Source organism: Oreochromis aureus, linkage group 3 (genome assembly GCF_013358895.1).
Source record: "Oreochromis aureus strain Israel breed Guangdong linkage group 3, ZZ_aureus, whole genome shotgun sequence".
Taxonomy (NCBI): domain Eukaryota; kingdom Metazoa; phylum Chordata; class Actinopteri; order Cichliformes; family Cichlidae; genus Oreochromis; species Oreochromis aureus.
In genome coordinates this window covers 74,358,354-74,430,442 of record NC_052944.1, presented here as the reverse complement: position 1 = coordinate 74,430,442, position 72,089 = coordinate 74,358,354, and the positions used below count along the sequence as shown (strand labels likewise).

The 72,089-nt window shown below is 41.7% G+C and overlaps 2 protein-coding genes and 2 long non-coding RNA genes across 4 annotated transcripts in view; 1 reads left to right on the top strand and 3 right to left on the bottom strand.

Annotated features, from left to right (window-relative positions):
* Positions 1 to 138, bottom strand: part of LOC120437587 — a 4,295-nt gene extending 4,157 nt beyond the window's left edge. Inside the window, exon 1 of the long non-coding RNA XR_005611263.1 lies at positions 9 to 138. This is a non-coding gene — a long non-coding RNA (uncharacterized LOC120437587). The remainder of the gene's footprint in view (positions 1 to 8) is intronic.
* A 15,590-nt stretch (positions 139 to 15,728) lies between these two features.
* Positions 15,729 to 22,478, bottom strand: LOC120437574. The gene is made up of 4 exons (XR_005611249.1): positions 22,443 to 22,478; positions 21,481 to 21,621; positions 16,088 to 16,420; positions 15,729 to 15,849 (listed from the first exon to the last, which is right to left on the bottom strand). It is a non-coding gene; the product is annotated as an uncharacterized LOC120437574 (long non-coding RNA).
* Positions 22,479 to 41,620: 19,142 nt separating this feature from the next.
* On the bottom strand, positions 41,621 to 46,054 carry LOC120437555 (myelin-oligodendrocyte glycoprotein-like). Its single transcript, XM_039608129.1, has 3 exons — positions 45,871 to 46,054; positions 44,082 to 44,414; positions 41,621 to 43,843 (listed from the first exon to the last, which is right to left on the bottom strand). The coding sequence occupies exons 1-3, from the start codon at positions 45,941 to 45,943 to the stop codon at positions 43,707 to 43,709; spliced, it is 543 nt and encodes a 180-aa protein (XP_039464063.1). The 5' UTR covers positions 45,944 to 46,054; the 3' UTR covers positions 41,621 to 43,706.
* A 7,108-nt stretch (positions 46,055 to 53,162) lies between these two features.
* LOC120437547 lies at positions 53,163 to 56,208 on the top strand. Its single transcript, XM_039608112.1, has one exon. The coding sequence runs from the start codon at positions 53,259 to 53,261 to the stop codon at positions 55,056 to 55,058; it is 1,800 nt and encodes a 599-aa protein (XP_039464046.1). The 5' UTR covers positions 53,163 to 53,258; the 3' UTR covers positions 55,059 to 56,208.
* Positions 56,209 to 72,089: the final 15,881 nt, after the last annotated feature.

Below are 72,089 nucleotides of genomic sequence, written 5' to 3'. Positions count from 1 at the left end.
ATTATTACCTCTGCTTTGTCTCACAGGCTGCTGTCTGCGATGTGATACTTGGATGTACGTGACATCGTCTCCTGCAGCTTTATCTGGATATGATGAAATTTAACAGTGAAAATATTTATAAGACAAACTGAAATGTTATTTGAATGGACACAGAATGTAAACACTGAAACATTTAATCATGATAAATGTGTCGATTATTCAAATGCACAACAATAACATTAAAACATGAAAGATCAGGAAGTCTGAGTCTCACCTTCAGGTTTCCTGTGATGACATTGTCTCACCAGAGGAACCAGTAACACCAGCAGAACCACAAAAAAAAACTGATGCAAAAGACATTAACACATGAAGAAGAAGAGGGGCAGAGGCTGGTGCAGGGATGGAGGTGTTCATAGGTGGAGGTGTGGATGTAGGTGGAGGTGTGGTGGTGTGTTTGTCTAAAATAAAGCAAACAGTCATTAAGTTGTCGTCACATTGTGAATGTTGAAAGCTGCAGAAACACAGACAGGTGAGTGTGTCACCTGTGACAGTGATCCAGCTGGATGGAGACTCTCCATGACCGCTGATGTCACACTTGTAGAGGCCTTCATCAGACCTGGAAACATGCTGGATGGTCATGTGACCTGTAGGCTGCTTCCTGATGAGGGAGCCATCTTTATAGAAAGCAGCTGGGAGGTTGGAGGGAGTGGTCTTTGTTTTACAGAGCAGAGTGACGTCATCTCCCTCCATCACAGGGAGGACAGGACTCTGCAGGATCACTGATCCACCTCAACACAGAGACAAACTACAGCATTTCATCCATTTACACACAGCTTCATCAACACTAACTCCACACACTCAGCTTACCAGTGACTGTCAGGTTAACCATGTTACTGATGGGACCCTCTCTGGACTCACACCAGTAAACTCCATTATAAGTTGTGGAGGCAAAGCCAATAATACAGGCAGAACCAGACCATCTTCCCCACCCATCTCCACACTGAGTCCTCTGTCGTTTGCTTGTATTTCTCCTCAGAGTCCATCCAGCAGAGCTGTCGTCCTCCTCACAGCTCAGATTTAAAGACTTTCCTTCAAAGAACTGAGAGCTGCTGGGACTCACAGTCAGACGAGCTGTGAGGGTTAAAATGAAAAACTGATGATCACGTCTTTGAGATCTTTACTGAAAGTTTTAATCCAAATGTGTAAAACCTGTCAGAGTTTCTCAGGTTTAAACTGTGACAGAAGAAGGTTACTGACCTTGGTTTGTTGTGCAGCTCAGCAGTGAGATCAGAACTAAAGAGAAATGACACTCAGGTTGATTTGACATAAACACACAAAGGTGATCACTCAGAACAACTTTGTATTATTTGATGTTTCCCTCTAAGACAGAAACATCAAACTCTCCATGTTGTGTCGCCTACAGCCCAGTTTGATCTTCCTGTCAGAGGAAAAGTGGATCTAAACCAGGTCAGCAAAAAGCTGCTCGTACTAAACCAGAAGCTCCAGGATTTCACTTTTCAACTTCTCAATGAACGGAATTATTAAATAAAACTGATCACATCATTTCATACTTCATGAGCTGCTTCTGTAGAACAAGGAAGTCCTTCAAGCTACATTATAGTTACACTGAATACATACAAACAACTAGTACTGAACTAAGGTCTGTCCTCTGCTCTGTTCAGCTTTTTATTTTAATTCATCAGTAACTCTGTTAACCTTCAGACCTGCAGTTGGTCCTCGTGGTGTTTTGAACTTGAATTCAGCCTGATTTGTTTTTCATGTCTTCTCCTCCATCATCAGTTATCAGGAGAGCAGACAGTCAAAGTACAAGAATTCAAACAAACACAGAGATTCTACTTACAGAGCAGACACAGCACAGATGTTTCCTTCATCGTCCTTCTCACTCATTTGAGCTTTTTTTCATTTCTCTCACTGACACCAAGTAAAGCCCGCCCTCTTCCTCTGAGTAGATGTTCTATTGGTTTTTAATGTGGTGGGCAATAGCCACAATAGTCATGTGTAAAAGTATATTTTTAAAATATAACAATTAGAAAAAAAATGTCTAGTCCACCATGAAAGTAAATGAAAGGGCAAATGTAATAAATGTACACACTGTCCTTATGTATGTAATTGGATATTTGTCATTTCACACAGAAAAACAATATATAATAAAATATAATAATCTAATGTCTTCTGTTCTCAGTGATCTGTAGTTTGGTTGATGAACAAATCCATGTCCATATAGTGGACGTCCCCCTCAGTGAGAGAGGCAGATATGAGCTGAAACACAGTAATCAAACCAGGGACGCTGCTGTTATGGTGAGAAAACAGGTTATGTCACTGCAATCTGCACTCTACTGACATCTGGTGGTGATATTTTGCATATTGAACGTTCAAACTGAAAACATAAAACAATTTTGTTCTTGCTTTGGGATTAAAGAATCTTACTTGAACTTCTTTTTTCTCTCTGGTTAAATCTAATGTGATCTAACATCTTCTGTGCTGTAAAAAAAAGTCAGAGAAAATCCTGACAATTAGATAAACCTTTATAAGCAACCACTTGGCTGCAGTAAGAAGCAAAAACTCCCTTTTAAAAGGAAGAAAGCTTTGGCGGAACCAGACTCAGGGAGGGGCGGCCATCTGCTGCGACCACCTCAGCCCGTTTTCTAGATTTACTGGGTACTGTTTGAATTTCCTCCTGCCTCTAATTGGCACCATTTGCTCATCCACACAATTTATGTTGCACAGAAAGCTGTTTCAGCTTCATGAGGATGTGATGTAGTCTCTAAAATGTCCTCAAGAAATTGGGACAAAAAATCCAGCAGTGACTTGACTCAGCACCTGAGAGATGCATCCAGTGTTCACTGAAGCCTCATAAGAAATGTTCTCAGTGTAAGGGCTGTGTCAAGAGTCCCATTTAAGGGAAACAGGGAGAAAAAGCTGAGGCAGCAAAATTATACTAGAACTGGAGTGAAAACCAGTGGAATGAGGTTTGGAGTGATAGATGCAAATTTCAAAATTTGACAAATGACCAAAAAAAGGCAGACAACATCACAAGAAGAGCTTTAATGTCCTTCATGAAGCCTGGAGAGCAATTACTGAAGATTGCTTAAAGAAATTATAATTTTAATATAATTCTTGCTGCCACTGTTCTTTTTTGTTGTAAGTGTCACTGGCCAAAGACTCCCAAAGATACTCAGGTTCTCACCACAGAGTTACCTGTAGCTTCTTTCTTTCTCTAAACAGCAGCTAATCAAAGCCCCTCTATCACCCCGATCTAAAGCTAAAGACCTGCATCTCTATTTCCTGCAGACTTTATCCCAATGATGAGAAAGCTGATGAAATCCAACCATGATCACGTGTTTCTGAGTGCGTATGAAAAAATAAATACAAAAACAGAAGCACCGAAACAAAATAAGAAATGTTTTTTTTATTTTTATTTATTTTAATTATGAAAAAAAGTATTAAACACTGAGTATTCAAAAACTTTTAACAAACAATAAAATAACCAGACCAGTTTTTCATAAATCCATCAACAAACTTTGTCATAATCTGTTTCATCATTCTTACTTTTTATTAACAAATTATTTTTAACCATCTTCTGCTTTGTGACTTATTCAGATTAAAGTTAATCTCTGCGTGAGGACAGCTGGTGTGGTCCGACTCATTTTAGGCTCCTGAGCTCTTGTTTGTGATGCATTATTAATTTATCTTGATTATTTTGGATTGGATGGACCTGGCAAACATAAAAAAATAATCATCATCTTTGAACAGGAAGTTGTTGCCATACTTTTATGACATAACACAATAAAGGTAACACTGCTTAACAAAGACTTTGAGCACAATGCAATATAAAGTGCTGAAAGCCAAAAAGTGATGTTCCCATGGGGAGATGCAGGCTTTCAGGAGGCAGAAACAGCAATGGGTAAAACTCTGTTTTTCTAAGTTTAGACTTATGAACAACTGATAGATGCATATTTACATATTGTTAAGGGATTTTGTGATTTTATGATGTTTTTCCTTTTTGATACATCTTCCTTTTTAATGTTTCATTTACTCAGTTCTCCTTATAATGTTCCATTTACTCCTTTACTCATATGCTCCTGTTAAGAAAGGCTTGGAAAGCACATAGTGTTCACATATCTTTATGTTTTGTCTTTGCTTCTTCTCACACACATACACATGAGCCCTGCAGTAATCGCTGACTCCTGTGAAAGTCTCTTGCAGACACCCTTGGAAACAGGACCCAACTGGCTTCTGTTTTCCTCGAGATAGACAATACACTCACACACACACACACACACACACTGTGTCCCATACATGCCCAGATTGTCTGTTACAGCCTGAAAAACAGGGAATGCTACGATGTATAAATAAAGCTGACTGCAAAGCCTCGGCGTGGGTATCACCCGATCACTCACCCGTGCGCACGTAGTTCTCTGAACAAAACTCTGACTGTTTCTGTATTCTTTCAATGTTTAAAAATGTCTTGCCACTGACATTTAATTGGTCCTTCGAGCCGGATAGTTTATTGATATTATTGTATCATCTAACTATTCACAGACGGAGCCACCAGATCCTGACGTCGTGAGTACCTGCACTGCAACCACCGCTTCTAGCGAAGCGAGGAAAAGCCCAGAGTCGTACATTCGCCTACTGGCCAGTGTCTTATACAGGTCCACGACGCCAGGTTCTCGGTGACGCCGGGAAAAAAACACAGCGCAACATTGAAGGTGAATATAAAGCAGCCAGAAACACTTTGTTTGAATAATCGATTTTAGTTTGACACTGCTCAAAGTAGAAGGGTCCTGTGTGGACCGAAAAGAAAAGGACAGACGTGTCCTATGTAATATGCTCGCCCGTGTAAGACGAAACAACCTGCCCTGTGGGGGCCCGTTTCGCAACATAAGTAAGGGTTGGTAGCCAGTATATCTCACGCTCGCCTGCGTGAAGACGGATTAACACGCCCTGGGAGGCTTAATCCGCAGCATAAAAACAAAAGGTTGGTAGCCACGCCGCCTGTGTAAGACGGATTAACATGCCCTGAGAGGCTCAATCTGCAACAAAAATAAAGGTTGGTAGCCAGAGAAGCGAGAGTGTCAAATGAAAATAGGATTTTCTCTAAGCGCGCTAACTGTTTGCTGAATGTTTGTTGAGGAGTAAGTGCTTCATTGAATAGGAGCTCTAGGCTCCTGCACTACTCCTATTGTTTTCCTGTGAGTACTGGATGGTGAGAAAGAGAAAAGTTGCGGCGTCAACGCCAGCGTAAAATTAAGTCCGCCCTGAATTTAGTTCAGGGTAGAAGGCTGACTTAATAACCTTCTCTGACTCTAGTACCAGAACGTCTCACAGTGTGTGTGTTGGCAGTATTAATAAATAAATAAATCAATAAAGTGGTTCTATTGAAATAAAATATAAAATATAAGTATTGCATCGATTAAACAAACTTAGAAATGGGCAACAAATCCAAAAGTAAACTAAATGTCCCACATGGGAGGAAAAAAAAAAATGTAGCCCCTCCACATTGACTAAATTAAAAGAAACCCTCCAAGCAGATATAAGTGAAAAAAGAGAGAGATGCATAAGGTATATTATGGCTGTGTCATTGTTCAGCCAAGGAAAGTGTGTCTCCGGCTTGGGTGGGGTGAAAACTGCAGATCACCCCACCTTTGGTGGATACATAATAAAATATATATATGAAATATTATAATAGACGATTGTATATTTGTAGTATAGTAGTATATTGTAATATACTATTGTTAAAGGTGGTCTGAATCAAGCTTAAGGTTTGCTAAAACTCAGTATAATGATATATGAGATGAAGAAAATACCAAATCTAATCAAGTGCATAGAGACGCTTGACCTGCTTGAAAACCTGTCATCCTAGATGAGACATTGTTGAGATATAGAGCACACCTATACTAACAACTAAACACCCTTTATATAACAGCTAAGGCCACACAATTGTGAAGCTGAATTAAATATATGGTCACTGCTAAGCTGATGAGCAGGTTACACATTTTTTAGAGCAGGGGCTGCATAAGAACACATCAGAGGGAGGGAAACAGAGTTATTAAAGCTCAAACATGAAGCTGTCTGTGAGCTCAGTTTTTTCCTCATGCTTCTGATTTGTCTTTGGCAGCAGCCTTTTTGCATCCTGACTCGTGTGTAAAGCTTTCAAGCCATCAGTAACTTGGTTTTGTTTCGTCTTGTTTTGTTGGGTTGAAAAATGAATAAATCAGTTTCAGTTGTATCAGTTTGATGATGATAAGTCCAGAGCCAGCTGAGAGCTGGGGTGTCTGTTTTTTGTTTGAAATGTAATTTTGTGTTTCTCAGCAAGGAACAACTACAATTTCATTTCCTGTTTTTGAGAAAGGAGAATTTAAAATAATAGTAATGATAATAATAATAATAAAACAAAGAGTGATGTTTTGTTTAAGTGATGAAGACAGCTAATACTGCAAATCTTTAAATAAACTCCAATCATGGAGACCTGAAGTCACATGCTTAGGGCACACCCTTTCAGGTGAAGGCAGAAAGCTACTAAACAAAAGAAAAGAAGCCATACAAAATGCGCCACAGCCACAAAACTAAGCATTCACATTTTTTCTGACTCTTTGTGAGCCTGAGTTATGACCTTGGCTCCCTGTTTTTCTGCCTCCACCAAAGGTGGGGGTGACGCTCCCGTGCATGTGCTCTGTTCTTTTTACTATCACAAAGGAAAAAAAGAAAGAAAAGAGGGAGGCCCCTACTCTCTGAACACAATACTCTTTTCATAACTCAGCGTTATGAAATGTCATGAAACAGTGTAACTCACTCACAGTAAATCAGCAGTATAGGATAATACATACCTATCTAATAGATCTGGTGATTTTCACGTTCTTTCAATTGGGAGGTGTGATGCAAACTGAAACTAAATACTGATTAAACAAGAAGTATGATGTGGCCTACAGCAGTATCATGATTCACTCATTTTGTTTACAGGTATAATGTAATGTAATCTCACAACTACTACAAGCACTTTTGCCTTTCTTAGCACACGCGAGTGAAGGGCAACTGTTAGAGACATGCCTTGTTTGAGGAAAAGTTAAAATTAACCTGCCTACAAACGCAATGAAAACACAGCTTACACTCATGAACACGTGAAGATTTTCCAGCAAGGTTAAAGCAGCAAAGATTAATATACACCTGTTGATAATTGATGAAGTTTATCTATTACTAACAAATATACCCTCTGGGTTGCAGGACAACAATTTAACTTCTTCAAAAAGAAAATAAAGAGACTGGTATGACCAACCAGTGATTAATCAACAATTTTAGTGGTTAAAAGTCAAATTGTGAGATGTTTTCTGCTGATTGAACGACACATGTGATTACTGACGGAAGGAAAATTCCTTTTTGTGCTTTTAAACATGATCTTAAGAATTTAAATATCTACCTGTGTTGTCCTGTCAACTTGGTGAGTTATCAGTTGATTACATCGTGAGAAAAAAAAAGAAAAAAAGGGGAAGGCTGACACAGGGCCTGCCCGGTGTTTCTCCCCTCTCTTTGTATCACAGCCAGCACAACATAATTTTCCTGTTCGTACACTTCTGTTTGTTTTTGTTTTGTTTTGTTTTTTCTTCTCTTTATGTTTAATTACAGGCTGCTTTGCCGGCCCTGAAAGCCGAGGCTGACCTGGACTCCTGCTCTCCCCTCTACGTGACCCTGACCAAATGCTGCAACAGCTGGACTTATAACAACAATTTCCTGAAAATGTCAACAGGGCTGCAGAAAAGCGATCTTATGCAGCGGAGACGGAGAGCGTTAAAACCAAGGCCCGTTTCACTACACAGGGGAAAATTCCCAGACAGCTTCAGCTGACAGAGCTGTGACGAGACGCCTGCCAAGCCGAATGACAAGTAAGGCCGAGCAAAAGAATGCTGACCTTAACAATTCTGCATTAACACGGTGCAGGACAGTGATGGACCAACACGGCAGCAAAAAGGGCGTGCCAGAGACAGGAGGAGCAACTGAAGTCGAATGGACAAAACACAGAAGAAGATGCAGTTTTCACCTGCGGTGAGCATGGACACTGGAGAAAAGGACTGTCCCAATTGAGGTCAGAACCAGGACAGACTGAACTTTGGACAGCAGCAATGGTCGCAAACGGACTGAAAAGGAGGAGGGCAGGACCCCAGGGCACGCTTCAGGCTGTGGTTTACCCAAAACACCAGAACAGGAAAGTGATGAACACACACACATCTACATACACTGACTCAGAATGGAGTGAAACACACACATGAACACATGTGCACTCGTTGATAGAGGGAGAAATGGCACACACACACGCTTATGCAATGAAGAATGCTTTGCTCGCAAATGCTTATGCTCATGCAAAATGCTGCACACAAACATCCCAATACATAATTTTTATGAGAAGCAATTGACTGCTTAAAATGTGTTTTATGTCACCCAGAGGATATCTATGTAGATTTGAGGAACAAGGTCTAAAATTGTCCGGTTATGAAAACAATGTCTGTGCGTGAGGTCTGTTTATGGCTCAAGGTCTTGATTGAATTGTCTATTGTGCTACACACTTCGTAAATGAAGTAATATCAAAAGTCTCTGAAGCACTGGGCTTCAGTATAAAACATCACTTCTCATATCTCATAGACAAATCCATAAGAGAAACAAAACTAGCAGAATGGATGACAAAACTGTTAGAAAACAAAGAAATAGTTTTGAACAATCAACTGCCAGATGATTCTCTTCCAGTCTCTTCCAGGTTGAAACCAGGAGACTGGATCCTGATAAAAGTGCTCCAGAGGAAAAAGTGGAGCTCCCCGAGGTGGGAAGGACCCTACCAAGTCCCCCTGGCCACACCAACAGCCTGCAAAATTGCTGAACGACCTTCCTGGATTCACCAGAGCCACTGTAAAAAAGTGAGTGACAGTCCACACTAAGACGCCAGCACCCCTGCCTGTCAGTGACCTGGGAGGTGGAGAGAGGGCTGTTTGGGTAAATCCCGCCCTTGTTCTTCTCGCCCCTAGTCTACTCACTCACAGGTCCAGGTGTGTTCGGTCATCATGAAGACCCTACTCGTTCTGGTGGCCAGTGTCACAATCCTGTTGGGACTGCTGTCGCTGATTTCAGAAGAAGAAGGACAAGATTGACACATGACACAATACATCCAGACGACATGACACATGATCGCAACCACCCATGGATGAACAATGCCTGGTACCGTTATGTGTAAAACTCCACAAGAGACAGAAACTATTACATCTGTTCGCACATGCCTCTTAATGCAAAACACCTGATAATGTGCATTCCACCAACTTGTCTGACACACTGAACACGCTACGTCAGCTCAGACGAGTACAGCAGCAAGATTACACACACAACACCGAGGACTGGCTCACATGGCTGCTTAGTGGGTCATGGAAGTCATTACTCACAAAAGGACTAACATTCGTTGGAATGCTCCTTATGTTACTTTGCTTATTTTCCACATGTGTACTGCCTTGTATTCGGAGTATGATAAGCAAACTGTTTACTGTAAGATTGCAAGCTTATGTTGCATTATCTCAAAATGAACAAGCTCAAGAAGAGGTACAAGTTGAAGAAGATGATTTTTAAGCACTAAACTGTGTAAACCCACTAAAGTTGATCATGTACGTTTTCACAAAATGATACTCTAGTTGAAAATGCTTCTGCAAGTGACTAGTAGTTGAAGTATATAAATATATATGAACAACAGCAGGGAATGTTAAGGGATTTTGTGATTTTATGATGTTTTTCCTTTTTGATACATCTTCCTTTTTAATGTTTCATTTACTCAGTTCTCCTTATAATGTTCCATTTACTCCTTTACTCATATGCTCCTGTTAAGAAAGGCTTGGAAAGCACATAGTGTTCACATATCTTTATGTTTTGTCTTTGCTTCTTCTCACACACACACATGAGCCCTGCAGTAATCGCTGACTCCTGTGAAAGTCTCTTGCAGACACCCTTGGAAACAGGACCCAACTGGCTTCTGTTTTCCTCGAGATAGACAATACACTCACACACACACACACACACACTGTGTCCCATACATGCCCAGATTGTCTGTTACAGCCTGAAAAACAGGGAATGCTACGATGTATAAATAAAGCTGACTGCAAAGCCTCGGCGTGGGTATCACCCGATCACTCACCCGTGCGCACGTAGTTCTCTGAACAAAACTCTGACTGTTTCTGTATTCTTTCAATGTTTAAAAATGTCTTGCCACTGACACATATGGATGGTATCCAATCTCATATAAGAAGCAGATTTAAAATAAATAAATAAATAATGTAACAGCTGTGCTCTGCAGAAAACACATTTCTCTTGAGTTTCTCTTTCTCTCGAGGAATTCAAGCTTGTGAATTAAATCTTTTGTACATCGTGACTGCAAACCCTTCTGTAACGCTACCACATGACCTGATGTGCATCTCCCTATAAATGTAGCTGCATGTTGTATCGATGTAGCCTTCTTCTGGTGCCAGTTTGTAACATGATTCAAAGAGCTTGCATTGAGGTAAAGAGAGAAACTCCAGCAGCAGCTCGTGTTATTGAAGTAAAACAGGCACCACTGCTGCAACACCTCCCAACACTTGAGTGGCCACATCGCTGGCTTTATATAAGTTTACAGCAGAGGTATACATAAAGCAGGAGTTTGGTTAACATTTAAGTAACATACTAAGTATGAGGTCACAGTTTTGTTAACACAGCAGTGACTCTCAGCTGACCCCCTCAGAATCTGCTGCCTTTTTGTCCAATAGCTTTAGTATATTTAATAAATCCATGCATATTTTTGACTTCGTACTATGAATATTTTTAGTGCTACAGGCCCTCAGACTGCATATACACTGGATTAAATGTGGCACTTTTTAAACCCTTGTTGTTATTGAAAACATTCTTATTTTTGTTGCTGACCTTCATTCTGGTTGGTCCATCATCAAACTGTGAAATCGGCATGACTTAGCCTTGTGTTTTTATCTGTTGCTTTATGTTTTTGTTTTTTTTGTTTTTTACCAATACCAGTTTTTAAATAGTAATTTCATGTTAGGGGTTTCAAACCTCGTGATGGTCATCAGGAGACTACTATAGTACCTGACTTTGTTGTGTTTTGAATTTTCTGTAGAAGACAAGCCCACCAACAACAGCGGGAAAAAGAACAGTCATAGTAATTAACACAGTAATTATCAAGTCACCTTCTACACCCTCTGGCTGAGCTGCAGGAGAGAAACAGGAGATGTGTCAGCATTCATGTAGGTGATGAGTGAAGAACAGAACAGAATCACTCACCTGGAGGAGCAACACTCATGTTGATGGTTCCCATGATGCTGATTCACTCACAAGGACGCCACACTTGTATGATCCATCATCATTAATCATCACATCCTTCAGAATCAAAGACACGTCTCCATCCTTCATCTGTCTGTCCTGCAGATCCACCCGGTTCTTATAAGATGGATGCTGGTTGACTGGATCAAACTGCCCATCCTGGTACAAAAGCACATATTCATCTCCCAGGTCAGCTCTGCTCCATTTCACCTTTTTACCTGAACGTTTACACCTGCATTTTTATATTTGAAATTTGTTATTTGTCTTAAAGACGTTTTCATTGAAAACAAACAAAGGACATTTTTATTATTATTGAATGTTAGTTCATTTTTAATACCTTTCTCTCAACTTGTGTGTTTTAGAGTTTTTAATTTCTACTTATTTGCGTGTATATTTATAATTAGACACAAATTTGTTATATTAATAACTTAGTAAGAAGAGTAATTAACAATAATAAATTAAACAATACACTATATTACAGTCTGGGAGCAACTGTGACCACATAATTTTCTCAGGGATTAATAAAGTATTCAGATCCTGATTCCTGAAAATGATCAGCATGCTGAGAAGTCAACAAGTTTGATGTAATATCAAAAATAAATTCATGAAAACATGAAGGAAACACCTGTGTGCTAATCAGAGTTACAAGTTTGAAGATGTTCACATTTCAAACTGGGCTGCAGAGGCCTGAAGTTTGCTAATATCTGATATAAAAGTTCTTTATTTTATATAGACCCACCTGGTCTAGTTCCCAGCTGCACAGCAGATACGTACACAGGTGAAGGCCTCCTGGCTGTTTTACAGTGAAGGTTGTGCTTTTGTCAGTGGGACTCCTCCTTTGGAAGGAACCCGTCTGAGCAGATCAGGCTCAGAGTCAGTGGCCTCCTTTAAATCAGCTTTAAAACTAATTTCTAATGGATTGTTTTCATTTGATGAGGTTACATCTGACATGTTTTACTTTCAGGTGTTTTCATATATATTCATTTTTATTTGTTGTGATTTTAATGTTCGGCTCTCTGTGTAAATCTTCAGCTTTAGCCTGTCAAACCACTCAGTAAACCCTTTTTAAGAGTTATATATAAATAAAATGTAACACTGGTACACAGCAGAGGGTCAGAGAGGACGGGGCTTTTACTGTAGCGGCTCCCAAACTGTGGAATCTGTTTCACGCTACAGATCTTTTACACTTTGTCATTAAGACCGACCTCTACTGCTTGGCATCTGAGACAGTTTGAGATGATTATTTTGTTTATTTACTTTTTTTTTTTTTTTTTAACTCATGTTTAATTTGATCTGGTGATGCTTTTATTTAGTGTTGTAATTTTATTATTTTTTTATATAAATTTTACTCTGATGTATTTCTGTGTTCAGAACTTCTGTCAGAGGTTAAAGTCTTTCATAAATACAGCTGGTTTGCTGCTGTTATCATGATGGTTTCTGCGCACAGAATCTCTCTAAATTAAGATTAGATTATATTAAGATGATTGAAGTGAACATCAGAATTCACTGCAGTTTTTATGATTATGTCCTATTTGCTTTATCTGAGCTGAGCTACTGATGAATCATCCTGGGAAACAAACTTCATCAGGAACAAGTGGGACATGGCAGAACATGACATACGTCACTACAAACCACGCGAGGTGGCTTAGTCCACTCAGATGTCACAGAAGTAAATACAGGTAAAGGGTGCTGATCCACAGACCTTTTCACATCTGTACTTCCTTCCTGAATTGATAATATAAAGTATATTATGGAGCGATTTGAGCCCAAATTTGTTCCAGGGCGGTCAGAGTAACCTTATTAGAAAAGAAGGTAAGTGAGTCTTTTTGATTACTGAGAAAGTTGAAATAATAGGACAGAGCTCACCTGAAGAGGCCAAATCCACGACACAGACAAACAGCAGAGGCACACAGAGACATGCTGATGTTAACAGAGTCATTATGCTGCAGGTATGAACGGAGAACAACTAATGGACACACGCTGACTCATCGGCGTACTTTCGATTAGTTTAACGCCGCCTTCCAATGACATCATTGTCGAAAAAAAAAAACGCCAACAGGGTTCTTGTCACAGGTCTGTGCTGTGAGGCAGGATTTTTGGCTTATTCACATAACTTCAGGGGTAACATTGGGGTTTACTACAAAGGGGGTTCACTCCTTACCTGGATACATTACCATGGTAACTTATGATGTGCAGGTTTGCAATCACCTCTCACTGACCAGTCAAATCTTCAGAAAATAGCCTTACTAGGTAATGAACCATGCTCCCAGTGTGGAGCTGCACACTCTTTATTTTTCTGAGCAGCTTGGAAGTTGAAGAAGTTTTGTTTGAAATTTCTATTCTACAGAGAAGAAAGCCGGCATGAATCCTGCTAACAAAGAAACTCTGTGCTCATGAGAAACAAACGCCACAGAAAGAGAAACAAAGCAAGTAAGTGATGATTTTTAAACTTTACTTTTATTCCTGTAGTGCAGAACGTTCCAAACAAGCATTAACAAGTGAACATTCAAGTACAAATAAACAAAGAATCACATTCATGCTCCAGACTGCAGCAGCTGGTCATAAATCAATCAACAAATATTGGTCAAAACTTTATTAATTTTGAACATTTTTCATATCTCACATGTTCCTGTGTGCAAAGTAAATAGATTTATTTTTTATCTAAACATATCCACCTGTGTCATTTCCTGACCTGAAAGAACCAAATACATCAGTACTACACTTCCTGTGTTTTCCTTTTAACCTCGTTTTTTTTTTTTTACTCCATCGTTTTGTTTTCTGCATCTTTTTGTTGTACTGACACTTCCTCACTGGTCCCTTTATTTAGTCACATGTTATGTAATTTGTTTACTCCCTGTCATTTCACCATCATCACTGATGAAGTTACAAACAACTGCAGTGAGCACTTAGAGCCACTAGATGTACAGATGGATAGAAAATAGTTTGAAAAGCCTTTACTTTGCTCACACGAGTCACGTTTGACATCAAATTGTTACCTAGAAAGAAGAGTTACATTAACTAGTTACAGGAAAAGGATGGAATCAGAAACTGTGTAGTGTTTGTGATCCTGGCTGTCGACTATTTCAGACTTCCTCTAAGCTACACTGACATCACTCCTCCTTTGCTTTGAACTATTCACAGCTGAACACAGCGTAACTGTAAAACCACAGAGTTGAACTTCCTGTTAGGATGTTCTGCTCTAAATGCTCCCTCACTTTTTGTCTCTATGACAAACTAAAAATGATAAAAGGATCAGCTGACATGCATGACGCCAGTTTTTATGCTATAGCATGAAAATGTTTTAGTTTTAATTTAGTATTTTAGTGTCTTCTGCTCTTACACATAGTGTAGTAAAGTTTCCTTTATGCAGTGGGTTTGTCTTTAGTGTCTGGTCGTTCTGGCATTTTAAGCTGGAAAGCTTCACAAAGGTCAGAGGTTACAAATTCAATTCTCTGAGTAACACATCCATATCATAAACTGATATAATGTTCCTATGATAATGAATAAATAATAAAATAAGCTTAGCTGCTATTGGGGAACAAACATGTTCCAATATCCCCACTGGGTGGCTTTGGAAAATGCAGCTTTGCTGCTTTTCAGCTGACGACCTCATCAAAGGTGATTCATACGACACCAAAGTAAATAAACAATAAACAGGCTGTTAAGTTACAGAAAGCTCCTGTTTTTTCACCATCTAGTACAGAAATTTATTAGAGAAACTTCAGAGGTGCTGGTAAAGTTGCACTTCTCTTTCTTACACTGAGATATGTCAGATTAAATGTGAACTTAAACTACTTTACATCGAGGGAGTTTAATGTGGCCCACGATGTAAACCAGTTTGACATCCCTGACCCAGAGTCATTCACTAATATTAATGAACTGGTAAACAACATGCTGTCATTCAAACAGGGTTCATCTTCACTTTTAAGGTCAGTATTCACTCAGATCTGCCAGTGACAGTGATGGAAGAGCAACACCTCCACCTTTTAAATACATTAAATGGAAAGGATTTATAATACGGTGGGCGGTTCCATGTCACTGTGATAGATCTGGATAGATGATGAACATTAGAGGTACACAATATTTTACCTTCATACAATAAAATATTTCAGGTGTTAGAGGTCATTGAGTTACACATAGAGCAGGTGAAACTTGTCAATTATTATGTCCTAATATTTTTTTCCAGGATTTTTCTCAATTATAGCGATTCGGGTAAATGATGCATCATTTGTCTGAACTCTGTAGTGATGTCATGTAGTGTGATCCAGGATTAAATTAAACAATTAGTTTTTAAACCAGTGTTGTTTTGTAAGTTTAGTGTTTTGTTAGTTTACACATACTAAACCGTGAGAGACATTTGAAACCTGCTGTTCATGAGGATGCTAGTTAAAATCCCGTTCTGTTGTTTATGTTTTCTGTAGATCACAAAACCAACAACAGCAGCAACAAGAAGCACAGCAGGAACACTCAGACCAGCGATGAGTCCAACAGGTGCAACTGTGTGTTCTGCTGTCTGAGCTGCAGGTGAGAAACAGGTGTGAGGTGTCAGCTGTCAGGTAGGTGATGAGTGAAGAACAGAACAGAATCCATTTCCTCTTCAAACTGCTGTCAGACATTATCTACTGCACTCTGATCACATCACTCAGACCAGCTGCTTTCTACAAAGTCTCATCAACAACATCTTTAGAAACAAACATCAACAACCAGGAAGCAGCTTCACCTCTGATCACACACACACTCAACTCTACTCACTCACCTGAAACAGTCAGGCTGACAGTGTTGATGATCTCCCATGATTTTGTCCCTCCGTTGAATATTTTACAATTGTATGATCCATCATCAGCAGTCGTCACATTCTTCAGAATCAAAGATACGTCTCCATCCTTCATCTGTCTGTCCTGCAGATCCACCCGGTTCTTAAAAGATGGATGCTGCTCTTCTAGATCCAGCTGCTCATCCCGGAACAGAAGCACATATTCCTTCCCCAGGTCAGCTCTGCTCCACTTCACAGCTCTGATGGTTTTGTCTGGTGATACTCGACATGGTAGAACTACGTCCTGTCCAGACTCAGCTGTGGTAGTGCTCTGGGCTGAAAAAGGAAACAACACAGAGCACAGAGGTTAAAGGTCAAAGTACAACTGTTCAGTTCTACAGCAGCCAATCAGAGACAGGATCAGTGACCAGTGAACCAAAGAAGAGGAAAAAAAAAACCCCCAAACTTCTTGTACTTTATTTTAGAAGAAAGTCGCCAAACCTTTGAATCTGTAAGTCAGATCAGACTCCTGTTATATAAAAGCAGTTTTCAGTTTTCTCTTGGTAGTCTGGCTTCCTCCCACAGTCCACAGACATGCAGTTAGTTGCGTAATAAGTATTAAATCATATATATTAAAGACATTTTTGAGGACACAGGAGAATCTGATGATCTGACTCTTTGGGAAAGAGGAAGAAATAAGCAGATGTGGGCAGCTGGGTGAAGTTTCAGTTCTCAGTGGAGAAGATCATTGCGGTAACACTCACTAGAAAGCATAGAGGATGGGACTGGTTTATTTGTTTGTATGGGGAAAAACAGAAAGGAGTGGGTATTGATAACGTCTCCTGTGGCTGCTGTGGAGGTGGAAGTAGAACAGAAGCCACTTGACCTTACAGTTTATGCGCTGTGTGAAATTTTTCCAACCGACATTCGTCAGTCCAATAAATGACAATAGGTGACTTTTTGATGGGCGGAGCAACGTGATCATGCACAGACTGATTTGCCTGTTTAGAATTTATATATTTTATTTGGAGGGAATATTTTACCTTCTGTTCTTGTTTGTTTCAGTATTAATATGGCTGCTTGTTGGATCATTCATTTATTTATTTGAGATGCATCAAATCGCACTAAAGATTTAACTTTACATCTGAGACTTTTTAAATGTTTGCTGGGTTTCCACAGAGGATATTTTACCTGGTAACTGGGAGACACAGAGAGCAAGGAGAGGTTGTTCTGGGTGAGAAGGTGAGAATACAGCAGTGAGACTGGACCTCGGTGCACAACAGTCTACCAGCTACACCACCTGAGACTCTGCTGAGCTCATGAATAATGCTTCCTTCATTGTCTCCTTTAGCAGAGGAGAAACTGGGAGCATCCTTAATGAAAGGAGAGGGAAATGCAGCTACATGATTCCTGAAAACAAACCACCAGATCAAAGTGCATCTTCAGGACTTTGTAGTTTCATCCACTTCTATATTAAAATTATCAATCGGTCTGATTCGCTGAGCTACTCCTTATCAGGTCTCCTGCACATCCGTCCTTCGCCTCGTGACGCCTGTCATGGCGGGCAGGGTGAAGAGATTATGACAGGAGGCTTTCTGTTTGTTTGTGTCGTTTATGTGAACGAAGCTCGGGCCTCGGAGGTTTCGCTGTCCTGAGCCAGCTTGTATGTTTCTATTTTATTTTATTTTTAAAGTGACAGTTGTTTACAGTAAACAACAGGAATGTTCATGACCTGCCGTTGTGGTGTAACCGAAGAGAAAGTGGAAGCTGGAGGAGAGCTCACCTTCAGCGGCGAAAACCACGACGAAGAGGATCAGCAGAGCCCAGCAGAGAGACGAGAGTGTTAGTGAAGCCATTCCGTTTATCCCAGTACATCCCAAACTCTAACACACTCTATGGATTCAATAGTTTTCAACTTTAACAATGGAGGAAACCCGTGGACGCCGCGACCACTGAGCGATACTGTTGGTACGGAAATACGTACCAACAGTGTTTCCGTGTTCCTGAGTGGGGTTTTTGGGTGGTTTTTGGTTTTTTGTAAGTCTAAAATGTTTATAAACATAAATATTCTGCAGTCGAAATGTATATTTATAAAGGATTTATATGTAAAATAATCTGTAATGTCATATACGGTGGATCATGCATATGCGCAGGCGTTCACGTGCCTGGGCTGAGTGCTACGTGTTATCGCTATTTTATTTTGTCCTTGCCACGCCTTTAAATTTCCCCTGGAACAGAAAACGAAGCAGTGCGTGTGCTTTTATTTTGACAGGATCCACCACGATTCCTGTTCTGTGTCGTGGAATTTTATTTTTGTTTTTCACAGTGGGTTCACACTAAAACAAAACCCAACAGGATATTTTCTGTGAGTTGACAGAAACTTTCTCTTCTTCTGTAATTTTAAATATTTATTTCTTACAATTTAAATCATGCTGACACATTTCTTTCATTTACCACAACAGAATTTCTTTATCATGTAGTAAAAATTAAGAGGTATTGTTGAAATTGCTCTCTGTCTAGTTAACTTAGACCAAAGTTAACTTAGACCAAAACTTCTGGTCTCACCACTGGCGCCATTGTCCACGTGACACGTATACATCGAGGGCTAGCAGGAGGGGCTATGCCCTTACCTGCTGCTCTCTGGCAGGTAGCTCCATGCCCTCCTGGGTTTTAAATGCACCTTAGAACACACATGCATCAACACTACATACGAGCGGGCGGAGGGAGGTTTGAGTCTTCACACACCCCGTTCTCTGTTGCCTGTTGGGGCGGGGGCTAGGAGGAGGAGTTGGCCATCCGATTGGGGTCTGGAATGTGGGCCTCCTGCTGCTGTGGAGTCGGGGCGGTCTGCTTCTCCCACCCCAGAGAAAAGGGTAACACTACCTGGGTCTGGGTGCAGTTTCCCCCAGGGGCAAGGGTACCTAGACCTGGGGTATAGAGTATAGCTCGGTCACTCTGGCACAGCTGGCTGCCGGCGGAGCTCACGGGCACGTCACTGCAACCCCCCTGGCTTCTGCTCCGCGGCTGCTGAGTGACCCCTCATCTGGGACTCTCCTCAGCTCTTTCTGGGATAGGGTGCGCTGCCCCTCTGCTGGTCTTCCTTGGTCTCTTGTGTTCTGGGGGCCTCTGGATGTCTGGAGCCTGGATCTCCACTATACCTGCTTCATGCCCTGGAGGCCCCCCACACCCTCTAGCAGATCATCACTTGGCTAATGCGTACCCAGCTTAATATCATTCTTTAAGTGTGTGTGTGTGGGGAGTGAGTGGGAGGGTGGGGTGCTTTTAACCATGTAAAGTACTTTGTGCTACAGTTTTTTTTTTTTGTATGATTATGATATATTAATACAAGCGCGTCCATGCTCACAGGTGTACACACAGGTGCTCACACACACAAACTACACCCTTTTTGGCTCCTACCTCAAAGCACACTGTGCGCTGTCGATCTTACGTGCTGCACAATAATGTTTAATATTTAGTATTTACTGTTATATTCACATAGATCATTGTGATGTTGTTTATTATATTGCTCTGTTTCTTTTGCTTGTTTTCTCTTATTTCTTTCTCAACAGGTGATCCAGGTGATTGATATATGTATTTTTTGTCTGCTTATTTTGTTTGTTTTTGTTTTTTGTCCTTTATCACTGTTCCTCCTCCCCGCATTTTTTCTTTCCCTACCTCTCTTTCTTTCCCCCAGTCATGTCTGTCCCGTGTGTAGCAAGTGAAAATAAAATAAAATAAACAATAAAAGCAAAGGTGAATGAAATGGACCAATATGGCAAGGCTGGGATGGTCCATTTGGTAAATCCGTTGGGCATCTTTCTTTGCCTTTAGACAATAATTCTGATGGCAAAACAACCAAACGGGACAGGCAAAAAAAAAAAAAAAGAAGAAGAAGAAAAAACAGAAACTGCTCTCTGTTTTCTTACACTAAAATATCTCAGGGATTAGTTAAAAATCTTTACACTGACAAAAAGAGGAGCTTGACTAGTCTGACCCACTTAAGTCCTTTATCCTACTCCAGGATTTCTCTGTAGCCAATCCACAAATAGTTGAAACATTTAAACTGCCTATTTTAAAACACCAAATATCCCCTAAACTATCATCCTAAACACTTTAATATCATTTGAAGTCATCTTACTACATCATCCTTAACGATATATATGGCTTACAGCTATGTGTGATCACTCCTGCATCTATTAGTCTAATCAGGCACAACGTAGACAGAGGTAACATGACAAAGTAGCTGAGGACATGTGAATCCGTGATTCTCATGCCAGTGATTGTCTGAAAGGTGGGCTACAGAGAGAGACAATAATAATAAGACTAACAGCATTAATAATATATACATATGACTGAATTCTTGCTTCTAATGACAGTTTGATCCCAGAGGACACGTTTATAGGAAAAGATACATTTTCATAGGCTGAATTTATCATAACTATTTTATGACCCTGAAGAATTAAATCCTTCTGTTTGGTTCTGATGACTGATAGAAAACTATAATTCACATTTTAAATTAAAATAAATAAATAACATGCTGGGGATCCTAATTCAGGGGCACTGCCATCGGGCGAGAGACGAGGTACCCCAGCGAGTCACAGGGCTAACACAAAGAGACGGGCCACCATTCACACTTAGTGATTCAGGCTGTGGGAGGAAGTCGGCGTACCTGAAGAGAACCCACAGAGACACTGGCCAGATGAGGACTCAAACCCAGGACCTTTGTTATATTTATTTAATTTTAAAAATGGTCTTCAGTTAACTGTTCCTGATATGAAGACATGAAAGTGCAATTAGGTCTGTATGTTTTTGTAAAATGTCTCTGTACAGCACCACAGTGGATTTTAATCATACAGCAACACTGTGATGAAGCTCAGACTTTCAGCTTTGATGCAGTTCTCTGTTCTCAGGGGGGATAAAGTAACTGGACGACTGACTGACAGCAGTTTCATTATAACTTTGTTTTGTTTTTCTGATGATGTCTCTGAGGGCCTTACATTTAAAATTACAGTCAAACTTTATAAAGTACAAACACACTGAATCAGCTTCAGATATCACGGCTGCTTCATAAATGCTGAGGGAACAATCCTCACCTGGTCATGAAGCTGCTGTCAGTCGTCCCATTACTCATCAGCCTCTGCAGGAGACTGTGTATGAAAACGGCCAAAGCTCCTAATGCTGAAAGTCTGCACTTCACTTACACTTTGATTGACTGAAATCTCACTTTGGTGGTGAGCAGAGGCAAAACTACGACGACTGCAACTTATTTTATCATCATTATTTAGTTAAAGCTGACTCGTGTATGTGAACAAGTGTCTGGTTACATAAACTCAGAAAAGAGTTACAGCTCAAACATGGCCGTCATCGCTGCGCTCCTGTAACTAAAAATGACACACCTGATGGTGATGATGATGATGATGATGATGAAGATAGTGATGGTGAGCTGGTCTGAGGCTCATGTCTCCTGCAGTCAATGGTTGGTCTGATGTTCAGGTTCAAGCTCAGGAGAACACAGGATTAAGATGTCAGTGAATAGACTAGAAAAGCAGAGTAAAAGTACTGAGTTACAGTAACTGAGTAAAATTACAATATTACATTTAAGATAAATGAAATATTTTTCTCTTAATAAAATAAAAGGGAAAATGTGATTTCATTACAAAGGTTGGAGTTTTATTTAAAGAGGAATAAACAACCTGTAAATGTTTAGATAGTTTCTGATATTTCATTTTCCTGTTTCTGACGGGATCCAGTGTCACTGAAGTCAAATCCATTCATAAAAATGAGTGAAGTCCGTCAAAAGGAGCAGTGATCACTGGTTTAAATTAACTTCATGTACTTATTAATGGTGTTTAAAAGATGGTTTTTAATCAAACTGTTTTAGATTCATGGCCTGTGGTCACAGACATGTTACTTCCCCTTATAAGATTAGCAACCCTGTGAGGAAACGCTATGCAACGTCTTTTTTTCTGTCCCCAGAAAAAAGAAAATTGAGCTCCTTTAGTTTCTGTTTAAACCACAAACAGCTCAACCACAAACACTAACGGTCACTTTGTGCAGCACTAAAAATTTAAAGGCAGTTATAGTTGACTAAATGGATGAAAATGTTAAATTCCATGTTTCAGATTCTCAGCTGTGTTGATATAATGAGTGAATGATTTGATCTTTTCACTGCCTGCTGTGTTTCCTCGACTCCTGAGCAAAGATAAAGAGTCAGTTCAGACCTGCAGTTGGTCCTCGTGGTGTTTTGAACTTGAATTCAGCCTGATTTGTTTTTCATGTCTTCTCCTCCATCATCAGTTATCAGGAGAGCAGACAGTCAAAGTACAAGAATTCAAACAAACACAGAGATTCTACTTACAGAACAGACACAGCACAGATGTTTCCTTCATCGTCCTTCTCACTCATTTCAGCTTTTTTTCATTTCTCTCACTGACACCAAGTAAAGCCCGCCCTCTTCCTCTGAGCACCAGCTTTCTATTGGTTCAAACACCGATATGGGAAGTTACTTTTTTATTTGTGTAAAAATGCAAGTGATCTCTGCATATTTGTAGGTCAATATTTTTTTCATTGTTTTGTTTTGGTGTTTACCTTGTCAAGTCAGTCAGTAAGAGCTGTAGGGACATTTTTTCTATAAAAAACAAAAAACAAAACTGGTATAGGACCAGCATGCACTGGGGTGGGACTAACTGGATAAATAAACCACAAAAATGCAACTATCAAGTTTGGACAGTGGACTTGATTGATGCTTGCTCGATGCTCTATGCATTGGCATGTAGGATCTGCCAGATGTACACCTACGAAGCTGCTCACTCTCTCTCACTTTCAAGTTACATTGAAACCAAGCACACCATTGTTTTTCTTGTGACATTACCAATAAGTTTGATGTGTCACATGGCCCTCTTCCTATTGAAAAAAACAAAAGTTGTATCCAAGATGGCCGACTTCTAAATGGCCACCATGGTCACCACCCATCTTGAGGAGTTTGCCCCCTCACATATACTAATGTGCCACAAACAGGACTTTAATATCACCAACCATTCCCATGTTATAATGGTGTATCCATATAAATGGCCCACCCTGTATATGACCCTGGTATCACTAACAATACTGTTGTTGCAGAGGTCGGTCATTACTCTTTGACAAGTCACAAATACACAACAGTGGCAGTACAAATTAGAGGTTTCACAGTATTATTACTGTGTTCATTCTGTGCCATCTTGGATTGTTAACTCTGGATTGCTGTTACTATTCAAACTGGAAACTTAGAAATTCCCATTTCCACTTTATGTGTTGTGTTCTGTCGCTGCAGCTGGTTAAAACCTATTGCAAGTCTTTGGACTGTGGGAGGAACAGGAGGAACCCTGACAAGGCGTTCATTTGTGGAATTTCTTGTCTTCTTGATGGACTTGGGACCATCAGTTGTGTTGTGCTGAAGTCAGGTTGGTACACAGCTGACAGCCCTGTTTGACAACTGTTAGGATTCATATTATGGCAAGAACCAATCAGCTAAGTAAAGAGAAAGCACAGTCCATCATTACTGTAGGTCAGTCAGTCCAGACAGTTGCTAAAACTTTAAATGTGTCCCCAAGTGCAGTCTGAAAAACCATCAAGCGCTACGATGAAGCTGACCCACATGAGCACCACCCCAGGAAAGGAAGATGAAGAGTCACCTCTGCTGCTGAGGATCAAGTCATCCAAGTCACCAGGCTCAAAAATCACAAGTTAACAGCACTTCAGATTAGAGCCCAGATAAATGCCACACAGAGCTCCAGTAGCAGACACATGTCTACAGCAACTGTTGGTCAAATGGTCAAATAGCTGCTAAGAAAGCACAACTAAGGAAAAGCAACAAGCAGAAGAGATTTGCTTGGATCGAGAAACACAAGGAATGAACATTAGAGCAGCAGAAATCTGTGCTTTGGTCTGATGATGATCTTTGGTTCCACCCGTCGTGTCTTTGTGTGATGCAGAAAAGGTGAACAGATGGTCTCCACATGCATGGTTCCCACCATGAAGCATCAGGGAGGAGGTGTGATGGTGTGGGTTTGCTTTGCTGGTGACACTTTTGGGGATTTATTCAGAACTGAAGGCACACTGAAGCGTGGCTACTACAGCATCCTGCAGCGACATGCCATCTCATCCGGTTTGCAGTTTGACCATCATTTATTTTTCAACAGGACAATGACTCCAAACACACCTCCAGGCTGTGTAAGGGCTATTTGACCAAGAAGGATAGTGATGGAGTGCTGCACCAGATGGCCTGGCCTCCACAGCCACCTGATCTAAACCCAATTGAGATGGTGTGGGATGAGATGGACCCAGAGTGAAGGCAAAAGAGCCAACAAGTGCTCAGCATCTCTGGAAACTCCTTCAAGACTGTTGGAAAACTATTTCAGGTGACGACCTGATGAAGCTCATCAAGAGAATGTCAAGAGTGTGCAAAGCAGAAATCAAAGCAAAGAGTGGCTGTTTGGAAGAACCTAAAATATGAAATATGTTTTGAGTTATTTCACTTTTTTCTTTACTACATAATTCCATATGTGCCCATTCATAGTTTTGATGCACTCAGTAAGAATCTACAATGTAAATACTTATGAAAATAAATATTTACTAACATTTTTACAATTTTTCTTTAACATTCATAGTAGAAAAGTGCTATAAAAGAACCTTACCATTTACATTACTCAGGTTTGTACTCATACTTTAAGTAGTTCCATGTTGTGCTGCTTTCTGCTTTTACTTGATTATATTTTTATTGCAATTATTTCACTTCATTCTCTATACTATTGATTATAGTGCTATTATAAAGTCTAACCAAACCAAAAAATTACCATGAAACACTGTTGAACCATGTGTGAAATAAATAAATGAATGAAATTAATTTTATATTTTGCTTCATAAAAATCAAATTGCCCTTGAATTGGACTAAAATGAAATTAATTATCTTGTAAACAGCAGATTAAATAAATAACTATAAATATATTGTTTAGATTAGAAAATTTTAATATATATTTATAAGGAAGCTGGATAAACAATAACTGTTGACTGATAGAGGAGGGGTGGCATTAAACAACCTTTTTACCTCCTTTTACATATGTAAACTAAAAGTAAACATGGTGTGATATTGTAGCCCTCAGTAAAGATTAGAAAGCTAAATCTCAGCAGAACACAAGTTTGACAAGTTGTAAACAGACTCTGAAGTGGAAGAGAAACTTTACTTATTGTAGATCACGCTTTCTTAATGCAGCTGCTGTATTATTGCCTGATTGTGTTACAAACACTCTCAGTGTACCGGTACATCCATCATCTTTTTGGCCGTCATTTTGACGTCCTACTTCACCTGCTCTCTCTCCTGTGATTTACTCCTAGTGTTGATTGGCTGTAGAATGATCAGCACGCATTCACAGCCAGAGAAGGTGGAGCATGGAGGCTGGTGTCCCTATCCTCTCGTCACCATCAGCACCAGCATTATTCCTGTGTTTTTGCAGTTTTTTTAATAAGTTGGGAGTTATCTGCAGTCCTGTTTTCAATTTGGATTCTATTAATTTAGCTTATTATTATCCGACGGCCCATTGTGTGGCATGTATATGGCCTTCTTCCTCTTGATTGCTTTTGCTGGGGCTCCCATTTCTCTTATTTGTGTTTGTTTTGTAACTAAATGTCTACATACTTGAAAAGTTTGTTGCAGCATCGTCTTCTGTGTTAGGTTCATTAGAGTCATGGATTGAGCCACTCGAAGATATTTGAGGGTTTGTTCTAACCTGGAAACTAAGCTTCACTTTCATTGTAGCCTAATGTGTCAGCAAAGTTGTCATGTGTCACTTTGTTTCTGCTTGTAACACTTTTGAAGCAACCGATTTGAGGTGTTCTCCCCTTGAGCCCATGTTAAAAGGCTGGCTTCACTACACACCACAGAAAGAGAAACAGAACAAGTGAGTGATGATTTTCAAATATTACTTTTATTTCTGTAGTGCAGCACATTGCAGAAAAGCATTAACAAGTGAACATTCCAGTATATCATACATATAAACAAAAATCACATTCATGCTCCAGACTGCAGCAGCCAGTCATAAATCAATCAACAAATATGAGTCAAAACTATTTACTTTGAACATTTTTCATATCTCACATGTTCCTGTGTGCAAAGTAAATATCTTTAGATTAAAAAAAAATCTATGCACGTGTATGATCTCCAGACCTGAAAGAACAAAACACATCAGACTTCTTGTGTTTTCCTTTTAAAATAGTTTTTTTACTCCATCGTTTCTTTTCTGCATCTTTTTATTGTACTGGCACTTCCTCACTGGTCCCATTTAGTCCCATTTAGTGGTTTGTTTACTCTCTGTCGTTTCACCATCATCACTGATGTTACTGCTGTTTGCACCAAAGTTCTGCATTATTTAAACATGAATGTGGATATTTGACCTGGTTTAATGTGTTCACCCCTCAGTCTGCTGAGAGGATCACCACTCATCTCTTTAGTTAGTCTGTTAGTGTAGTGATTTGTAATAAATGCATTTTTTAATGTTTGAAGTTACGAACAGCTGCAGTGAGCACTTAGAGCCACTAGATGTACAGATGGATAGAAAATAGTTTGAAAAGCCTTTACTTTGCTCACACGAGTCACGTTTGACATCAAATTGTTACCTAGAAAGAAGAGTTACATTAACTAGTTACTTACAGGAAAAGGATGAAATCAGAAACTGTGTAGTGTTTGTGATCCTGGCTGTCGACTATTTCAGACTTCCTCTAAGCTACACTGACATCACTCCTCCTTTGCTTTGAACTATTCACAGCTGAACACAGCGTAACTGTAAAACCACAGAGTTGAACTTCCTGTTAGGATGTTCTGCTCTAAATGCTCCCTCACTTTTTGTCTCTATGACAAACTAAAAATGATAAAAGGATCAGCTGACATGCATGACGCCAGTTTTTATGCTATAGCATGAAAATGTTTTAGTTTTAATTTAGTATTTTAGTGTCTTCTGCTCCTTACATAGTGTAGTAAAGTTTCCTTTATGCAGTGGGTTTGTCTTTAGTGTCTGGTCGTTCTGGCATTTTAAGCTGGAAAGCTTCACAAAGGTCAGAGGTTACAAATTCAATTCTCTGAGTAACACATCCATATCATAAACTGATATAATGTTCCTATGATAATGAATAAATAATAAAATAAGCTTAGCTGCTATTGGGGAACAAACATGTTCCAATATCCCCACTGGGTGGCTTTGGAAAATGCAGCTTTGCTGCTTTTCAGCTGACGACCTCATCAAAGGTGATTCATACGACACCAAAGTAAATAAACAATAAACAGGCTGTTAAGTTACAGAAAGTTCCTGTTTTTTCACCATCTAGTACAGAAATTTATTAGAGAAACTTCAGAGGTGCTGGTAAAGTTGCACTTCTCTTTCTTACACTGAGATATGTCAGATTAAATGTGAACTTAAACTACTTTACATCGAGGGGAGTTTAATGTGGCCCACGATGTAAAACCAGTTTGACATCCCTGACCCAGAGTCATTCACTAATATTAATGAACTGGTAAACAACATGCTGTCATTCAAACAGGGTTCATCTTCACTTTTAAGGTCAGTATTCACTCAGATCTGCCAGTGACAGTGATGGAAGAGCAACACCTCCACCTTTTAAATACATTAAATGGAAAGGATTTATAATACAGTGGGTCGTTCCATGTCACTGTGATAGATCTGGATAGATGATGAACATTAGAGGTACACAATATTTTACCTTCATACAATAAAATATTTCAGGTGTTAGAGGTCATTGAGTTACACATAGAGCAGGTGAAACTTGTCAATTATTATGTCCTAATATTTTTTTTCCAGGATTTTTCTCAATTATAGCGATTCGGGTAAATGATGCATCATTTGTCTGAACTCTGTAGTGATGTCATGTAGTGTGATCCAGGATTAAATTAAACAATTAGTTTTTAAACCAGTGTTGTTTTGTAAGTTTAGTGTTTTGTTAGTTTACACATACTAAACCGTAGAGACATTTGAAACCTGCTGTTCATGAGGATGCTAGTTAAAATCCCGGTTCTGTTGTTTATGTTTTCTGTAGATCACAAAACCAACAACAGCAGCAACAAGAAGCACAGCAGGAACACTCAGACCAGCGATGAGTCCAACAGGTGCAACTGTGTGTTCTGCTGTCTGAGCTGCAGGTGAGAAACAGGTGTGAGGTGTCAGCTGTCAGGTAGGTGATGAGTGAAGAACAGAACAGAATCCATTTCCTCTTCAAACTGCTGTCAGACATTATCTACTGCACTCTGATCACATCACTCAGACCAGCTGCTTTCTACAAAGTCTCATCAACAACATCTTTAGAAACAAACATCAACAACCAGGAAGCAGCTTCACCTCTGATCACACACACACTCAACTCTACTCACTCACCTGAAACAGTCAGGCTGACAGTGTTGATGATCTCCCATGATTTTGTCCCTCCGTTGAATATTTTACAATTGTATGATCCATCATCAGCAGTCGTCACATTCTTCAGAATCAAAGATACGTCTCCATCCTTCATCTGTCTGTCCTGCAGATCCACCCGGTTCTTAAAAGATGGATGCTGCTCTTCTGGATCCAGCTGCTCATCCCGGAACAGAAGCACATATTCCTTCCCCAGGTCAGCTCTGCTCCACTTCACAGCTCTGATGGTTTTGTCTGGTGATACTCGACATGGTAGAACTACGTCCTGTCCAGACTCAGCTGTGGTAGTGCTCTGGGCTGAAAAAGGAAACAACACAGAGCACAGAGGTTAAAGGTCAAAGTACAACTGTTCAGTTCTACAGCAGCCAATCAGAGACAGGATCAGTGACCAGTGAACCCCACTGAACCAAAGAAGAGGAAAAAAAACCCCCCAAACTTCTTGTACTTTATTTTAGAAGAAAGTCGCCAAACCTTTGAATCTGTAAGTCAGATCAGACTCCTGTTATATACAAGCAGTTTTCAGTTTTCTCTGGGTAGTCTGGCTTCCTCCCACAGTCCACAGACATGCAGTTAGTTGCATAATAAGTATTAAATCATATATATTAAAGACATTTTTGAGGACACAGGAGAATCTGATGATCTGACTCTTTGGGAAAGAGGAAGAAATAAGCAGATGTGGGCAGCTGGGTGAAGTTTCAGTTCTCAGTGGAGAAGATCATTGCGGTAACACTCACTAGAAAGCATAGAGGATGGGACTGGTTTATTTGTTTGTATGGGGAAAAACAGAAAGGAGTGGGTATTGATAACGTCTCCTGTGGCTGCTGTGGAGGTGGAAGTAGAACAGAAGCCACTTGACCTTACAGTTTATGCGCTGTGTGAAATTTTTCCAACCGACATTCGTCAGTCCAATAAATGACAATAGGTGACTTTTTGATGGGCGGAGCAACGTGATCATGCACAGACTGATTTGCCTGTTTAGAATTTATATATTTTATTTGGAGGAATATTTTACCTTCTGTTCTTGTTTGTTTCAGTATTAATATGGCTGCTTGTTGGATCATTCATTTATTTATTTGAGATGCATCAAATCGCACTAAAGATTTAACTTTACATCTGAGACTTTTTTTAAATGTTTGCTGGGTTTCCACAGAGGATATTTTACCTGGTAACTGGGAGACACAGAGAGCAAGGAGAGGTTGTTCTGGGTGAGAAGGTGAGAATACAGCAGTGAGACTGGACCTCGGTGCACAACAGTCTACCAGCTACACCACCTGAGACTCTGCTGAGCTCGCGAATAATGCTTCCTTCATTGTCTCCTTTAGCAGAGGAGAAACTGGGAGCATCCTTAATGAAAGGAGAGGGAAATGCAGCTACATGATTCCTGAAAACAAACCACCAGATCAAAGTGCATCTTCAGGACTTTGTAGTTTCATCCACTTCTATATTAAAATTATCAATCGGTCTGATTCGCTGAGCTACTCCTTATCAGGTCTCCTGCACATCCGTCCTTCGCCTCGTGACGTCTGTCATGGCGGGCAGGGTGAAGAGATTATGACAGGAGGCTTTCTGTTTGTTTGTGTCGTTTATGTGAACGAAGCTCGGGCCTCGGAGGTTTCGCTGTCCTGAGCCAGCTTGTATGTTTCTATTTTATTTTATTTTTTAAAGTGACAGTTGTTTACAGTAAACAACAGGAATGTTCGCGGCCTGCCGTTGTGGTGTAACCGAAGAGAAAGTGGAAGCTGGAGGAGAGCTCACCTTCAGCGGCGAAAACCACGACGAAGAGGATCGGCAGAGCCCAGCAGAGAGACGAGAGTGTTAGTGAAGCCATTCCCGTTTATCCCAGTACATCCCAAACTCTAACACACTCTATGGATTCAATAGTTTTCAACTTTAACAATGGAGGAAACCCGTGGACGCGACCACTGAGCGATACTGTTGGTACGGAAATACGTACCAACAGTGTTTCCGGTGTTCCTGAGTGGGTTTTTTGGGTGGTTTTTTGGTTTTTTTTGTAAGTCTAAAAATGTTTATAAACATAAATATTCTGCAGTCGAAATGTATATTTATAAAGGATTTATATGTAAAATAATCTGTAATGTCATATACGGTGGATCATGCATATGCGCAGGCGTTCACGTGCCTGGGCTGAGTGCTACGTGTTATCATCATTTTATTTTGTCCTTGCCACGCCTTTAAATTTCCCCTGGAACAGAAAATGAAGCAGTGCGTGTGCTTTTATTTTGACAGGATCCACCACGATTCCTGTTCTAGAGAATGTGTCGTGGAATCTTTATTTTTTGTTTTTCACAGTGGGTTCACACTAAAACAAAAACCCAACAGGATATTTTCTGTGAGTTGACAGAAACTTTCTCTTCTTCTGTAATTTTAAATATTTATTTCTTACAATTTAAATCATGCTGACACATTTCTTTCATTTACCACAACAGAATTTCTTTATCATGTAGTAAAAAATTAAGAGGTATTGTTGAAATTGCTCTCTGTCTAGTTAACTTAGACCAAAGTTAACTTAGACCAAAACTTCTGGTCTCACCACTGGCGCCATTGTCCACGTACACGTATACATCGAGGGCTAGCAGGAGGGGCTATGCCCTTACCTGCTGCTCTCTGGCAGGTAGCTCCATGCCCTCCTGGGTTTTAAATGCACCTTAGAACACACATGCATCAACACTACATACGAGCGGGCGGAGGGAGGTTTGGAGTCTTCACACACCCCCGTTCTCTGTTGCCTGTTGGGCGGGGGGCTAGGAGGAGGAGTTGGCCATCCGATTGGGGTCTGGAATGTGGGGCCTCCCTGCTGCTGTGGAGTCGGGGCGGTCTGCTTCTCCCACCCCAGAGAAAAGGGTAACACTACCTGGGTCTGGGTGCAGTTTCCCCTCCAGGGGCAAGGGTACCTAGACCTGGGGTATAGAGTATAGCTCGGTCACTCTGGCACAGCTGGCTGCCGGCGGAGCTCACGGGCACGTCACTGCAACCCCTGGCTTCTGCTCCGCGGCTGCTGAGTGACCCCTCATCTGGGGCTCTCCTCAGCTCTTTCTGGGATAGTGGTGCGGCTGCCCCTCTGCTGGTCTTCCTTGGTCTCTTGTGTTCTGGGGGCCTCTGGATGTCTGGAGCCTGGATCTCCACTATACCTGCTTCATGCCCTGGAGGACGGGGCAGTGGCCCCCCACACCCTCTAGCAGATCATCACTTGGCTAATGCGTACCCAGCTTAATATCATTCTTTAAGTGTGTGTGTGTGGGGAGTGAGTGGGAGGGTGGGGTGCTTTTAACCATGTAAAGTACTTTGTGCTACAGTTTTTTTTTTGTATGATTATGATATATTAATACAAGCGCGTCCATGCTCACAGGTGTACACACAGGTGATCACACACACAAACTATACCCTTTTTGGCTCCTACCTCAAAGCACACTGTGCGCTGTCGATCTTACGTGCTGCACAATAATGTTTAATATTTAGTATTTACTGTTATATTCACATAGATCATTGTGATGTTGTTTATTATATTGCTCTGTTTCTTTTGCTTGTTTTCTCTTATTTCTTTCTCAACAGGTGATCCAGGTGATTGATATATGTATTTTTTGTCTGTTTGTTTTTGTTTTTTGTCCTTTATCACTGTTCCTCTTCCCGCATTTTTTTCTTTCCCTACCTCTTTTCTTTCCCCAGTCATGTCTGTCCCGTGTGTAGCAAGTGAAAATAAAATAAAATAAACAATAAAAGCAAGGTGAATGAAATGGACCAATGTGGCAAGGCTGGGATGGTCCATTTGGTAAATCCGTTGGGCATCTTTCTTTGCCTTTAGACAATAATTCTGATGGCAAAACAACCAAACGGGACAGGCAAAAAAAAAAAAAAGAAGAAGAAGAAAAAACAGAAACTGCTCTCTGTTTTCTTACACTAAAATATCTCAGGGATTAGTTAAAAATCTTTACACTGACAAAAGAGGAGCTTGACTAGTCTGACCCACTTAAGTCCTTTATCCTACTCCAGGATTTCTCTGTAGCCAATCCACAAATAGTTGAAACATTTAAACTGCCTATTTTAAAACACCAAATATCCCCTAAACTATCATCCTAAACACTTTAATAACATTTGAAGTCATCTTACTACATCATCCTTAACGATATATGGCTTACAGCTATGTGTGATCACTCCTGCATCTATTAGTCTAATCAGGCACAACGTAGACAGAGGTAACATGACAAAGTAGCTGAGGACATGTGAATCAGTGATTCTCATGCCAGTGATTGTCTGAAAGGTGGGCTACAGAGAGAGACAATAATAATAAGACTAACAGCATTAATAATATATACATATGACTGAATTCTTGCTTCTAATGACAGTTTGATCCCAGAGGACATGTTTATAGGAAAAGATACATTTTCATAGGCTGAATTTATCATAACTATTTTATGACCCTGAAAAATTAAATCCTTCTGTTTGGTTCTGATGACTGATAGAACACTATAATTCACATTTTAAATTAAAATAAATAAATAACATGCTGGGGATCCTAATTCAGGGGCACTGCCATCGGGCGAGAGACGAGGTACCCCAGCGAGTCACAGAGCTAACACAAAGAGACGGGCTGCCATTCACACTTAGTGATTCAGGCTGTGGGAGGAAGTCGGCGTACCTGAAGAGAACCCACAGAGACACTGGCCAGATGAGGACTCAAACCCAGGACCTTTGTTATATTTATTTAATTTTAAAAATTGTCTGCAGTTAACTGTTCCTGATATGAAGACATGAAAATGCAATTAGGTCTGTATGTTTTTGTAAAATGTCTCTGTACAGCACCACAGTGGATTTTAATCATACAGCAACACTGTGATGAAGCTCAGACTTTCAGCTTTGATGCAGTTCTCTGTTCTCAGAGTGGATAAAGTAACTGGACGACTGACTGACAGCAGTTTCATTATAACTTTGTTTTGTTTTTCTGATGACGTCTCTGAGGGCCTTACATTTAAAATTACAGTCAAACTTTATAAAGTACAAACACACTGAATCAGCTTCAGATATCACGGCTGCTTCATAAATGCTGAGGGAACAATCCTCACCTGGTCATGAAGCTGCTGTCAGTCGTCCCATTACTCATCAGCCTCTGCAGGAGACTGTGTATGAAAACGGCCAAAGCTCCTAATGCTGAAAGTCTGCACTTCACTTACACTTTGATTGACTGAAATCTCACTTTGGTGGTGAGCAGAGGCAAAACTACGACGACTGCAACTTATTTTATCATTATTATTTAGTTAAAGCTGACTCGTGTATGTGAACAAGTGTCTGGTTACATAAACTCAGAAAAGAGTTACAGCTCAAACATGGCCGTCATCGCTGCGCTCCTGTAACTAAAAATGACACACCTGATGGTGATGATGATGATGATGATGATGAAGATAGTGATGGTGAGCTGGTCTGAGGCTCATGTCTCCTGCAGTCAATGGTTGGTCTGATGTTCAGGTTCAAGCTCAGGAGAACACAGGATTAAGATGTCAGTGAATAGACTAGAAAAGCAGAGTAAAAGTACTGAGTTACAGTAACTGAGTAAAATTACAATATTACATTTAAGATAAATGAAATATTTTTCTCCTAATAAAATAAAAGGGAAAACGTGATTTCATTACGAAGGTTGGAGTTTTATTTAAAGAGGAATAAACAACCTGTAAATGTTTAGATAGTTTCTGATATTTCATTTTTGTCATGGTTCTGGGTCGGTGACCCAGTGTTTTTGATTTTGTACTCTTATTTTTGATATTATGAATTATGACAGTTTGTTTTGGTTTCCCAAGTGTTCATTCTGTGCTCCCTCTGTTTTCCGTCGTCCCTGCCTGTGTATCCCCTCTAGTGTGGTCAGGTCCCTGTGTGAAGCCCGCGTCTCGGAGTCTGTGTCCTTGCGTGTGTGTGTGTGTGTGTGTGTGTGTGTGTGTGTGTGTGTGTGTGTGTGTTTCCTGTTTTATTTTGAAGGTCCGTGTCTTATGTGAAGGTGTCCTGCTTTGCTTCCCTGTCTCGTCAGTCCTGATTTCTCCCAGCTGTGCCCTCCTTCTGTGTCTCATTCCCCTCGTTACTTCCCAGTGTATTTAAACCCTGTGTTTCTCTGAGTCTGTGTCGCGTCGTCCCTCAAGCTGTGTGTTTCCTTGTGTGCCTCCCGTCAAATGTAAGTTTATATTTCCCAGTTTAGTTTTGTATGCTTTCCCCTGCCAGCAATAAAGCTGAGTTTTGAGTTCATCCTTTGAGTCTGAGTGTCTGCACCTTGGGTCCTACTCCTGCCTGCCACACAGCGTTTCATGACAGAACGACGCGACCACAACATGGACCCAGCAGACTTACCCGGGGAGAGCGACCTGATACGAGTCCAACGCCTAGTCGAATGGATAACCCACACATCTAATACAAGGGCAAAGATTGTGGGGATTAATGCTATTGAAACAATCCTCGAAGGAAATTCCTATCTCCGCCAGGTCAGAGGATGTTTGGATTTATTGGCCAGTTTGCATAAAGCCGGGAAGTGGCACAAGCTCGGGAAATAACGGACCTTGCCCACCAACAACTGACAATAGCCACCCCGAGCAGCCGCATCAGCCTCCCCCGCTGGAGGTTTTGCCCGGCCGGTCTGTGGGGAAGAATCGACGGTCGCACCGCCGGCGCGTTACCCCACAGCCGCATGGTGGGACTTCAGAACTGCCAGCTGTGCTGTCCTTACCTCACTCAGCTGCCCAGCCTCCTGTGGCTCACTCGGCTGCCCAGCCTCCTGTGGCTCACTCGGCTGCCCAGCCTCCTGTGGCTCACTCGGCTGCCCAGCCTCCTGTGGCTCACTCGGCTGCCCAGCCTCCTGTGGCTCACTCGGCTGCCCAGCCTCCTGTGGCTCACTCGGCTGCCCAGCCTCCTGTGGCTCACTCGGCTGCCCAGCCTCCTGTGGCTCACTCGGCTGCCCAGCCTCCTGTGGCTCTCTTGGCTGCCCAGCCTCCTGTGGCTCTCTTGGCTGCCCAGCCTCCAGAGGCTCTCTTGGCTGCCCAGCCTCCAGAGGCTCTCTTGGCTGCCCAGCCTCCAGAAGCTCTCTTGGCTGCCCAGCCTCCAGAAGCTCTCTTGGCTGCCCAGCCTCCAGAAGCTCTCTTGGCTGCGTCTCCTGTGTCTCCGCTAGCACAGTCATTTACTCCGCCACTAGCTCCATTTTCACCTCAGCTATCACTCCAGCCACTAACTCAGTTGCCCTTAGCCCCATCATCCACACTACCACCTGCTTCTCTTCCACCACAATCCTCACTACACTCAGCCGTCCAGGCTACCACTCAGTCAGTCATTCACTCTATAGCCCTGCCATTTATGCACTCTGTAGCTGAGCCATTAGTCGCCTGGCCCGCAGCCAATTCAGCCACCCTTCCACCCGTTACACCTCAATCACAACCGTCACTGCAGTCCCCAGTGCAGTCTCCAGCAGTTCAGCCTTCCCAGTGCAGTCTCCAGCAGTTCAGCCTTCCCCAGTGCAGTCTCCAGCAGTTCAGCCTTCCCAGTGCAGTCTCCAGCAGTTCAGCCTTCCCAGTGCAGTCTCCAGCAGTTCAGCCTTCCCCAGTGCAGTCTCCAGCAGTTCAGCCTTCCCCAGTGCAGTCTCCAGCAGTTCAGCCTTCCCCAGTGCAGTCTCCAGCAGTTCAGCCTTCCCCAGTGCAGTCTCCCACTCAACCACCAGCTCCACTTTCTCCTCAACCGTCACTACTACCTTTAGCTCAGTCTCCTGTACAGTCGCCTCTAGTTCATTCCCCTGTGAAGCCATCAACTCCACCACCCACTCCTCTTTCACCACCACCAGTAGCTCAGCTCGCACCTGACCCATTGGCCCAGTTCTCCGTAGCAGTTCGGTTTTCTGGCCAGCGTAACATTGAGCCAGGGGTCCCAATTCCCTCTGGCTCTACATCAGCTCCTGCTGGAAGCTCTGATGAGCCCATCCAGCACTCCGCGGCTCCCATGCCGCCACCTGCCTTCTCCGCTGGAGGGTCCGAGGGGCCCGTTCAGCCTCCGTCTCATGTCTCCGCTGGAGGGTCCGAGGGGCCCGTTCAGCCTCCTGTCTCCGCTGGAGGGTCCGAGGGGCCCGTTCAGCCTCCGTCTCATGTCTCCGCTGGAGGGTCCGAGGGGCCCGTTCAGCCTCCGTCTCATGTCTCCGCTGGAGGGTCCGAGGGGCCCGTTCAGCCTCCTGTCTCCGCTGGAGGGTCCGAGGGGCCCGTTCAGCCTCCTGTCTCCGCTGGAGGGTCCGAGGGGCCCGTCCAGCCGCCTGTCTCCGCTGGAGGGTCCGAGGGGCCCGTCCAGCCGCCTGTCTCCGCTGGAGGGTCCGAGGGGCCCGTCCAGCCGCCTGTCTCCGCTGGAGGGTCCGAGGGGCCCGTCCAGCCATCCTCAGCCTCCATGTCCGCAGCGGCCTCCGAGTCTTCGTCCTCATCAGTTGCATCGCCACGCGCCGTCGCCTGCAGCGCCGCCGTCTCGGCAGCGCCTCCGTCTCGCGGCGCCACAGTCTCCGACTTCCATGCCGTCGCCTTCAGCCTCATCTTCACCTGGTCCAGCCTTCGAGCCTTCAGCCTCGTCGCCCGGTCCAGCCTCTGCTTCGGCTTCAACGTCGCCCGGTCCAGCCTCTGCTTCGGCTTCAACGTCGCCCGGTCCAGCCTCTGCTTCGGCTTCAACGTCGCCTGGTCCTGTGGCTGCCACGCCCCCGTCTGTTCCTGCCTCGTCAGCTGGAGGGCCCGAGGAGCCCGTCCAGCCACCTGCTGCAGCCTCACCTGCATCGGCTCCGGCTTCGCCTGGCGCAGCCTCTGCATCAGCCTCTGCATCAGCCTCTGCATCAGCCTCTGCATCAGCCTCTGCATCAGCCTCTGCATCAGCCTCTGCATCAGCCTCTGCATCAGCCTCTGCATCAGCCTCTGCATCAGCCTCGGCTTCGCCTGGCGCAGCCTCTATCTTGCCTGGAGCTGCGGGGGCCTCGCCGTTCTCAGGTCACCAACTGCCGCCTCGGCGTCGCCGGCCGCTTTCCAGGCCTCTGAGTCGGCATCATGGCCGCCGAGGGCGGCCCCGAACTGCTTCCACGTCGCCGCCGTCCGCACGGCCGGCCCCCCGAACTGCTTCCACGTCGCCGCCGTCCGCACGGCCGGCCCCAAACTGCTTCCACGTCGCCGCCGTCCGCACGGCCGGCCCCCCGAACTGCTTCCACGTCGCCGCCGTCCGCACGGCCGGCCCCCCGAACTGCTTCCACGTCGCCGCCGTCCGCACGGCCGGCCCCCCGAACTGCTTCCACGTCACCGCCGTTGCTGTCCGCACGGTCGGCCCCCTGAGCTGCTTCTACGTCATCGCGGCCGTTGGTTTCTGCATGGCCGGCCTCCTGACCGGCTCTGTCGCCTGTGCCACCCACCTGGTCGGCCCCCCGACCGTTTGACTTATGAACTTTTGTGCCGGCGACCTCCGGGTCGGCCCCCTGACCTGTTTTTCTGTTGCCGCCGTTGCCGTCCGCACGGTGGGGCCCCTGACTTCCTGCTGAACTGTTCTTTGTGCGCCAGTGTTTTTTGTGCGCGTGTCGTTTTTGGGCTCCTGGTGCTCCTGTTTTGTTTCGCCTCGGGCCCTCCTTCCTGGGCCCCCGCCACCCGCCCTGGTCGGGTTGTTTTCTGTTTTTAGTCGTTTTGTTTTTCTTGTGTTGGGCTGTCTGGGGCCAGCCCTTGTGGGGGTACTGTCATGGTTCTGGGTCGGTGACCCAGTGTTTTTGATTTTGTACTCTTATTTTGATATTATGAATTATGACAGTTTGTTTTGGTTTCCCAAGTGTTCATTCTGTGCTCCCTCTGTTTTCCGTCGTCCCTGCCTGTGTATCCCTCTAGTGTGGTCAGGTCCCTGTGTGAAGCTCCTGTGTCCTTGCGTCTGTGTGTGTGTGTGTGTGTGTGTGTGTGTGTGTGTGTGTGTGTGTGTGTGTGTGTGTGTGTGTGTGTGTGTGTGTGTGTGTGTGTGTGTGTGTGTGTGTGTGTGTGTGTGTGTGTGTGTGTGTGTGTGTGTGTGTGTGTGTGTGTGTGTGTGTGTTTCCTGTTTTATTTTGAAGGTCCGTGTCTTATGTGAAGGTGTCCTGCTTTGCTTCCCTGTCTCGTCAGTCCTGATTTCTCCCAGCTGTGCCCTCCTTCTGTGTCTCATTCCCCTCGTTACTTCCCAGTGTATTTAAACCCTGTGTTTCTCTGAGTCTGTGTCGCGTCGTCCCTCAAGCTGTGTGTTTCCTTGTGTGCCTCCCCGTCAAATGTAAGTTTATATTTCCCAGTTTAGTTTTGTATGCTTTCCCCCTGCCAGCAATAAAGCTGAGTTTTGAGTTCATCCTTTGAGTCTGAGTGTCTGCACCTTGGGTCCTACTCCTGCCTGCCACACAGCGTTTCATGACAATTTTCCTGTTTCTGACGGGATCCAGTGTCACTGAAGTCAAATCCATTCATAAAAATCAGTGAAGTCCGTCAAAAGGAGCAGTGATCACTGGTTTAAATTAACTTCATGTACTTATTAATGGTGTTTAAAAGATGGTTTTTAATCAAACTGCTTTAGATTGATGGCCTGTGGTCACAGACATGTTACTTCCCCTTATAAGATTAGGAACCCTGTGAGGAAACGCCTGCAACGTCTTTTTTCTGTCCCCCAGAAAAAGAAAAATTGAGCTCCTTTAGTTTCTGTTTAAACCACAAACACTAACGGTCACTTTGTGCAGCACTAAAAATTTAAAGGCAGTTATAGTTGACTAAATGGATGAAAATGTTAAATTCCATGTTTCAGATTCTCAGCTGTGTTGATATAATGAGTGAATGATTTGATCTTTTCACTGCCTGCTGTGTTTCCTCGACTCCTGAGCAAAGATAAAGAGTCAGTTCAGACCTGCAGTTGGTCCTCGTGGTGTTTTGAACTTGAATTCAGCCTGATTTGTTTTTCATGTCTTCTCCTCCATCATCAGTTATCAGGAGAGCAGACAGTCAAAGTACAAGAATTCAAACAAACACAGAGATTCTACTTACAGAGCAGACACAGCACAGATGTTTCCTTCATCGTCCTTCTCACTCATTTGAGCTTTTTTCATTTCTCTCACTGACACCAAGTAAAGCCCGCCCTCTTCCTCTGAGCACCAGCTTTTCTATTGGTTCAAACACCGATATGGGAAGTTACTTTTTTATTTGTGTAAAAATGCAAGTGATCTCTGCATATTTGTAGGTCAATATTTTTTTCACTGTTTTGTTTTGGTGTTTACCTTGTCAAGTCAGTCAGTAAGAGCTGTAGGGACATTTTTTCTATAAAAAACAAAAAACAAAACTGGTATAGGACCAGCATGCACTGGGGTGGGACTAACTGGATAAATAAACCACAAAAATGCAACTATCAAGTTTGGACAGTGGACTTGATTGATGCTTGCTCGATGCTCGACCTGATCTAAACCCAATTGAGATGGTGTGGGATGAGATGGACCCAGAGTGAAGGCAAAAGAGCCAACAAGTGCTCAGCATCTCTGGAAACTCCTTCAAGACTGTTGGAAAACTATTTCAGGTGACGACCTCATGAAGCTCATCAAGAGAATGTCAAGAGTGAGCAAAGCAGTAATCAAAGCAAAGAGTGGCTGTTTTGAAGAACCTAAAATATGAAATATGTTTTGAGTTATTTCACACTTTTTTCTTTACTACATAATTCCATATGTGTCCATTCATAGTTTTGATGCACTCAGTAAGAATCTACAATGTAAATAGTTATGAAAATAAATATTTACTAACATTTTTACAATTTTTCTTTAACATTCATAGTAGAAAAGTGCTATAAAAGAACCTTACCATTTACATTACTCAGGTTTGTACTCATACTTTAAGTAGTTCCATGTTGTGCTGCTTTCTGCTTTTACTTGATTATATTTTTATTGCAATTATTTCACTTCATTCTCTATACTATTGATTATAGTGCTATTATAAAGTCTAACCAAACCAAAAATTACCATGAAACACTGTTGAACCATGTGTGAAATAAATAAATGAATGAAATTAATTTTATATTTTGCTTCATAAAATCAAATTGCCCTTGAATTGGACTAAAATGAAATTAATTATCTTGTAAACAGCAGATTAAATAAATAACTATAAATATATTGTTTAGATTAGAAAATTTTAATATATATTTATAAGGAAGCTGGATAAACAATAACTGTTGACTGATAGAGGAGGGTGGCATTAAACAACCTTTTACCTCCTTTTACATATGTAAACTAAAAGTAAACATGGTGTGATATTGTAGCCCTCAGTAAAGATTAGAAAGCTAAATCTCAGCAGAACACAAGTTTGACAAGTTGTAAACAGACTCTGAAGTGGAAGAGAAACTTTACTTATTGTAGATCACGCTTTCTTAATGCAGCTGCTGTATTATTGCCTGATTGTGTTACAAACACTCTGTGTACCGGTACATCCATCATCTTTTTGGCCGTCATTTTGACGTCCTACTTCACCTGCTCTCTCTCCTGTGATTTACTCCTAGTGTTGATTGGCTGTAGAATGATCAGCACACATTCACAGCCAGAGAAGGTGGAGCATGGAGGCTGGTGTCCCTATCCTCTCGTCACCATCAGCACCAGGATTATTCCTGTGTTTTTGCAGTTTTTTTAATAAGTTGGGAGTTATATGCAGTCCTGTTTTCAATTTGGATTCTATTAATTTAGCTTATTAATATTTTCCGATGGCCCATTGTGTGGCATGTATATGGCCTTGTTCCTCTTGATTGCTTTTGCTGGGACTCCCATTTCTCTTATTTGTGTTTGTTTTGTAACTAAATGTCTACATACTTGAAAAGTTTGTTGCAGCATCGTCTTCTGTGTTAGGTTCATTAGAGTCATGGATTGAGCCACTCGAAGATATTTGAGGGTTTGTTCTAACCTGGAAACTAAGTTTCACTTTCATTGTAGCCTAATGTGTCAGCAAAGTTGCCATGTGTCACTTTGTTTCTGCTTGTAACACTTTTGAAGCAACCAATTTGAGGTGTCCTCCCCTTGAGCCCATGTTAAAAGGCTGGCTTCACTACACACCACAGAAAGAGAAACAGAACAAGTGAGTGATGATTTTCAAATATTACTTTTATTTCTGTAGTGCAGCACATTGCAGAAAAGCATTAACAAGCGAACATTCCAGTATATCATACATATAAACAAAAATCACATTCATGCTCCAGACTGCAGCAGTCAGTCATAAATCAATCAACAAAAATGAGTCAAAACTATTTACTTTGAACATTTTTCATATCTCACATGTTCCTGTGTACAAAGTAAATATCTTTAGATTAAAAAAAAATCTATCCATGTGTATGATCTCCAGACCTGAAAGAACAAAACACATCAGACTTCTTGTGTTTTCCTTTTAAAATAGTTTTTTTACTCCATCGTTTCTTTTCTGCATCTTTTTTATTGTACTGACACTTCCTCACTGGTCCCATTTAGTGGTTTGTTTACTTCCTGTTGTTTCACCATCGTCACTGATGTTACTGCTGTTTGCACCAAAGTTCTGCATTATTTAAACATGAACGTGGATATTTGACCTGGTTTAATGTGTTCACCCCTCAGTCTGCTGAGAGGATCACCACTCATCTCTTTAGTTAGTCTGTTAGTGTAGTGATGTGTAATAAATGCATTTTTTAATGTTTGAAGTTACGAACAGCTGCAGTGAGTGCTTAGAGCCACTAGATGTACAGATGGATAGAAAATAGTTTGAAAAGCCTTTACTTTGCTCACACGAGTCACGTTTGACATCAAATTGTTACCTAGAAAGAAGAGTTACATTAACTAGTTACTTACAGGAAAAGGATGGAATCAGAAACTGTGTAGTGTTTGTGATCCTGGCTGTCGACTCTATTTCAGACTTCCTCTAAGCTACACTGACATCACTCCTCCTTTGCTTTGAACTATTCACAGCTGAACACAGCGTAACTGTAAAACCACAGAGTTGAACTTCCTGTTAGGATGTTCTGCTCTAAATGCTCCCTCACTTTTTGTCTCTATGACAAACTAAAAATGATAAAAGGATCAGCTGACATGCATGACGCCAGTTTTTATGTTATAGCATGAAAATGTTTTAGTTTTAATTTAGTATTTTAGTGTCTTCTGCTCCTTACATAGTGTAGTAAAGTTTCCTTTATGCAGTGGGTTTGTCTTTAGTGTCTGGTCGTTCTGGCATTTTAAGCTGAAAAGCTTCACAAAGGTCAGAGGTTACAAATTCAATTCTCTGAGTAACACATCCATATCATAACCTGCTATAATGTTTCTATTATAATGAATAAATAATAAACTTAGCTGCTATTGGGGAACAAACATGTTCCAATATCCCCACTGGGTGGCTTTGGAAAATGCAGCTTTGCTGCTTTTCAGCTGACGACCTCATCAAAGGTGATTCATACGACACCAAAGTAAATAAACAATAAACAGGCTGTTAAGTTACAGAAAGCTCCTGTTTTTTCACCATCTAGTACAGAAATTTATTAGAGAAACTTCAGAGGTGCTGGTAAAGTTGCACTTCTCTTTCTTACACTGAGATATGTCAGATTAAATGTGAATTTAAACTACTTTACATCGAGGGGAGTTTAATGTGGCCCACGATGTAAAACCAATTTGACATCCCTGCCCCAGAGTCATTCACTAATATTAATGAACTGGTAAACAACATGCTGTCATTCAAACAGGGTTCATCTTCACTTTTAAGGTCAGTATTCATTCAGATCTGCCAGTGACAGTGATGGAAGAGCAACACCTCCACCTTTTAAATACATTAAATGGAAAGGATTTATAATACGGTGGGCGGTTCCATGTCACTGTGATAGATCTGGATAGATGATGAACATTAGAGGTACACAATATTTTACCTTCATACAATAAAATATTTCAGGTGTTAGAGGTCATTGAGTTACACATAGAGCAGGTGAAACTTGTCAATTATTATGTCCTAATATTTTTTTTCCAGGATTTTTCTCAATTATAGCGATTCGGGTAAATGATGCATCATTTGTCTGAACTCTGTAGTGATGTCATGTAGTGTGATCCAGGATTAAATTAAACAATTAGTTTTTAAACCAGTGTTGTTTTGTAAGTTTAGTGTTTTGTTAGTTTACACATACTAAACCGTAGAGACATTTGAAACCTGCTGTTCATGAGGATGCTAGTTAAAATCCCGGTTCTGTTGTTTATGTTTTCTGTAGATCACAAAACCAACAACAGCAGCAACAAGAAGCACAGCAGGAACACTCAGACCAACGATGAGTCCAACAGGTGCAACTGTGAGTTCTGCTGTCTGACCTGCAGGTGAGAAACAGGTGTGAGGTGTCAGCTGTCAGGTAGGTGATGAGTGAAGAACAGAACAGAATCCATTTCCTCTTCAAACTGCTGTCAGACATTATCTACTGCACTCTGATCACATCACTCAGACCAGCTGCTTTCTACAAAGTCTCATCAACAACATCTTTAGAAACAAACATCAACAACCAGGAAGCAGCTTCACCTCTGATCACACACACACTCAACTCTACTCACTCACCTGAAACAGTCAGGCTGACAGTGTTGATGATCTCCCATGAATCTGTCACTCCGTTGAAAATATCACAATTGTATGATCCACCATCAGCAGTCGTCACATTCTTCAGAATCAAAGATACGTCTCCATCCTTCATCTGTCTGTCCTGCAGATCCACCCGGTTCTTAAAAGATGGATGCTGCTCTTCTGGATCCAGCTGCTCATCCCGGAACAGAAGCACATATTCATCTCCCAGGTCAGCTCTGCTCCACTTCACAGCTCTGATGGTTTTGTCTGGTGATACTCGACATGGTAGAACTACGTCCTGTCCAGACTCAGCTGTGGTAGTGCTCTGGGCTGAAAAAGGAAACAACACAGAGCACAGAGGTTAAAGGTCAAAGTACAACTGTTCAGTTCTACAGCAGCCAATCAGAGACAGGATCAGTGACCAGTGAACCCCACTGAACCAAAGAAGAGGAAAAAAAACCCCCAAAACTTCATGTACTTTATTTTAGAAGAAAGTCGCCAAACCTTTGAATCTGTAAGTCAGATCAGACTCCTGTTATATAAAAGCAGTTTTCAGTTCTCTCTGGGTAGTCTGGCTTCCTCCCACAGTCCACAGACATGCAGTTAGTTGCGTAATAAGTATTAAATCATATATATTAAAGACATTTTTGAGGACACAGGAGAATCTGATGATCTGACTCTTTGGGAAAGAGGAAGAAATAAGCAGATGTGGGCAGCTGGGCGAAGTTTCAGTTCTCAGTGGAGAAGATCATTGCGGTGACACTCACTAGAAAGCATAGAGGATGGGACTGGTTTATTTGTTTGTATGGGGAAAAACAGAAAGGAGTGGGTATTGATAACGTCACCTGTGGCTGCTGTGGAGGTGGAAGTAGAACAGAAGCCACTTGACCTTACAGTTGGGCTGTGTGAAATTTTTCCAACCGACATTCGTCAGTCCAATAAATGACAATAGGTGACTTTTTGATGGGCGGAGCAACATAATCATGCACAGACTGATTTGCCTGTTTAGAATTTATATATTTTATTTGGAGGGAATATTTTACCTTCTGTTCTTGTTTGTTTCAGTATTAATATGGCTGCTTGTTGGATCATTCATTTATTTATTTGAGATGCATCAAATCGCACTAAAGATTTAACTTTACATCTGAGACTTTTTTTAAATGTTTGCTGGGTTTCCACAGAGGATATTTTACCTGGTAACTGGGAGACACAGAGAGCAAGGAGAGGTTGTTCTGGGTGAGAAGGTGAGAATACAGCAGTGGGACTGGACCTCGGTGCACAACAGTCTACCAGCTACACCACCTGAGACTCTGCTGAGCTCGCGAATAATGCTTCCTTCATTGTCTCCTTTAGCAGAGGAGAAACTGGGAGCATCCTTAATGAAAGGAGAGGGAAATGCAGCTACATGATTCCTGAAAACAAACCACCAGATCAAAGTGCATCTTCAGGACTTTGTAGTTTCATCCACTTCTATATTAAAATTATCAATCGGTCTGATTCGCTGAGCTACTCCTTATCAGGTCTCCTGCACATCCGTCCTTCGCCTCGTGACGTCTGTCATGGCGGGCAGGGTGAAGAGATTATGACAGGAGGCTTTCTGTTTGTTTGTGTCGTTTATGTGAACGAAGCTCGGGCCTCGGAGGTTTCGCTGTCCTGAGCCAGCTTGTATGTTTCTATTTTATTTTATTTTTTAAAGTGACAGTTGTTTACAGTAAACAACAGGAATGTTCGCGGCCTGCCGTTGTGGTGTAACCGAAGAGAAAGTGGAAGCTGGAGGAGAACTCACCGTCAGCGGCGAAAACCACGACGAAGAGGATCGGCAGAGCCCAGCAGAGAGACGCGAGTGTTAGTGAAGCCATTCCCGTTTATCCCGGTACATCCCAAACTCTAACACACTCTATGGATTCAATAGTTTTCAACTTTAACAATGGAGGAAACCCGTGGACGCGACCACTGAGCGATACTGTTGGTACGGAAATACGTACCAACAGTGTTTCAATGTTCCTGAGTGGGTTTTTGGGTGGTTTTTGGTTTTTTTGTAAGTCTAAAAATGTTTATAAACATAAATATTCTGCAGTCGAAATGTATATTTATAAAGGATTTATATGTAAAATAATCTGTAATGTCATATACGGTGGATCATGCATATGCGCAGGCGTTCACGTGCCTGGGCTGAGTGCTACGTGTTATCATCATTTTATTTTGTCCTTGCCACGCCTTTAAATTTCCCCTGGAACAGAAAACGAAGCAGTGCGTGTGCTTTTATTTTGACAGGATCCACCACGATTCCTGTTCTAGAGAATGTGTCGTGGAATCTTTATTTTTTGTTTTTCACAGTGGGTTCACACTAAAACAAAAACCCAACAGGATATTTTCTGTGAGTTGACAGAAACTTTCTCTTCTTCTGTAATTTTAAATATTTATTTCTTACAATTTAAATCATGCTGACACATTTCTTTCATTTACCACAACAGAATTTCTTTATCATGTAGTAAAAAATTAAGAGGTATTGTTGAAATTGCTCTCTGTCTAGTTAACTTAGACCAAAGTTAACTTAGACCAAAACTTCTGGTCTCACCACTGGCGCCATTGTCCACGTACACGTATACATCGAGGGCTAGCAGGAGGGGCTATGCCCTTACCTGCTGCTCTCTGGCAGGTAGCTCCATGCCCTCCTGGGTTTTAAATGCACCTTAGAACACACATGCATCAACACTACATACGAGCGGGCGGAGGGAGGTTTGGAGTCTTCACACACCCCCGTTCTCTGTTGCCTGTTGGGGCGGGGGGGCTAGGAGGAGGAGTTGGCCATCCGATTGGGGTCTGGAATGTGGGGCCTCCCTGCTGCTGTGGAGTCGGGGCGGTCTGCTTCTCCCCACCCCAGAGAAAAGGGTAACACTACCTGGGTCTGGGTGCAGTTTCCCCCTCCAGGGGCAAGGGTACCTAGACCTGGGGTATAGAGTATAGCTCGGTCACTCTGGCACAGCTGGCTGCCGGCGGAGCTCACGGGCACGTCACTGCAACCCCCCCTGGCTTCTGCTCCGCGGCTGCTGAGTGACCCCTCATCTGGGGCTGTCCTCAGCTCTTTCTGGGATAGTGGTGCAGCTGCCCCTCTGCTGGTCTTCCTTGGTCTCTTGTGTTCTGGGGGCCTCTGGATGTCTGGAGCCTGGATCTCCACTATACCTGCTTCATGCCCTGGAGGCCCCCCACACCCTCTAGCAGATCATCACTTGGCTAATGCGTACCCAGCTTAATATCATTCTTTAAGTGTGTGTGTGTGGGGAGTGAGTGGGAGGGTGGGGTGCTTTTAACCATGTAAAGTACTTTGTGCTACAGTTTTTTTTTTTTATGATTATGATATATTAATACAAGCGTCCATGCTCACAGGTGTACACACAGGTGCTCACACACACAAACTACACCCTTTTGGCTCCTACCTCAAAGCACACTGTGCGCTGTCGATCTTACGTGCTGCACAATAATGTTTAATATTTAGTATTTACTGTTATATTCACATAGATCATTGTGATGTTGTTTATTATGTTGCTCTGTTTCTTTTGCTTGTTTTCTCTTATTTCTTTCTCAACAGGTGATCCAGGTGATTGATATATGTATTTTTTGTCTGTTTGTTTTGTTTTTGTCCTTTATCACTGTTCCTCTTCCCCGCATTTTTCTTTCCCTACCTCTCTTTCTTTCCCCCAGTCATGTCTGTCCCGTGTGTAGCAAGTGAAAATAAAATAAAATAAACAATAAAAGCAAAGGTGAATGAAATGGACCAATGTGGCAAGGCTGGGATGGTCCATTTGGTAAATCCGTTGGGCATCTTTCTTTGCCTTTAGACAATAATTCTGATGGCAAAACAACCAAACGGGGACAGGCAAAAAAAAAAAAAGAAGAAGAAGAAGAAAAACAGAAACTGCTCTCTGTTTTCTTACACTAAAATATCTCAGGGATTAGTTAAAAATCTTTACACTGACAAAAGAGGAGCTTGACTAGTCTGACCCACTTAAGTCCTTTATCCTACTCCAGGATTTCTCTGTAGCCAATCCACAAATAGTTGAAACATTTAAACTGCCTATTTTAAAACACCAAATATCCCCTAAACTATCATCCTAAAACACTTTAATAACATTTGAAGTCATCTTACTACATCATCCTTAACGATATATATGGCTTACAGCTATGTGTGATCACTCCTGCATCTATTAGTCTAATCAGGCACAACGTAGACAGAGGTAACATGACAAAGTAGCTGAGGACATGTGAATCAGTGATTCTCATGCCAGTGATTGTCTGAAAGGTGGGCTACAGAGAGAGGCAATAATAATAAGACTAACAGCATTAATAATATATACATATGACTGAATTCTTGCTTCTAATGACAGTTTGATCCCAGAGGACACGTTTATAGGAAAAGATACATTTTCATAGTGTTATGCCTTTTGGTCAAAAGTCAGTAGTTAGTGCATAGTCTGACTAAGTTACGTAAGCAAGGTGATAAATAAGTTCAAAGTTAAGAAATATTATAAGTAATTCATGCTAAAAACAGTTAAGATGTGTGTGTTTGAAATTTGCTCAGAGTGAGACATCGTTATCACAAGCGATCTTTGTATTGTACGTACGGAAATGAGAGCGAGGGAGCGCTCTGATCATTCACCTATCTTTGACGTATTTTCGCTGTTAATGTTGTGAAAAGTGCTTCGGCAGTATTAAAACTGTGAATAAGCTCATGTACATGCTAAAAGTGCTCTACACGCTTGTACCTTGGGAAACGTTAGTCTTTGTGAGTATTAATGTGTTCAGAAATAACTTTTATATGTGTTTACCTGGAGTTAACTGTGATGCTAATGTAACGCACGTGTTAAGCTAGGCTAATCATTAAGTTTGTCATTAAGATGTGTATTAGCTAGCAATTTATTTTCATATTCTGTATATTTCAGTTACAAATAAGAAATAGAAAGGAGAAGCCTTGAGAGAGGATAAGGCTTCAAAAGATCTTCATTAAAAGCAAGAAAAGCAAGCCTTGTGTGGAAGATCTCATCTATTTTGTTCGCTGGCTGTCTAGCTTCACATGGTCACGTGTCGTGAGGGCAGCACAGTAAAAAGACGCCCTACTCAGCGGGTTCAAGCATACAGAGCTACTTTAAGCAACATGAGTCTACGCTCAGGAAGAAATTATCTAAAAGACTACGCTGCTGAAGAGCTAGACGAAGCAGCCGGTGGTGAACAGCAACCAGACATCGCCACTCAATCAGCTACAATGCAGCAACAGTCTCAGCCATTCGACACCAAGTCGCAGAAATCCAGAACATCGACAAGGCGGTCTCAACGGACATCCTCATCAACAGCTTCTGCAGCTGCAAGGGCCTACGCCAAAGCTCAAGCAGCACGAGCTCAACTGGCCTTCATGAAAAGGAAGCTAATGCAATGAAACAGAGAGCTGAACTGGATGCTCATCTACATGTCCTCCAGTGCCAAAAAGCAATAGCCGCAGCTGAAGCAGAGGCCTCAGCCTATGAAGAAGCAGAGATTCAGAGCGGGGAGCTCTATGGAGAACTCTGTGAGGAAGTTGAGCCCATCAGTGCAGTGCACCGCACTAACGAATATGTTCAACAACAATGTGAGTTACTCTACTCAGACACTCAGCACGACCCAGCACAGCTTCCTAAAGGGAATGACAATGAAGTAGATGTACAAGACAGTACACAAATAACTAATCCTTTTATAACCAACACTCAGACAAAATCACCACCTGTAAACAGAGAAAGAAAACAGGAGCAAACAGTGAACACATGTGTAGTCGACACGTACTGGTCCAACTCCACAAAGCACACCCCCAACCTTAACAACTGCTTACCTGAAGCAAGTGAAACGCAACAGTTTGCAAAATACCTAATTCGCAAAGAACTAGTCAGCACAGGTCTTTTGCAATTTGATGACAAACCTGAAAACTATTGGGCATGGAAAACCTCATTCATCAGCGCAACCAAAGACCTAAATTTGTCTCCAAGAGAGGAATTAGACTTGCTAACGAAATGGTTGGGTCCAACATCATCCGAACAGGCTAAGCGGATTCGTGCTGTGCACACCCTCAATCCTGCTGCAGGTGCGAAGATGGTCTGGCAGCGCCTTGAAGAGTGCTACGGCTCACCTGAGGCTATTGAGGATGCACTCTTAAAAAAGGTAGAGGACTTTCCTAAACTCACAAATAAAGACAATGTTAAGCTGCAAGAACTTAGTGACATCTTATTGGAGCTACAGTGTGCTAAACAAGATGGCGCACTCCCAGGACTTGCTTACCTGGACACAGCTAGAGGAGTCAGGCAAATAGTGGATAAACTTCCCTTCAACCTACAGGAAAGGTGGACAACTGTAGGAACACAGTACAAGGAGACTCATAGTGTGTCATTTCCTCCTTTCTCAGTTTTCACACAATTTGTCCAACGGCAAGCGAAAATGAGGAATGACCCAAGCTTTGCTATGTCCAAGGCCAACACCCATGTCCCTTCTCCCACAGAAAAACTGAGGTCATATAGTCGCAAACCTACTGTGTCAGCACACAAAATGGACATTACGGCAGAGCCCGACCAGAATAATCTCAGTCCAAAGAACATGGAGGAACCGGATCGTCAGTGCCCAATCCACAAAAAACCACATCCACTCAAAAAGTGTAAACTTTTTAGAGACAAACCCATTGAAGAAAGACAAGCCTATCTCAAAGAGCATCACATCTGCTACAGATGCTGTGGGTCTGTCCAACACATTGCAAAAACTGTAAAGCAGTGGTTAAGTGTATCGAGTGTGACAGCCTTAAACACTTATCTGCAATGCATCCTGGTCCTACTCCTGCCTCTAAGAGTACTACACCAGGAAACAACGACAATGAAGAGCAAACTGAGAGCTCACCTTCAGTCGAGTCGAAGTGCACAGAGGTATGTGGCCAAAGTGATAGCCCACGTTCATGTTCTAAGATCAGTTTAGTCAAAGTGTATCCCGCAGGCCATAAAGAGAGAGCTATAAAAATGTATGCAGTAATAGATGATCAGTCCAACAGGTCACTGGCTAAGTCAGATTTTTTCAGCCTTTTCAAAATCAATGCCAGACCCACTCCATACACCTTAAAGACTTGCTCTGGCAGAGAACAAACCTCAGGTAGGAGAGCTGTGAACTTCTTCCTCGAGTCCTTGGATGGAGAAGTCAACATCCAGCTACCCCCTTTAATTGAATGTGACTCTGTCCCAGACAATAGATCTGAAATACCCTCTCCAGAGATTGCCCAGCATCACCCACATCTTCTTCCAGTCGCAGATAACATCCCACCTGTTGACCACCACGCCCCAATCCTTTTACTCCTAGGACGAGACGTCATCAGGGTCCATAAGGTACGTGAGCAAATCAACGGACCCAACAATGCACCATACGCCCAAAAGCTAGACCTGGGTTGGGTTATTGTGGGGGAGGTGTGTTTAGGAAAAGCGCACAGTCAGTCAGAGGTCAATGTCTACAAAACACACACCTTAGATAATGGACGTGCATCCTATTTTGAGCCTTGCCCAAACACAATTCACGTTAAAGAGAATTATGGGGTCACTATGAATGCTACCTGCGTCACAGACGATTTGGGAGACTTTGTGTTTGTTAGATCTGAGGGTGATAACAAACAAGCCATGTCTATCGACGACAAAGCATTCCTGACAATAATGGGCAATGAAGTTTATCAAAACCAAGAGAACAGCTGGGTTGCACCTTTACCCTTTCGCTCACCGAGAAGGAGGCTCCTGACAACAGAGAACAAGCCCTAAAACGCCTCTGCTCTCTCCGAAGACTTTGGAAAAGAAACCAGAAATGAAAGATCACTACATCCAATTCATGCAGAAAATGTTGGATAACGATCAAGCCGAGCCTGCCCTGCCTCTGCCAGAAAATAAAGAACATTGGTATCTGCCCACTTTTGGTGTATACCACCCACAGAAGCCACAACAAATACGAGTTGTGTTCGATTCAAGTGCAGAATGTGATGGAATTTCGCTCAATCAAGTGCTTCTTGGCGGACCTGATTTGAACAACTCCCTGTTGGGAGTGCTGTTGCGCTTCCGCAAAGAGCCCATAGCCCTGACAGCTGACGTGCAGCAAATGTTTTACTGCTTCACAGTCGCGAAGACCACAGAGATTATCTGCGTTATCTGTGGTATGAGGACAATGACATTACAAAGAACATAGTCGAGTTTAGAATGAAGGTCCACGTGTTTGGAAACAGCCCGTCGCCCGCTGTTGCCATCTACTGCATGAGACAGGCAGCACAACAGGGTGAACGAGAACACGGATCCGATGCAAGACAGTTTGTTGAGCGCCAGTTTTATGTTGACGATGGGCTCACATCAGTCGCCACGCCAGAGGAAGCAGTCAACCTGCTCACAAGAACGCAAAACATGTTAGCAGAGTCTAACTTGCGCCTTCACAAAGTGGCATCAAACTGCAGTCAAGTCATGGAAGCTTTCCCTGTTGAGGACCGTGCAAAGGACCTGAAAGATTTAGACCTAGGAGTAGACCCTCTTCCAGTTCAGAGAAGCTTGGGACTCTGTTGGAACCTACAATCTGACAGCTTCACTTACCAGGTGTCAAATGAGAGCAAACCATTCACACGGAGGGGAGTATTGTCGACAGTTAATAGCCTCTATGACCCTTTGGGATTTGCTGCTCCCATAATAATGCAGGGCAAAGCATTACTCAGAGAACTGTCATCTGATGGGAAAGACTGGGACACACTCTTACCCCCTGAGAAGCAGGAGAGGTGGGACTCATGGAAAGACTCTTTGAAAGCCCTTGAGAACCTCCAAATACCAAGGTGCTACAGCCCAGGTACGTTAAGTACAACAAAAGCGAAAGAACTATGCATTTTCTGTGATGCCTCCACTGTAGCTATAGGTGCAGTAGTCTATCTGCGTACAGTTGACAGTGAAGGACAGTGTCATACTGGGTTTGTAATGGGGAAGTCTAAACTTCGCACCCGCCCGCACACACTGTACCACGCCTGGAACTATGTGCTGCTGTGCTCATGTGGAAATGTTTGAGCTCATCAGAGACGAGTTAGACATTAAAGTAGACAATGTGACATTTTACACAGACAGTAGGATTGTGTTGGGGTACATACACAACACCTCCAGACGATTCTACATGTATGTTGCCAACAGGGTTACGCGCATTAGAGCATCTACCCATCCGAGTCAATGGCATTATGTACCAACTGAGTTAAATCCAGCTGACCAAGCCACTCGGTTCATTCCAGCAGCAGACCTGCAGAGCAGTACCTGGTTCTCAGGTCCACCCTTTCTGTACTCTGACACACACACAGAACCACACACTGGCCCTTTCACGCTCATCGAACCTGAAAAAGACAGAGAGATACGTCCAGAAATAAAAGTCATGAAAACTACTGTAGCAGAGCCACAGTTAGGTTCTAACCGTTTCAAAAAGTACTCAAACTGGACCACTCTTTGCAGAGTCATAGCCAGACTCATTCATGTAGTTACATCCTTTGCACAAAAGACAAGTGGACAAAGGGGATGGAAAAGTTTCAGTGAGACACCAAACGTCCAAGAACTCACCCAAGCCAAAGTAGTCATCATTCGAGCTGTCCAACAAGAAGCTTACAAAGGGACACTTGAAAACATTAAAGAAGGAAAGAAGGACAGTGGCATATTTGACACACTCAAAAAGCTCAATCCTGTAGTGGGCAAAGACAGTCTCTTACGAGTCGGTGGACGTCTTTCCGCTGCCGATCTCACAGAAAATGAAAAGCACCCTCTGATTATCCCATCTACCAGCCACATCGCCATGCTAATTGTAACTCACTATCATGAACAAGTAGCTCATCAAGGAAGACACATAACTGAAGGAGCTATCCGTGGTGCTGGGTACTGGATAATTGGAGGGAAGCGACTCGTGTCATCAGTCATTCATAAGTGTGTCACATGTCGCAAGTTGCGAGGCAAAATGCAGATCCAGAAAATGGCAGACTTGCCCGCAGACCGAGTCACCCCTGAACCACCCTTTACCACTGTAGGCCTACATGTGTTTGGGCCATGGACAATTGTGACGCGTCGTACAAGAGGTGGTTGTTCCCAGAACAAACGTTGGGCTGTGTTATTCACATGCATGTCAACTAGGGCTGTGCATATCGAACTGATAGAGACTATGTCTGCTGATAGTTTTATCAATGCATTAAGAAGGCTCTTCTCTATTCGGGGCCCAGCCAAGTTTCTGCGCTCAGACAGAGGCACCAATTTTGTGGGCGCTTGTAAGGAATTAGGGCTAAACTCAGGGAACAAAGCAGTAGGGAAGTACCTGCAAGGGAAAGGGTGTGTTTGGACATTCAACCCCCCTCATGCGTCTCACATGGGAGGCTCGTGGGAGCGCCTTATAGGGGTAGCCAGGCGCATTCTGGATGCAATGTTGTCACGGACTGAACAAACACGTCTTACTCATGAAGTGTTGTGCACCTTCATGGCTGAGGTGATGGCAGTTATTAATGCAAGGCCTCTTGTCCCCATATCCACTGACCCTGACAGTCCTGCAGTACTCACTCCAGGAATGTTACTAACGCAGAAGATGAGTGCTGTGTCTGCTCCACTCGGGAACTTTTCATCAGGGCAGTTGTTTGGGAAACAATGGAAACATGTTCAACAACTTGCTGATACCTTTTGGAAAAGGTGGAAAGGAGAATATTTGTCTACCTTACAAAGTCGTGCAAAATGGACAGAGACTAGACCTAATGTCAAAGAAGGAGATGTGGTCCTGCTGAAGGACTCCCAAGCCAGCAGAAACGAATGGCCCATGGGACTAATAGTAAAAACATTCCCCAGCAGCGACAAGAAGGTCCGAAAAGTGGAAGTGCGGACTGTAAAAGATGGGACTGTTAAAATGTTTCTCAGACCAGTTTCAGAGATTGTTGTTTTGCTTGCAGAGACTGAATGAATATTCTTCGATGCTAAATAATGTTTGAATGTGTTGTATTGATGTTTATTGTGATATAATGTGTTATATCAAGCGGGGAGTGTTATGCCTTTTGGTCAAAAGTCAGTAGTTAGTGCATAGTCTGACTAAGTTACGTAAGCAAGGTGATAAATAAGTTCAAAGTTAAGAAATATTATAAGTAATTCATGCTAAAAACAGTTAAGATGTGTGTGTTTGAAATTTGCTCAGAGTGAGACATCGTTATCACAAGCGATCTTTGTATTGTACGTACGGAAATGAGAGCGAGGGAGCGCTCTGATCATTCACCTATCTTTGACGTATTTTCGCTGTTAATGCTGTGAAAAGTGCTTCGGCAGTATTAAAACTGTGAATAAGCTCATGTACATGCTAAAAGTGCTCTACACGCTTGTACCTTGGGAAACGTTAGTCTTTGTGAGTATTAATGTGTTCAGAAATAACTTTTATATGTGTTTACCTGGAGTTAACTGTGATGCTAATGTAACGCACGTGTTAAGCTAGGCTAATCATTAAGTTTGTCATTAAGATGTGTATTAGCTAGCAATTTATTTTCATATTCTGTATATTTCAGTTACAAATAAGAAATAGAAAGGAGAAGCCTTGAGAGAGGATAAGGCTTCAAAAGATCTTCATGAAAAGCAAGAAAAGCAAGCCTTGTGTGGAAGATCTCATCTATTTTGTTCGCTGGCTGTCTAGCTTCACATGGTCACGTGTCGTGAGGGCAGCACACATAGGCTGAATTTATCATAACTATTTTATGACCCTGAAGAATCCTTCTGTTTGGTTCTGATGACTGATAGAACACTATAATTCACATTTTAAATTAAAATAAATAAATAACATGCTGGGGATCCTAATTCAGGGGCACTGCCATTGGGTGAGAGACGAGGTACCCCAGTGAGTCACAGGGCTAACACAAAGAGACGGGCTGCCATTCACACTTAGTGATTCAGGCTGTGGGAGGAAGTCTGTGTACCTGAAGAGAACCCACACAGACACTGGCCAGATGAGGACTCAAACCCAGGACCTTTGTGATATTTATTTAATTTTAAAAATTGTCTTCAGTTAACTGTTCCTGATATGAAGACATGAAAATGCAATTAGGTCTGTATGTTTTTGTAAAATGTCTCTGTACAGCACCACAGTGGATTTTAATCATACAGCAACACTGTGATGAAGCTCAGACTTTCAGCTTTGATGCAGTTCTCTGTTCTCAGAGTGGATAAAGTAACTGGACGACTGACTGACAGCAGTTTCATTATAACTTTGTTTAGTTTTTCTGATGACGTCTCTGAGGGCCTTACATTTAAAATTACAGTCAAACTTTATAAAGTACAAACACACTGAATCAGCTTCAGATATCACGGCTGCTTCATAAATGCTGAGGGAACAATCCTCACCTGGTCATGAAGCTGCTGTCAGTCGTCCCATTACTCATCAGCCTCTGCAGGAGACTGTGTATGAAAACGGCCAAAGCTCCTAATGCTGAAAGTCTGCACTTCACTTACACTTTGATTGACTGAAATCTCACTTTGGTGGTGAGCAGAGGCAAAACTACGACGACTGCAACTTATTTTATCATCATTATTTAGTTAAAGCTGACTCGTGTATGTGAACAAGTGTCTGGTTACATAAACTCAGAAAAGAGTTACAGCTCAAACATGGCCGTCATCGCTGCGCTCCTGTAACTAAAAATGACACACCTGATGATGATGATGATGATGATGATGATGATGAAGATAGTGACGGTGAGATGGTCTGAGGCTCATGTCTCCTGCAGTCGATGGTTGGTCTGACGTTCAGGTTCAAGCTCAGGAGAACACAGGATTAAGATGTCAGTGAATAGACTAGAAAAGCAGAGTAAAAGTACTGAGTTACAGTAACTGAGTAAAATTACAATATTACATTTAAGATAAATGAAATATTTTTCTCCTAATAAAATAAAAGGGAAAACGTGATTTCATTACGAAGGTTGGAGTTTTATTTAAAGAGGAATAAACAACCTGTAAATGTTTAGATAGTTTCTGATATTTCATTTTCCTGTTTCTGACGGGATCCAGTGTCACTGAAGTCAAATCCATTCATAAAAATGAGTGAAGTCAGTTAAAAGGAGCAGTGATCACTGGTTTAAATTAACTTCATGTACTTATTAATGGTGTTTAAAAGATGGTTTTTAATCAAACTGCTTTAGATTGATGGCCTGTGGTCACAGACATGTTACTTCCCCTTATAAGATTAGCAACCCTGTGAGGAAACGCCTGCAACGTCTTTTTTCTGTCCCCCAGAAAAAGAAAAATTGAGCTCCTTTAGTTTCTGTTTAAACCACAAACAGCTCAACCACAAACACTAACGGTCACTTTGTGCAGCACTAAAAATTTAAAGGCAGTTATAGTTGACTAAATGGATGAAAATGTTAAATGTCATATTTCATACTCTCAGCTGTGTTGATATAATGAGTGAATGATTTGAGCTTTTCACTGCCTGCTGTGTTTCCTCGACTCCTGAGCAAAGATAAAGAGTCAGTTCAGACCTGCAGTTGGTCCTCGTGGTGTTTTGAACTTGAATTCAGCCTGATTTGTTTTTCATGTCTTCTCCTCCATCATCAGTTATCAGGAGAGCAGACAGTCAAAGTACAAGAATTCAAACAAACACAGAGATTCTACTTACAGAGCAGACACAGCACAGATGTTTCCTTCATCGTCCTTCTCACTCATTTCAGCTTTTTTTCATTTCTCTCACTGACACCAAGTAAAGCCCGCCCTCTTCCTCTGAGTCTGTTTCTTCCTCTATTTGTACAGAGTTATTGGTGGATTTCTAACCTCTTAATGATTCATTCATGTGATACATCTATTTCAGAATATAAACTTGTTATTGCAAAACATTTTATATTAAGTTGCTTGTTTCTGTGATAATTGTAGCTGGGATATAATTAACACCATCCTGTTGGTGGACAAAGTTTGAAGCTGGTCAGGCATCAGTTACGCACCCCGGCCCCCTGTCTGTCTCTTGTGTTTACAACTAAAGTCATTTGTCTCAGAAACAGCAGCATGTGTCAACATGTGTCAGCACAGAGAACTGGTCATCTACACCTGCAGGTGATGCTCCTCACAGCTGCTGCTCGTAGTCTTTCTCCACAGTATCACAGGAGGTCTGTTTCATCGCTGTGTCAGCTACATATCAACAGTGTTGGGCAAGTTACTTAGAAAAACTAATTAATTATAGTTACTAGTTACTTCTTCAAAAAAGTAACTGAGTTAGTAACTGAGTTACAATATTCTAAAAGTAATTAATTACTACTAACTATTGCATTACTTTAAAAAAAAGTTTAACCCTCTGGGGTCCAGGGTATAATTGGCCATTTTTAATTACTTTTGATTTTCCCTCCACATTTCACCTTCAAAAACTATTTACTTTGCCTTGTTTGGTATCATTCTTTTCAGCACAACCTCACGTGCCTGAATTTACAGTTATGTAATCCGAACCAACTTTTCAGTGGTATGGTCCTCATCTGTGGAACAGCCTGTCGGAGGAGCTCAGGGCCGCAGAGAACGTTCATGTTTTTAAGAACAGGCTCAAGACCGACCTTTTTAATTTAGCTTTTACCTAACGTTTATGCTTATTTATTCTATGCTGTTATTCTATTTATACTATTAGTTTAGGTTTTACCTAATATTTATTGATTTTATTCTTATTCATTTTTTTATCTTCTTACTCTATATTTATATTGTATCCCATTCTTATTTATTTTATCTCTTTATCCTGCTTATATTCTTATTAGGTCATATCTCCAGTGTGTTGTGGGCCCTGTGGATCCTCTCAGCCTGGCTGGGGGGCTTCTTTGCCTCCCTCCTGCTGTGTGCCCAGCCTGGAGGCTGGGGTCTGTGACCGGCTCCCGGTGCAGACGGCTGCCTGTGATAGTCTTTTCTCACTTGGCTAATGCGTACCTAGCCCAATTTTACTTATTAAGTGTGCGTGTGTCTGTCTGTGTGTGTGTGGGGTGGGGGTGGGGGTGGGGGGCTGCTTTTAACTATGTAAAGCACTTTGTGCTACATTTTTTGTATGAAAAGTGCTTTATAAATAAAGATTGATTGATTGATGTTTTCATTTTGGCATACTGTATTAACACAATTGATCCAAAATCAGACAAAAAACATAAAACCAGAGAAGAAAAAGTTATATTTTACTGTAACAACCACAAACATGTTTAATGAATCATATTGCATAGCTTTAATTCAAATATAAATTGTCAATTTTAAAATCCTATGCACAAGTTTTACAAACAACAAAGTTATTTGCATCCATTTACCTTGATTTTTTAAAATAACCATTTCAAACTATTTACAGAACAATCAGCTGTTCTTCAATAAGATGCCACAAATTATTTGTGCCACTCCAAAAAAATCATTTCTGTCCACTATAAAGGAGAACATCACAGCCTGATACCTGCAGGTCTGACAGCAGCAGGTGTATCACTGCTGTTTCTACCTGGAGACAGCAGTCGCCTCATTGTTCTGACACACAACACAAAACACAACACTACACACTAACTACACAAGACAACACATTAACTACACACTCCAAACACGCTAAACGTCACAAATCTCTCATGTCTCAAAACTCGCTCTCTCTCTTTTTCTGCTGTCTCTCTCTCTCTCTCTCTCTCGCGTCACTCCTAAAACTTCCCCTGTTTTTTTTGTTGTTGTTTTTTTGCTCATAAGCAGAGAGTGCTTGCTAGCGCTGTCCTTAGACCAGGGATCTGCAACCTTTAACACCCAAAGAGCCATTTGGACCCGGTTTCCACGCAAAAGAAAACACTGGGAGCCGCAAATACTTTTTGACATCTAAAATGAAGATAACACTGTATATATTGTTTTCTACCTTTGTGTGAACAACTAAGGTGTGCTGCTTATGAAATCCATGAAGTGCTACAGAGAAAATTACATTTTATTTATGTAATTAACACATTTTCAACTCTTAAAGAAATATAACAAAAGGAAAGACACCCAGCTGAACTAAAATGATCCAGCAAACAAAAACTGTTGTGAGCCGCCACCCTTATATCTCCTTTGGGCTTTTGGAGCCTTGACCTGACTTTTAAAAAATAACTGGAAAAAAGCACTATGCTGCTGAAAGATGAAAAATAGATATTTGCAAAATTCTGCCTAAATATGTATTTTACCTGGTTAATGTGTGTGGCGGGGCGTGGTCTGCAGCGCCGCTGCAGGGGAGGCGGATGCACCTGAGCGGCACCCGCAATCACACCTCGCCGCCTTTACATCTGTGCTCTCTATGCTGTTGTGTTGGTATGTGTCCGGCTGTGAGCTGCAAAGCTACAGCCGGCTGTATGCGTACAGCAACCGTGTGTGAAAAGTGGTCAATAAAGAGATGCTGAAAAGCATGTTCATGGAAAAATCGTCAGGTCTGCCATGATATGCTTACAATGGGACTTCTGCTCCTGAACCTCTGCGCACAGCGTCTGCAAATCGGGGCTGTATGAAGTCACTTTCATCTTTACGCAGGACTGTAAGCTGTCGTCTGTGAGCCGTGAGCGGTGTTTGTCTTTAACATAGTTCATGGTGGAGAACAGCTGCTGACATAATGTGGATCCGAAGATCCGTAATTGGCCTACCTGGGGTTGAAAGTCTCGATAAATGCACGGCGTTTCGGCGGGTATACCGGCTTCCGCGAGTGTGACTCTTATTTTGAGCGATGAAAAAATAATAGAATATAATTTTATTTTTATATTTCAATATCACAATAATCTTCCAATTTAGAACTGCGAGTTAAAAAAGAACTAACATAAATAAAATACACTTCAGCTAAATACTTCTAATTTATTTACCCAAACCACGCGGAGCCGCAGTATAAGGACTAAAGAGCCGCATGCGGCTCCGGAGCCGCAGGTTGCCGACCCCTGGCATAGACAGTAAACATGACGAAACTATAGAGGAAAAAACACAGCGTATATATTGTTTATCATGACTCTGGTTTTACATGGCCTATCAACACAATTTAAAAACTGGTATATATCACCTTGTTGCTTTGTCTTTAAGTGGTCATGTGATTGACTTACCACGACTACTTTATTCTTCCTCAGTCAAACAGCAGCACTCATGCGATTGTTTTGCCCCCTGAGCTCCAGGTGTTGTGCTAGACAGTGATCGTGATTAGCGTCCGTGGGAGCGCGCAGCTGCTTAAAGCTGTAGCGTCCAGATTACTTACAGCTACTTCCGTGCAGCTGATATAAGATGCGATAAGCTGAACACAGCTTCAACTGTCTGTTTGTTGAAAAATAGTAACGGACCACGTTTCCTTGTTAGTAACTGTAACAGCGTTGTAACGATAGGAATAGTAATTAGTCAGATTACTCGTTACTGAAAAACGTAACGCCGTTAGTAACGCCATTATTCCCATCACTGCATATCAGTCATCTCCAGCTTGTCCTCCTGCACCATCTACAGATTTAACCCCTTCAGTGTATGTTGGGAATTCCCTTTTTCTACATTTCACAGCTCTGATGTTTCAGGTCTCGGTGTGTCACTCCTCAGACGGAGGTTGTTTCATAATCTTTCTGTGGTTTTATGAAACAATAAGGAAGAAAAACTGATTGTTTCACAGTTGTGGGTAGTTTCACACTGTGTTATCAGGCTGCTGAGGATGTTTGTCTGAGTGTTTGTGTTATCAATCATTGCTGCTGCAGCGTGGTGCTGATGCAGGCCTCACACTGTCACAGGAAGGAGGAAGTGAAACTGACACAGACGGTAAAACCTTCTTGTTACAGCGTTTCTCTCGTCTGCTGGGGATGAAGAATCATTACACAACACTGAGAAGTTATTCTGGATCTGAACAGATGGAAAAGTGTCGCATTGGAGCGCTTTCATAATCAATGTGACCTTTTGGCCCATGAGGTCAGCTCATCATCGCCCCCTGTTGGTTATTTTGTGAGCTGAGGTTTCATGCAGGTCACACAAAAGGCTGGAATTTTAAATAAGAAGGAATAAACATCGTGAAAGAGAAATTAAATGTTGAATTAAGTCAAACATAAACTTGTTTTTTAAAACAATCCCCGAAGGTCGACTTTGTTTTAAAGCCAATCATATCACAGCAGTTGTTTGAAATCAGCTGTAGGTTAAAATTTATATTTTTAACTTTTTATGTTCAGTGTTTTCAGAGAGCCTCACAGCAAATAAAGAGTTCAGATTTAGTGTTTCTTAACTTTCATTTCTTTATTATTTGCTTGTTTGTTTTTCCTTCCACAGTAAAAAGTGTCACACTGACTTATTAAGTCATACAGGTTCCAGTTATCACCATCTCCACCCAGAAAATGATGACATAGTTATAGTCAAGTGGTGTGTCAGTGTGGTTTACTAATAAAGAGAACACGAATTACAAAGTAGAACAGAACTGCAAATTAATAATGCAAAACAAGGCAGCTCCGAATTGGTCTCGGCCACTAGAGGGCAGCACATAGTCAGAAACAGGCAATGTTCCCTCTAAGCTGCACACGTGTGCAATTGCGCACTGCTGGCACGGTCTCTGCGCAGAAAAAATCTGCGTTGCGCACAAAAAATCTCACCTGAATTGAAATTAAAATTAATACTTTAACAATTCTGTTTTGCAGTGTTAGTCAGTGAGTGACTGGCTGCTCCCATATGGGATTAGAACGATACCACCTTATCCCATAGTCCAGCCAATGATGCGATTCACATTCGTATATACGCAGCTAATCAACGTCGTTGACAGGCTATGACAGCGTCCTGATGTGCCGACACCGGCGTTTTAGCTAGCAAAGCGGCGTGGCTGATGTGGAGTGAAGCCACATTAATGACAACGTGTACAACCATTGGAGATGTGAGCAGGACAGACGAACAATTGACGGAAAAGTGTGGACTTTATACCAGTTTTTAAATTGTGTTGATAGGCCAGTAAAACCAGAGTTATGATAAAAATATCTGCAATGTTTGGTTTTCTTCCTGAATACTATCGTTGTTTATATTTACTGCGGGAAGAAACGGTAAAAACGGCGTTTTATAAGGAAAAAGGCTCGAAAGCCTGTGAGCAAACACAAACCCCACCCCCCTCTCACTTTCCTATTCGTCCAAAAAAGTACCATGTCGACCAATCAAAAAATGATATGGCAACGTGGCATCTAGTTGTTAAGAAACGGGGGGAAGTTTTAGGAGTGACGGCGGTGTTTTGAGATGTGAGAGATTTGAGACGTTTAGCGCAAATCTTGTGTAGTTAGTGTGTAGTGTAGTCAATAGTTTTGTTTTGTGTCAGAACAATGAGGCGACTGCTGAATGTTACAGGTGTTACAGGAGTGATACATCTCCTGTTGTCAGGCCTGCAGGTATCAGGCTGTTGTTCTCCTTTATCTCATAGTGGACAGAAATTATTTTTTGGAGTGGCACAAATAATTTGTGTGGCATCAAATTTGATGCAGAACAGCTGATTGTTCTGTAAATAGTTTGAAATGTTTGTTTAAAAAAACGCCTGGGCTGCATTTAAAAAAATAAACAGCTGCAAAAAACTTTGTTGTTTGCCAAATTGAGTTACTTTTTTGAAGAAATAACTATATAATTAATTGCCCAGCATTGGTCATTATATACTGTATTTGGCAGACAGAGAGTTACAGGACTCTCTCCAAGACCACAGACTCATAATACAAGTCAGAGCTTTATGAAAAAAAAAAAAAAAAAAAAAAAGAAAGTTGTGTTTTCGAAATTGGAGTTAAAGTTATTTTTACTTCCAATAGTGTTAACATACTACACAGGTCAATGACTACATTTTTTTTTACATTTTCATTGTAAGTGGGCTAAAGCAGTTTAAAAATAGTCTAACATAAATGTAAATGCTGTAATTTAATTATTCTAACAAATCATGTAACTTGGATGGATTTGATGCTGGTGTGACTGATGTTTAATGTTCATGTTTAATGCGTCTGCTGTCGCTCACAGTGGTCCAAGGGTCGCTCAGGGAGTTTGTGTTCGCTCAGACACGTGAAAAATTCGAGGGAACATTGCTAACAGGCTTTGTCCACATTTTATGCCCACATGGCCCCTCATACAGGTTTTAGTGATTCACAAAAAGGCCTTTTATTTTGTTTTTGTGTGATGTGCAAGCACATTTTAGTTTTTAATAAATAACCCACTTTAACACCTAACCTGTACTGACTTTTATTTCCTCTTAAATAAGGCCCCTGCATCATTCTCCATGATGTTTCTCTGGTGCTACTGACATGTTGTAATGGTTGTTTCATTTTGCAGCAGTGACAAAGATGGACGAGGCAGGTGAACACTACTCAGATGCAGAGATGGGCAGTAACGCGTCACACTGACAGTTACTGTAATCTGATTACTTTTTTCAAGTAACGAGTAAAGTGAGGGATTACTATTACAAAAAAGGTAATTAGATTACTGTTACTTTCCTGTAAGCACGCTGCGTTACTAAAACCGTGATTTTTTTGCCAGAGTGTCTCATGACAATGATGTAAGCGAGTGTGACGTTTGTGACAACAGCTGTGTGCAGATCAACAATGGATAATATATCGAGTGCGGGAGAGAGTATGAGCATGCAGCGTTTAAAGCGTGGAAGTTCTGACCTTACTTTGAGTTTGATTCCGTAAAAGTGACAAAAACATTAGCGTCCGCTGTTCACTGCGTGGGAATGAAACTTCTTTTTACAGCGAAAAAAACCCCTAAACTTCCGAGCAAGCACCGAGAACGCTACCACAGAATGGGAAATTCACAGAGAAACTCCCGGATCCTTCCACTCACATGACGGCTGCGGCACACTTGCACCAGGGTAAACCTCCGCCTGCTATACAGGTTAAAATAGAGCAACAGGACCGCTGGGTCTTTGATTGTATTTATTTTCTGCTGTGTTTTACTTGCATTTATTTGAAGGACTGAGTGTAAACACAAAAAAAATATTTTATTTTATGTGCTGGAATGTGCAGAAAATAGGTTTAAATGTTAAACAAACTTCTTCCAGTCAGTTGCATATAATTGCATTTTTACTTCATGGATAAAGTTAGAAGATTAAAACTAATAAAACTAAAACTAAATCTCAGAAACATGCTGCACAGCCAGATATTTCCTCCACATGGCAAATTAACTGGTTTCTTCTTGTTCTTTTTTTCATGTATGAAGCAGCTGCTCTGCTGTAACACTCAATGTTACCAGTAGATGGCAGCAAATTTAGCCTGAGCCTCTCCTCCAGGAGGAGGAATGAACTCAAAAAACCTTTCAAAGGACATCAACGTGGTGACAGCAGCCGTTTTTTCTCCTCTTTCACTGGTAATTGTAAAATTTAATTAGGCTTTTTTGGGGTTTTTTTTGTTTTGTTTTGTTTTGTTTTGAATAAACAAATACAAAAAGGAGAAAACACTAGTTTCTACTCATAAAAACATTTAAGCTGCTACCATAAAAATGGGCAACATTTAAATCTGTTGTTTTTTTCCCATGTCATCTGCTTTATGATATATTTATTGTTGAGTAAGGAAGTAAAACTCTTCAGCATCAAACACACAGTGATGGTTTTTCAGCAAAGCACACTTTAAGTAAAATATAGAATACACTGTTTGACTTGTATGAGTCGAATTAAGATAGAGATGAAAGTGAAACATGTAAAAATCTCTGTAACATGTGGATGTCCTCTGGTCTGAGGTGCTGGGGGGACCAGTTAGAGACCAGCAGCTGGACGTCAGTGGTTGGACTGGTGGACTACTTCAGTGAAGAGTAGACGACGTCTAGCTCTGGTTTAAAGTCTGAACACAAACACACAGTTCAAACAACAGGAAACATGATTACAAGCTTTGTAGTTCAATCAAGACCTCCAATATCCACCTCTCTGCATCACACACAGTCCCAGTTCAGACTTTACTGGGAACCAGCTCAGATACAAATCACAATTCAGGTGCCTGTTTGATTCACAGAACTCGAGATTGGAGCCCAGAGAGGTGTAACAATTTTAAAGGTCAACGATTTGCTGCTTCCAGCTTTGTTCTCTCATATTTAAGCAAAGTTTCCATTTTATTATTAGAGAATTTTATGTGTAAATGTAGCCAAAAATCACTGCAGAGATCAGGTTGAACGTTATAGTTAAACAATGCTGCCTGTACTGGTCATAAAGGTAAATATGAAACACTGTGATCATCATTGTAATTTCACAGCACAAAGACAGACAAGCATCCACTTTACAGCAGCAGGTAGAGGAGCACACGTTCTGTAGTCCTGTAGCTCTGGTGCTGCTATCTAACAGCAGCAGGCTTAATTCAGACAATGAATGAATACATTCTTTTTCACTTCTCAAGGATTTCTTAACAAATATGCTCCAAATGTTGGAAAAATGCAGTAGTTAATATGACAGTTGTCTTTTCATTTTAACTTTCTTAACTCTGCCTGATTCACTTGAACAGGAAACTTACTGCTGTTACTTTTTAATCTGTAAGATATTTTTATTTTGTTATCTAATTAAACAGAAATTTACATTGTTTAAGGACATCAATTGAAATATATTCTAGTCCTGCATTTACTTGTGTATATTTCATCTGACATAACTGAACTTTTCTGCTCATTTCCAGCTCCATGTTTTACCCTTGACCTCTACTACAGCAGCTCTGCATGATTCATATTTGAAATAATCCTTCTTTATCTGATACTGGGCCTCGGTGCAGCGCCTCAGCTCATCTTATAACCACATTATGCCCCTTTGGGATAAATAAAGTCTTTCTGATTTTGATCCTCTGTGTGAAACCAGATGTTTCAGTCATTTGTAATAATCAGAGCTGTGTATTATATATAATGTATACTTTATATTCTGCTGCCCAGATCTCCTTTAAGAAGAAAAGGAAACTGTTTTCTTTTTTTTTTAAACAGCTTCTTTCTGACAGAGATGAGTCTCAACATGATTCACTTAGCTTAGCTTAATGCCTGAAACTTGCATTAATAATAAGTAGCAGCTGTACCTCTGCTCTTCTTTGGTTTGATGACTATTTGTCCATAAGTGACGTCTTCAGTTCTCATTGCTGAGTCGACTGCAGCTGGATCAGTCTCTGCACAGTAACACATAGGGCAACAACTGAATCAGTACAGCAATGTTCCCTCTAAGCTGTGCGCGTGCGCAATTGCGCACTGCTGGCACGTTCTCTGCACACAGAAAATCTGTGTTGCACACAAAAAAAAAAAAAAAAAAATCTAACCTGAATTGAAATTAAAATGCATAACAATTAATTCTGTTTTGCAGTGTGAGTCAGTAAGTGACCGGTGACTGGCTGCTACAGCCAATAATGCGATTCACATTTGTATGTAAGCAGCTAATCAACTTCGTTGACAGGCTATGACAGCGTCCTTATGTGCCGACACCGGTGTTTTAGTTAGCAAAGCGGCGTGGCTGGTGTGGAGTGAAACCACGTTAATGACAACGTGGAGATGTGAGCAGGACAGACAGAACAATTGGCGGAAAAAGGTGTACTTGATACCAGTTTTTAAACTGTGTTGATAGGCCACGTAAAACCAGAGTTATGATAAAAATATATGCAGTAAATATATGTTTATATTTACTGCGGGAAGAAACGGTAAAAACAGCGTTTTATAAGAAAAGGGCTTGAAAGTAGTGATGTTCGATTCGTGAATGAATCGTTCAATACTCGAGAATCACTTTACTGACTCGTGAATCATGATTCACAAGCGCAACTGACTCACTGACTCATCTCTGTTGCTGTTAGCAAAGTAATTCCATTAGTAGAAATATATCTAGCTTATAATTAAAATTGTGGGAAAAAAAACAACAGTCAGTTTATTAACAAAAACATTCCTGCTCTGAACTGGAAGAAAAAACCCTGAGTAGAAGCTCACATCAAGACAATAGCTCCTCGGTTCACAGTAGCATCGCTCAGCTAGCATGCTAACAGCACATTTGAGGTACTCACCCCCTCCCTTGCTGTGCTGAATCATAGCATAGAGCAGGGGTCTGCAACCTTTAACACCCAAAGAGCCATTTGGACCCAGGTTCCACGCAAAAGAAAACACTGGGAGACGCAAATACTTTTTGACATCTAAAATGAAGATAACACTGTATATATTGTTTTTTACCTTTATGCTTTGTGTGAACAACTAAGGTGTGTTGCTTATGAAATCCATGAAGTGCTACAGAGAAAATTACATTTTATTTATGTAATTAACACATGTTGAACTCTTAAAGAAATATAACAAAAGGAAAGACACCCAGCTGAACTAAAATGATCCAGCAAACAAAAAGTGTTGTGAGCCGCCACCCTTATATCGCCTTTGGACTTTTGGAGCCTTGACCTGACTTTTAAAAAATAACTGGAAAAAAGCACTATGCTGCTGAAAGATGAAAAATAGATATTTGCAAAATTCTGCCTAAATATGTATTTGACCTGGTTAATGTGTGTGGCGGGGCGTGGTCTGCAGCGCCGCTGCAGGGGAGGCGGACGCACCTGAGCGGCACCCGCAATCACACCTCGCCGCCTTTACGTCTGTGCTCTCTATGCTGTTGTGTTGGTATGTGTCCGGCTGTGAGCTGCAAAGCTACAGCCGGCTGTATGCGTACAGCAACCGTGTGTGAAAAGTGGTCAATAAAGAGATGCTGAAAAGCATGTTCATGGAAACATCGTCAGGTCTGCCATGATATGCTTACAATGGGACTTCTGCTCCTGAACCTCTGCGCACAGCGTCTGCAAATCGGGGCTGTATGAAGTCACTTTCATCTTTACGCAGGACTGTAAGCTGTCGTCTGTGAGCCGTGAGCGGTGTTTGTCTTTAACATAGTTCATGGTGGAGAACAGCTGCTGACATAATGTGGATCCGAAGATCCGTAATTGGCCTACCTGGGGTTGAAAGTCTCGATAAATGCACGGCGTTTCGGCGGGTATACCGGCTTCCGCAAGTGTGACTCTTATTTTGAGCGATGAAAAAATAATAGAATATAATTTTATTTTTATATTTCAATATCACAATAATCTTCCAATTTAGAACTACAAGTTAAAAAGAACTAACATAAATAAAATACACTTCAGCTAAATACTTCTAATTTATCTTCCCAAACCACGCGGAGCCGCAGTATAAGGACTAAAGAGCCGCATGCGGCTCCGGAGCCGCAGGTTGCCGACCCCTGGCATAGACGAATCACTCACTCACCCCCTCCCTCCTGGCTCACAGCTTCTTCTTCTTAGTTGGCAACCAATGTTAAGGCACTTTACCGCCCCCTGGCGCACAGCTCAGTGGACATTTAGATGAGAAAATATATATTTGACACATTTAAGGAAAATACTACTAAAATAAAATAAAAATCAATAAATGTTCCCTTTAGAATTTTCTTTGCTCTTTTTTGCTCTATAAAATAGTTTTCTTTTACAATCATTCATCTTAGCAGTAGGATTGACATGAAAAGAGAAATAAATTAAGTTTGAGTGAAAACATACATTTTTGCACTCTCTGCTCAACTGACTCAAATGACTCAAGAAACCCGATTCACTTTGGTGAGTGACTCATTAAAACTCGATTCAGTAAAAAGAATCGAATTTACCATCACGACTCGAAAGCACTCTCCGCCTGTGAGCAAAAACAAAACCAAACGACCTGATCACTGACTTCAAGAAGAAAAGAAACAGACAGCTGGAACCCTGAGGAGAGGGTCAGGACTTCCCGTTTCTGGAAGTTTACCTCAAGTAGAAATGACCCAGGGTCTAAACATCACAGAGCTGGTTAAGATGACACAGCAGAGACTTTCCTCAGGGTCCTCAGGAAGATCTCCATACTGTTGCTGCACATGTTAGCATGTTGTTTCTGTGTGTGGTTTTGCTGTTGCACAGAAAAAGGAGCTCCAGAGTGTTACTGGATGCCCTCTCCCAACTCTGGAGGACCTACATAGTTCCTACTGCCTCATAAAGTCTAATATCATCATCATGGCTTCATTGGACCATGCTCATGTTTGAACTGTTACCATCAGGCAGACAGAACAGAACGATTAAAACAAGGACAAACAGACTGGAAAACAGTTTTTATTGCAGAGCTGTGTCACCAGTCAATGCTGCAATGTCCACATGAATGAGCTCTGTGCACTAAGGAGCTGTGCAGATTGGAAGAACATAGAAAGTTTGCTTTAGTCTTTGTTCATTAGTTTTTATCCATTATATAGTTCACATAGTTTTTAAATAGTTTCCATGATGCTGAGGTTGCACTTGTGTTGGAGGAGGCTGGGGGAGTATTTGGGGTTTCACTGTTTTTTCTCCTCTCAACACCTCTGCTGTGAACCACAAACACCTTCTTGCACTTTTATTAACTGAAGCAGTTTGTGCTGCAGCTGGTATCAGACTAATGCTGAGAGAGAAAAATAAAGGATTTATTTTGGTTCTTAGAGCCGTTCAGGTATCAGTAGCAAACTGATGTCCTCATAAAACACGTTCATTTATAGAGCCTGGTCACTGCTCTGTGTTTGGATTATTTAGTAAGTCACAAATACACAGCAGTGACAGGACAGATTTAAAGTTTACACTTTTACTGCTGTTTACATTCAGTGCTGCTGTCTTGGATTACTAACTCAGGGGAGGTTGGTGCTCCAACTTTCTGGGTGGGAAATTTAAGTTGAGCTTCATGTTCCACAAAAAATCTGAGATTGGAAATAGTTCACAGTTCAGAATCCTTTAATCCAATATTGGGCCTTGGTGCAGCACCTGAGTCCAAAGAAGCAGCTTTAGTTATGAAGAAACTTCTCATCAGAGTTTCATCCTTAAATATTTTGTGTTCAGACAAAGAAGAAGATGTTTAATAACTGCAGCTGTGAGAACTGCAGCACTTAGTGTGTGTTACAGCTGTGAGTAAACAGTATTTGTAATGATGCATCACGCACACAGTAAATGATGATTTTTTATAAACTGCTCGTCACAGTTTCTCCTCTCAGCACCTTTGCTGTGAGCCAATCAGTGAAAGGATAGAACTGTGAGGTGTCTGCGCTAAAAGCAAAGCCGCCATCTTCTCTCAGTGCAGACTGACACACTAACCACAAGGAAGAAAGCCGACATGTTCTCATCAGTGTTGTCAGACTCATACCATAACACCTTTACTGATAAAGCACTTTAACATAAAGCAGGGTTCACAAAGTGCTGTTCATATACAAAAAGCATGAACAGAAAATAAAATCAAACATGTTCAAAACAGAGAATATTACAGTCAACCTCAAACACAGAAAGAGACGAGGTCTGTCTACCATGAAAGGGCAGATCATTGCACAACTTTGGAGCAGCTACAGTCACACGGTCTCCTCTAAATTTATGCTTAGTTTATGTCAACTTAAAGAGCTTCTTATAAGTGGACCTAAAGGAGCAGGCAGGTATATATGGCTGTAATTTCAGACTGAGAGCAGCCAACAACAGGAAGATTCTGTTGTTGTTGCAAAAATTAAAATAAAAGGTTTTAAAATTGCATTAAAGAACAGTGTGAGAGGCTGAAAACACTCTTTGGTCTGTTCAGCCTTCTTCTTTATGCGACTCATATTAACAACCTGTGTGTGAGCTGCAGCTGAAGTTATGCAACCTCTGAAGCACACTCGAACACAGAAGGATAAAAACCACGTGAACATCCTCAGGACGTTTCCATGCAGAAGTGAAGAAGAGCAGCTTTACCTCTCATCTCTGATCGCTTGTTCTTGTCTTTGATGATTTTTCCATAAGTGACGTCTTCAGTTCTCACTGCTGAGTAAACTGCAGCTGGATCAGTGTCTGCACAGTAAAACACACACAGAGGACGTCACTGCAGACACAACAGCTGATAACAGACCTGAAACTGCTGCCACTCACACATCTTTATATAAAACACTCAGAGTGTTTTCAGTTACTGTTCAGGTAATTCTGAAAGTTTAAAATAGTTCAACATGAAACACTGTGATAATACTGCAGGAAATGTGTTTAGCTTACACTTATATTTAATTATATTTTATATTTAGTAAAATGATAACAGTCTTTGATCTGTCTGATCAATAAAGAACAGCACA

What these genes read in the sequence shown, in the direction of transcription:
- LOC120437555 (XM_039608129.1), bottom strand. Translation starts at nt 45,943, where the DNA reads ATGGCTTCACTAACACTCGCGTCTCTCTGCTGGGCTCTGCCGATCCTC. An exon ending in CGTGGTTTTCGCCGCTGACG is followed by an intron (nt 44,415 to 45,870) that starts GTGAGTTCTCCT and finishes TTCCTTTTTCAG; the next exon opens with CCCAGAGCACTACCACAGCT. An exon ending in TGTCAGCCTGACTGTTTCAG is followed by an intron (nt 43,844 to 44,081) that starts GTGAGTGAGTAG and finishes TCTCACCTGCAG; the next exon opens with GTCAGACAGCAGAACTCACA.
- LOC120437547 (XM_039608112.1), top strand. Translation starts at nt 53,259, where the DNA reads ATGTATGTTGCCAACAGGGTTACGCGCATTAGAGCATCTACCCATCCG.